Below are 72,089 nucleotides of genomic sequence, written 5' to 3' on the forward strand. Positions count from 1 at the left end.
ATATATATATATAAATAACTGTCTTTTACTAGTACCTTACTACTATGTACTATGTTACTATCCGTATACTACTACCTACTAATATGCTACTGGGTGATATCTAGTACCATATTATGAATGGTGAAAGGATGAAAATCAGAATCTAAAGGCACAATCTGCAGTATGTAAACAAATAAGTTAGTAGGCCTACTATACTGTATACTTCATACAAACAAGAACATTGAGAAACCTAAACTGATTAGAAAAAAAAATAAAACAAAAAAAAACAAAAAACAAATATATATAATAATAATAAAAATAAATCCACCTCATTAAAGAAGCTTACATTTTTCTATTCCAATTATCCTGGGCAGTTAAGTAAATGTCTATGAACATAGACAGCTATTTCCCTAAGCTCAAAATCAGAGCATCAAGCTTTGAATTTGTGATGTCACCAAGTGGACATCTTTGGACTATGATTTACTGTAATAACCAACTTTTTGGTCTCATAGAATTCTTGTTTGAGCTACTGTATTACATCTAAATGTGTTTTATTTAAATGTAGGGTACAGCTACAGCTATTCAAATGCTCTGAATCAGAAAATGTAACCATATCCCAGTAAAATCACCATGGTCATAGTGTCCTGGGAGTTGTTCCACTATTCACCGTCTATGGAGCTGCTCCAGGTCTTGCGTCTCTGGTGTTCATCTTAACACATTAACTGCCACGCAGTTTGCCCGTCTCATACCACTCTCTGCCACCACTCTAATCCTATGGAGATGTTCACCTTCTTTGCAGGGCTATAACTTTTTTAATTGTATTGCTAAATTGACATTACTATGGCCCATTCAACATCGATTATCTATTGTTCAGGATGTAGGAACGTTATACTTTTTCATTCATAGATTCATACGAAAATACCGTCTAGAATATAAATATGTTTTTATTGTTTTCTGCAGTAATTCCTAGAACGTGAGTTATAGGCATAAACGCATATATAGATTATCAACTGCTGTTTGTTGCCGATACACGTTATATTAAAAATTTCAACTGTATATGATCCTAAACGTTATGACTGATCATGCGCGGATGAACGGGGGGGGGGGGGTCGTTTATAATTCCGTGATCGTCAGTAAATACTTTATGTAGTATGGGTGATATATTGATCAGAGCAGTTTGCATGAATAATAATAAACACTCACGCTGAAAATGACGTCAGCGTCCTCTTACCGTTCGCCGATGAGACTGGAGGAAAAAGATCCCACTTATTTGACGGTGATCTACTCGATCCATTTCCGGTTTGTATAATAATAATAAACGCCCAAATCATATCGATTATTGAGTTATGGCAGCGATCCATATACACGACGTGTGTCTAGAGTCCCGCAACAATATGTGAGTGCCGGACGCATTTGCCCGGTGCACAGAGATCACCAGAGATCCATTTCCGGTTGTAACTCGCTGATCATCCACCAGGCGGCAGTATTGAAGCGTTGCAGAGTTGTGCAGGCTCCCACTGCATCAGACCAGGCTCCGTGAAGGCATTCTGAATACCATGGCGAAAAAATGAAATATGATCTCAATAACGTCGTACGCCGTGGAATGGCAGAATTAGCATGACCTTGAAACACGTTGTACAACGTTTTTGGCGCAGGATGTGTTAAAGAGCGACTTGCTCACAAATTGAAACTGAGCTGTACAGTATTATAGAAATAAGTGTGAATTCTATTTCAGGGTGGATTTTTCCTTTAGCTAAAACTAGCAAAGGGCATTAGAAAGCTGACTGTAACTAACTGAAATGGAAATCAAATTTGAAAATGAAACAAACGGTAAAACCAACGAGGAACGTTGTAAAAGTGTAATACTGTAACACTGCTGGAAAGGAGCGGGTGGTGGTCTCACGTGGCGTTGGAGGCGTGGAGGTACAGGGCAGCCTGGGTAGGAACCAGGAAGTTGTAATCTGTTTCAATGTCCACAGCCGTTATCTTGATGGTCTTCTGGCTGGGAGCTGCTCCCCATGTGTCTGAGTATTCAGAGAACGCAGCATCAAGAGCAACCTGTACCTTGTCCTTGGTGTAGGCCCCCAGGAGCCTCTGCAAAGCCTTTCTGCATTCAGGGAAGACATGTCAAGCCTTTTACTGTTTATTTTCTCTGTAGCGTCCTGCCAGAAAGCATTGACTGTAATTTGTATGTCAAGGGCACAGTTCAAGATTTATTTTTATATCAAATAATGTATCAAAAAGTTTTTTTTAATGTTTATTAATTAATTAATTCATTCATTAATTCATTCATTTATTTTTACTACCGTCTTAGCCAACCATTATTCTAAATACACAGGACTTATTATTATTATTATTATTATTATTATTATTATTATTATTATTATTATTATTATTATTATTATTATTATTATTATTATTATTATTATTATTATTATTATTATTATTATTAAATAATACATTTTAAGTATTATTATTATAGTATATATATATTTTAAATATTTAATTAATTAATTTTTACAACTTTCTTAGACAACCATTATTCTAAATACACAGGTCTTTGGAATATGTTTGAACCAATGGAGCTTTACAGTAGTTTGCTTTCAGGACAGGACACTCACACAGGGGTCTCCAGGCTATCATTGTTGATGGAGGGAATGTCTAAGCCTGTGAAGAGATGTCCATCCATGTTGTTGATACCGGCGGCAATGTAGTCAATCTCAGCAGCGTTGTGGAACAGCCTCTCAGGCGCATCGGGAACGAAGTCGCCGTCCACCACAGGAGAGATGAGGAGGTTGCTTACAACGGGGTCTGGAGGAGGCAGACATACAGTCATACTGGACAACCAAACCTCGTCGCTCAAGCACATTGGAGTGGACTGCTCATTAAAACATGCAAATTCAAGGAAGCTAGTATAGTGTAGTAGGCCTCATTTTAAGGTATTCCAACGTAAACTTTAATTATGCAGAATCAAGTGTAGACACCTGAATATGTCTAACAATAATTCAATGTGTCTAACCTAATTCCTTTTACTCTACTGTGCCCACTGACCCGTCTGATTCCCCACCTCATAACATTGACATTTAATAGTGGAGCATGCACTGGAGTGCCGCCAGGGGGAGCTGGTGCGACGTTTGGCAAGGGGAGACAACAGGTGAAGGCAGAACTCAGACAGCGGGACTGCCTCTTCATAGTTTTTCCACAGAAGCGAGCAGACGCGTAGAGCCGGAGCTCTAGACACTAAAGACACGCGGAATATGACCCCCGTCACGGGGCGGGTTAGTAATGTCGTATGCGATAGCTTAGCTTCTAGTTAATGCTAAAGAGACATTGTGAACAGAGAAGCAGACGTGCTACTGCCGAAGAGTGCTGTAAATATTGCACAGCGCACGTTGCGTTTTAGTTAAAGTATAAGCGACAGGACAGGGGGTCGTCCCGACCCACAGTTTAGCTTCAGTTAGGCCTAGCACCACAGTTTAGCCCGCGTGTCGCTCCACCTCCCCAGTCCAGCAGCGGACCCCTCAACGGTCGTCGCCGGACTGCACGCACCTCCAGCCGTCACCTGCCTAACGTCAACCCAGCCCGCCTCTTACTGTCACAGGTGACAAGCACGGGACCGTTCGACGGCCATCTCACCACGCGGACGTTCGGTGTGAGAGCAGGCCGGCACTTGGTTGGTACACTCAAGCCAGGTACTGTGAGCGCTCAGAGCGCTGGAACTTTATCGGCGAACATTCTCCTTTTCGAGAGCGGGCCCTCTAAGGGCGAAGAGAATAGATACTTTGAACTGGCACGTGTACCAGTGATTAGGGGCGCCCCGACGTTTGTTATTTTGGGGAATGCCGGCTTAGACAGGCTTTTAGTTTCAACTGTGGGCCCACTGTATTTTCTGGTTACATGTGTTGTGCGGTTAATTTGTGCAGACAGCACGTGTGGATAATAATAATCTTTCCCATCAAATAGCTCACGGAGCTAGCCAGTACCCTCTCTCTCTCTACCTACGGGTGGATGAAAAGTATCTTAACCCTTACGGGGACCTGTTTCATTACAGTAGAGTGTGAGATCTAAGTGCCATGCATTGTGCCTTGTATTGACTGCATGATAACTTATATAAAAGAGAGGCGTACAAATGGGAGCACTGTGTGCGTGTCTGTTAATGTGCATTCTGTTTAACCCCTTCCTTTCCGGGTAATGCTCATTATTGTTTAACCCCTTCTTACCCACGGCCTATACATCATTGGGACAGGTCTCTGCTCATCAGCAAGGAAAGGTACTGCTTTGGGGAGAAAGTATATCATCTATCACTACTGCCACCGGGTGTGGGAGGGTGCGGGAAGTATTAGGAGAAGTGTGGGTGTGTGGGGAATTACTGCGAGTCGCCCTGGAGGGCAAGAAGGACCAGCGCACCACCCCTAGGTTAGTAAATCCTAGGCCCCATCCACTCCCTCTGCTAAAGCTCCACTCTAATACTCCTGCACTACAGTCGGGGACTCAGCCGGACTCAGATCTGCTGCGTTCCCACTACCTGGTGACAGTGTACTGTACATCTACTCTCATAAAGTAGGGATAATCCACCCTGCTACACAAGCATGTTAGCCTGTTACAGAAGGCCAGGGAATACCAGTGAATTTAGTATACTAATAAGTTCAAGATTTGTTTTATTTGTCACAAATAAGGTACATGTGCATGTACAGTGAAATGCTTGGTTATGTATGCGCCCCCTAGGATTGTGCTTCAATAGAAAAAAGTAAAAAGAATAAAGACCAAACACTATATATACAAAATATACAATATACAAAACTAAAGTACAAAATGCTAAAATGAGGTAGAGATATAGTATAGTATACTAATAAAGAAATGACAGCTAATTGATTTTATGATATGGTACATTCTCTGGTTCAGATCTATGAGCACTACTATTTGGCAACAGATGTCTAAGTCATAGAATACCCACTGTCAGGATTAACTGATGAGGCGGTGTTAGAGCCTGTCTGGACGATTGGACCCATCCTCCCTCCTTCTCTTGTTGAGGTACTGGCCCAGAAAGTGGAGTCAGAAGAGCAAGAAGCTCTTAATAAGGAGGCAGATTATGCAAAACATAAAGTGGATGAGGAGGATGGAGAGTACGAGTGTGATGAGGATGGAGATTGGAGAGATAGACTTTGACGATATCTTTGATGATGATGATGATGATGATGATGATGATGATGATGATGATGATGATTAGTAGTTTAGGTTTTAATGTTGTGCCAACAGAGAAGATGTAGTGTAATAGTACTTTGTTTGAACCTTAACAAAACATATCTCACTGGATTTCAGATTGTATAGGAAATGTGTTAATTTGTCTATGTAGGACGAATTAGTCTTTTCACATTAGTCTTCCACTTTTGGCCTTGTTTACACAAAATCTACAATATTTAGGGCATAACAGCATGATACAATCTTTATTAACATTGTATTTCCAATATTAACCTCAAATTTATCTCATCTGATGGACTACATTTGAGTAACGTGGGAAAATAGAGATGTGATCTAAACATTTTCAGCTTTTTTTGCATTTTCTTGTCCCGAAATAGAATCAAGATGTGTTTGAATCTTAAAAATAACAATGTTACTGAATTCCTTGGGTCAATATTGTTTGGGGGAAATGTTTTAATAAATAAACCCCATGGGACATTATTTCAACCTGTTACCTGTTAAAATCTTAAAATAGACACTTCAAGGATTAAGAAAAAACAGGTGGCGAAAAAAAAATCCAGACCATGTACAGTAGGTGGACCTATGTTTCCATCTAGACTGTGGTTACACAACCCTCCCTGAAATGTGTCACCTTGAAACCAACTCAGGGTTGCAGCACATTATTACAAATGAATACATAAATAATTCAGTCATTATACATAACTTTATTTAATAACATTATTATTATAATTATTATGATTTCTGACTTCTGCATATTGACGTGGCTCTTGGCTCAGACAGGGCGCTGGGTGGCGGTGGGGAGGTCAGATGGGGCGCTGGGTGGCGGTGGGGAGGTCAGACGGGGCGCTGGGTGGCGGTGGGGAGGTCAGATGGGGCGCTGGGTGGCGGTGGGGAGGTCAGACGGGGCGCTGGGTGGCAGTGGGGAGGTCAGACTGAGCGCTGGGTGGCGGTGGGGAGGTCAGACGGGGCGCTGGGTGGCGGTGGGGAGGTCAGACGGGGCGCTGGGTGGCGGTGGGGAGGTCAGACGGGGCGTTGGGTGGCGGTGGGGAGGTCAGACGGGGCGCTGGGTGGCGGTGGGGAGGTCAGACGGGGCGCTGGGTGGCGGTGGGGAGGTCAGACGGGGCGCTGGGTGGAGGTGGGGAGGTCAGACTGGGCGCTGGGTGGCGGCGGGGAGGTCAGACGGGGCGCTGGGTGGCGGCAGGGAGGTCAGACAGGGCGCTGGGTGACGGTGGGGAGGCCGGGCAGGACGCTGGTCCAGAGATGCACAAAGCGCGGCCTCAGCTTCTGCCTCGCGTAGGTCTCGTCCATCTTGGCGCTGATCTCCAGGAACTGGTGTCCAGTGCTGGTGAATGGAGGCCAGGTTGCAGGCACCTTCACCTCTCCTTTGTTGGGGTCTCTGTGGAGATACAGACACACACAGACAAGAACACCCGGAAGTTACAAGAATGACACTTAATCGTGGTGTCGTATTGGAAATGCTTGAAAGGCCATTGAATGGTCAACTCAATAGCTTGATAGATCTACTTTGAAGGGGGAAAATAACGCAGATTTATTTTGCACAATATCCCAAGGCTCTAAACTGTTTTGCACACATTTATTTAGTTTGACAGTTATTGAGAGTTAATGAGTTGGAATAATGTCATCAGAGGACACTGAATCCTTGTGTTGTGTTAATCACAGCTCAATGAAATTATGTAGATGAAAAGATTGAGATAAGGATTGCAATATGGATTGTTATTTTTGTTATAATGGTTATCGTTTCATTGAGCTGTAATTACAAGGATACACAAGGATAAATGAACGTGTACAAAACAGTTTAGAGCCTTGGGATATGTGCGAAATTATGCATAAAATAACTCAGCATTGTTTTTCGGTGATGTGGCCCTTTAAGGGCACAATTAAATGGAATAGATGGTTTATGGTTTATGTACCACCAATAGTTTAACTGCAGTAAATATGCAGGTTTTACTTCATTGTGGTCTGGGGATGGTATCATGTCCCAAAGACATGGGCGTAATGTTCTCAATATATATTAAAATACAAATGGGGCAATGCTCTCAATATATATTATAATGTATTGAGAGCATTGCCCCATTTGTGACACGATTCCATCCCAAACTCTGTTGGACCACAATGGAGTAAATATATTTACTTCGAGTTGTGCGCCGCTATTGTAACAAATCACACACACACATCTTCTATCTCTGAACATGTTCATTATTGTTAAGTTTTACCCAGTCCTGGCAAAGTTGGTCCAGTAGGTGATCATGTAGGCAGACAGGCGACGGCGGCTGTCCCCATACGCCATAGGTGTGGTGAAGGGCTTGCCAAATACAAACTGCATTTCGTCAGCGTGGTCAGCTCCCATCCAGCTGGGGTAGGGTCCCACAGGACCAGCCATGAAGCTGGGCTCAGAGAACAGGTAGGAGTAGGTACCACCGGACCTGGTGAAGCAGACTGGTCAGATTTGCAGCGTGCATGTGATGCAAGTTTGTATTTGTGTAACGGTTTGGTTGAAAACTTCAGAACTGGTACCGTCCACGTGTCTTCACTGTACATTTGTGTCTACGAATAACCTGTACATGTATGTCTGCTAAGGATATCCATGTCCCCAACCACCGCACTTTCACAGTCTTATTGTTGTCTCACTGTTCTGTCCTGTCTTGCACTTTACTTAAAATTATTTATTTACTGTTGTATTTTGTTCTTAATTGTGAAAAAGTATGCACTGTAATGTCAAATCACGTTCCATTTTGTACCTGTATGAAATGGCGAATAAAGATAACTGAATCTGAATCTGAATAATTGAGTGTCTACATCTATGTCTTTAATTAGTCTGTGCATGTATGTTTGTTTGAATAATTTAATGTATCTAATTTGTAAGTAATTGCTGTCTGTATATGTATGTTTGTTCAAATAATTGAAAAATACTACAAATAAAGTTGTAAAAAAAAAAAGCATAAAAAAAAAATCAGAACTAGTGAGAACGTTCTTTGTTGTCTCACTTGGCATTGGCAGCATGGAGCTGGAGGGCAGCCTGGATAGGAGCCAGGAAGATGTAGTCAGTTCCAACATCCACAGCAGTCCTCTTGATGGCCTGCTGGCTGGGCGGGGTTCCCCAGGTGGCGGAGTACTCAGCGAAAGCTACGTCCCGACCAGCCTGCCCCTTGTCCTTGGTGTAAGCTCCCAGGAGGCTCTTCAGATGCTCCCTGCCGTGACCATTAAGAAGGTTGAGAGTAAAACCCAGATTCGGCTCAAACAAGGGACTAAACAAGTTTCGCAATTATGCCACATCAATGTGGAACGCCCTGCCTAAAGCTGTAAAGGAATGTGAATCACTACCCACCTTCAAAAACACTCTCAAAAAACACCTACGTGAGACTGCAATTCGAAACTGGCCCCTACAAATGTCCTAACCTAGTTGTACAGTAAATGACCAAGTAAGGCTTTGTCAATATTCCAATGTACAGTGTAAAATGTGTGTGTGTCCCCTACCCAACCCCCCCCCCCCCCCCCCCCCCACCTCCAATGTACAGCCCTCACCCACCCACCCACCCAACCCCACCCCACCCAACCAACCTCCTCCAATGTACAGTTTCTACGCCAAATGTATATACACTCCTTTTCTGGACACTTTTGTATCACAAACAGTACTGTATTTGCAAATCTGATATGTCATAAATGTATAGATGTAGCAGTACTGTCTATCTGTATGTCATGTATGTCATATATGTTATGATGAATTGAAAATGGGGGACCCTGATGTAAACAAGACGAAAGTCTTTCTCTGGTCTGCATCCCCTTAACAATTGTATGTATTGAGCTGTACTGTACTGTACCCATTCTGCAATCTGTTAATAAACTTTTCAATCAATTCAATCAAAGAGGTCTACTTTAACCCTTTCAGGTGTGCGATCTGACACGAAAGATTCAAATCTTTAAGAATCGAACATTCTAATGATCATTCTAATGAAAGGGTTAAATGTTTCTTTCATCCCTGTGCTTGAAATGACTCTCTGTGTACATGAAATGACAGTGTGTGTACATGCTTGAATACATCGCTCCTAATATATATATACACAATACAACCTTGTCAACACTATTTTGTGTGCCATACTCTCAACTCAACCTACCGTAGACGTAGCGTTTATGCTCTGCTTTACTAACAAACCTAAATGTATTCTCTCGTCACCATGCAGCCTTACACAGGGGTGTCTTCCGTGCCATCGAGGGAAGGAACGTCCTGCGCAGTGAACATGTGTCCGTCCATGTTATTGAGCCCTAAGAGGTAGTCAATGTCGGCAGCATTGTGGAACAGGTTACCAGGCTGATCAGGAATGAAGTCTCCATCGACAACAGGAGACAGAGTGAGCTGGTTGATAGTAGGGTCTGGAGGAGGTAGACAAGAGGAGACAGAGTGAGCTGGTTGATAGTAGGGTCTGGAGGAGGTAGACAAGAGGAGACAGAGTGAGGTGGTTGATAGTAGGGTCTGGAGGAGGTAGACAATAGGAGACAGAGTGAGGTGGTTGATAGCAGGGTCTGGAGGAGGTAGACAAGAGGAGACAGAGTGAGGTGGTTGATAGTAGGGTCTGGAGGAGGTAGACAAGAGGAGACAGAGTGAGGTGGTTGATAGCAGGGTCTGGAAGAGGTAGACAAGAGGAGACAGAGTGAGGTGGTTGATAGCAGGGTCTGGAGGAGGTAGACAAGAGGAGACAGAGTGAGGTGGTTGATAGCAGGGTCTGGAGGAGGTAGACAAGAGGAGACAGAGTGAGGTGGTTGATAGTAGGGTCTGGAGGAGGTAGACAACAGGAGAGAGAGTGAGGTGGTTGATAGCAGGGTCTGGAGGAGGTAGACAACAGGAGACAGAGTGAGGTGGTTGATAGCAGGGTCTGGAAGATGTAGACAACAGGAGACAGAGTGAGGTGGTTGATAGCAGGGTCTGGAAGAGGTAGACAACAGGAGAGAGAGTGAGGTGGTTGATAGCAGGGTCTGGAAGAGGTAGACAACAGGAGACGGAGTGAGGTGGTTGATAGCAGGGTCTGGAAGAGGTAGACAACAGGAGAGAGAGTGAGGTGGTTGATAGCAGGGTTTGGAAGAGGTAGACAACAGGAGAGAGAGTGAGGTGGTTGATAGCAGGGTCTGGAAGAGGTAGACAAGAGGAGACAGAGTGAGGTAGTTGATAGCAGGGTCTGGAGGAGGTAGACAACAGGATAGAGAGTGAGGTGGTTGATAGCAGGGTCTGGAAGAGGTAGACAACAGGAGAGAGAGTGAGGTGGTTGATACTAGCAGGGTCTGGAAGAGGTAGACAACAGGAGACGGAGTGAGGTGGTTGATAGCAGGGTCTGGAAGAGGTAGACAACAGGAGAGAGAGTGAGGTGGTTGATAGCAGGGTTTGGAAGAGGTAGACAACAGGAGACGGAGTGAGGTGGTTGATAGCAGGGTCTGGAAGAGGTAGACAACAGGAGAGAGAGTAAGGTGGTTGATAGCAGGGTCTGGAAGAGGTAGACAGAGATCTCACAGCACTGTAGGCCTATGCTGCCCAGTTTGAGAAAAATGATATTTACAACACGGTCCATGGATATTGTCCGAAACGTTTCCCTGTGTGTTATCATTTGATGAAAGTTGGGATTCTACCCAATTATTGGTTTTAGAGGCATCTTTGGACTGAAAAGCGACGACACACCAGGTCATATTACTGTACTTCAGTACTTCGATGTGAAACATAAAATAAAACATACTATCAGGGGTGCCCTGTGCGATGGGTGGACCGGCCATGGTGAGGGCCACAGGATGAGTCGTCTTCAGACAGGCCACCATCTTGTCATCGATGGGGCAGCCAACCCGCAGGGCAACCTGAAGAGAAGGAGAATGATGATGCAGCACTTTTTAAAATACACTCCCTTACAGTATTTATGTAAAGACATTAAGACAATAATCTCCCTTTACAGCTGTGCACAGTCTGTCTTGGTGATGTCTCTGGGAATGATAGGAGAGATCACATACCAGCTCTGCCTCCTTACGGGGGTTCTTCATAAGTGCCCAGGCACATAGGGCGACCCCACTCTGGGCGATGCCTCTCTTGACCAACCCTTTGTTGTAGGGACTGAGAGTCTGTGTGGGAATACAACCACGTTTAACACGACAATACCTAGGCAGCCCTGTATAGTAAATCAATGTGTGTCAAATCAGTGTTTAACTATGGCTAGTCCAGGCAACTATGGTTAGACATTCACCATGAACAATTAAGAAAACTCATTCGTTCTCTGCACATCTCATATCTAGTCAATTAGATGAAAGATCGCTCCTCTTTCACTTAGTCCCATGCATGATTGATTATCCATTTCTGGATAAATAACTATCACATCAGAGCCACAGTGACACATAATCTGGAGGCAGGCTATGGTCAGTCAGGCCTGGTTGGGTCATCGTGGCAGAATTGATAGTGAAATTGTAGTGCGTCACTTTAGCATTCATAAGGCTGATTACTATGACCACACAAATTCACTTGTTTATAAAGTCTCATGTTATGAAATGTAATGATTTGGTTTATTATAGAATAATGCAAATAATGTACAGAGCTAAAGCAAAGTTACTCCCGGACGGTGTGCAAAGGTTTTTTCAATACAGGAAAGAAAATAGGATTTGAGACGTTTGTGAGTTTACTGTACTGTTCAAAAAGCTAAGAAAGGGATTAAAAGGAGATGTATTTATTGTTGGGGTTAACTTGTGGAACAATGCTGATATACATTTAAGAATGTCATTCACTTTATTTAACTTTTTTTAAATGGTTTATTATTATTTGAAGGTTACAAATGTGAATAATCTTTATTTTGTTATTTTTTATTTTTTGTATTGGAGGCTTGATTTAATACATTTCCCCAAGGGGATCAATAAAGGAATAGCTTATTTTATGGGACAGGCATATCATATATGCATTATGCTTCAGCCTGTACCTTTTCAGTCACTGCCAAAATCAAAGGCCGTCAACAGTCTCGAATGATGCAGCCATATTGTATTGTGTGTGGTGACTGAACAAAAACGACTATTACTACTTTGAGACATCGTACCTGGAAGCTGACACTAGCTCCACCTGCAGACTCTCCAAAGAGAGTGATGTTATCAGGGTCTCCTCCGAAGGCACGGATGTTCCTGTGCACCCAGGCGATGGCGGCGTGCTGGTCCCACAGGCCGTAGTTTCCTGTCAAGGAAGAAAAAGCACTCTTTCGTCATTGAGTTATACTTGGGTAACCAGACATGTGAATCTGCAAGTGCATGCAAAGAAAGTGACATTTTCTTCTACTATCCACTTTTGATAGACATCGCTTAAACTTACCAGGCAATTCGGAATCTCCAGAGCTAAGGAAGCCCAGAGTGCCCACACGGTAGCCCACTGACACAACAATAACCTTCCCCCTGTCTGCAAGCTCCTGTCCGCTGTACATATAGTTGTCCAGGAAGTTAGCGCCCATAGAGCCGCCAACAATGAAGCCTCCTCCATAGAACCAAATCATGACTGGGAGATTAGAGGACACTTGGAAAGGAAAGAGAGAAGAGAGATACTGTCTTTCAATCAAATTTATGTATCCAAGGGCCGGGGAAATAAACACTAGAATGGAAGAGAGAAGATCCTGCATGTTGTTTTACGCTTTGTAACTGGATCTTTTTTTTATTGGAAGATCCTTGTTGATCAAAACATCGTCTATTCAATAAAAAAGTTCTGTAAGAAAAGCTGGAAAGTTACCATATTGGCCGTGAGGGACCCAGATGTTCAGATAGAGACAGTCAATGCTTCCAAAGGACGATGTCTGGAGCATGCTGATTTGCAGACACCTCTTAGCAAACGCTGTAGCCTTCAGGAGGCCTATGGAGGAACACAGAGAGAGATATGATGCAAACCACACTCCTCCGTTGATTAGATATTAATCCTTTCACTGCCACACTACCAAAGGGTTAACCCTTTCACTGCGACAATACAGAAGGTTAACCATTTCACTGCCACCCGACAGAGGGTGGCAGTGAACTACAGTACTACAGTGTGGTAGTGAAAGGGTTAACCTTCTGTAGCGTGGTAGTGAAAGGGTTAACATATAGTCATAGCCATATATGGAAGTTCCCTGCCATGCGTTAGGGCTAGAGTAGACCAACCACAAACATACAGTAAGTACGGCAGTAGCTCACTACACTATGTATTGCATGCAGTAAATAGGACTTGGGCTAAATCTTTAGCTCATATTGTCTATGAACTCTGGAATATGCTGCCGGAAGAGGAGGGATGTGCTCCTACACTTACCTCTTTTTAAACTAGGCTTAAAACCTCTAGTTTGATCCTTAAAAAAATTTATATATACAGTATATATTTTTTTATCCCTGTATCTTATTGTGTGTGTGTGTGTGTGTGTGTGTGTGTGTGTGTGTGTGTGTGTGTGTGTGTGTGTGTGTGTGTGTGTGTGTGTGTGTGTGTGTGTGTGTGTGTGTGTGTGTGTGTGTGTGTGTGTGTGTGTGTGTGTGTGTGTGTGTGTGTGTGTGTGTGTGTGTGTGTGTGTGTGTGTGTGTGTGTGTGTGTGTGTGTGTGTGTGTATGTGCGTGCGTGCGTGTGTGCGTGCATGCATGCATGGTCAATCTTCATGATAAATATAATGCATGATGTACGGGAGGGGTGTTCTTTCTCTGTGATATGGTATGTGTTTTATGCTAATTCATGGAGATTAGCATCATTTCTGTGTTGTTGTTGTTGTTGTTGTTGTTGTTGTTGTTGTTGTTTTCCCGTGAAGCACTTATTTTGACTTCCCTTGTGTATGAAATGTGCCATACAAATACAATTTGAATTTTTTACCCATGTACTGTATTATTTCATGATCTCTTTGATCAAATATCAAAGTACACAGATGATAGATCTGAATGGGTAAATGTTCTGAGTTGAACCGACCCTTCCAGCCCGGGTGAGGCTTGGGCTTCTCCAGCAGGCCAGGCTTGGCGGCAAAGGGAATTCCCTTGAAGACGTCCATGGATCTGAGGAGTCCCAGTTGGATGTTCTTACCCTGAACAAGGCCGCCCTCCGTTTCCACTACTCCCAGGTGCTACAAGCACAGGAGAGAAACAGGTACACTGCTATCCTTTATCCTTTTTAATTAATTAATTTCTTAAATCACGGTATATCTCTGTAGTTTATCTCTACAGTACATTTAACACCAGCTTTATTTGGGTTTGGGACCAGAAGTTTCAAATGTACTCTTATAAAGTCATTTATATAGTCATTATATCATTCATATATATATATACTGTATACAGTATATAGATATACTGTAAGGTGACTTTTGTATAGTAGAGTAACGGTAATTTACTTTTCTAAATCCTACTGTATGTGCCAGACCGATGTGTTTTTATCAACTTGCTTGTGAAGCACTTTGGTGCCAGCTGCCGCTGCCTGGAAATGTGCTATATAAATAAAACTGACTTGACTTGACTTGTTTGAGAGTTTTGTTTTCCATCTTTGTAATTGTGTGAAAACCTTCTGTGGACTCTTATGTTTGGCCAGCCTTTCATCTTCTGTTGATTATTTGCAGACTCAAGGCTGTTAAAGTCAGTCCGTACTATTATTACACAACAAACACACCCGCTGGCATCTGCGGCACTCTAGCTGGAGAACTTGGGACAATCAGCGACGCCGAATTCTTAATAAATCGAACCCTAACCTTAATCTCAGTGGAGCCGTCACGCCCCCCACACCTCGCTCTGTCACAGTATAGTAACACCTGGAATCAATCGATATAATTATAATGGAAAACAAGCAGAGAGAAAGAGGACATTTTGTTTTCTAGATCTTTTATGTACACAATAGGCCCTTTTCACAGCAGCCATTTTGACTTGCAATAGATGGTTAAACAAAGGTTGTGTGTAACCATACTTACAGTATAGAATATTCACTATTCTAGACCCACGATTACACCTCTGTTGACCCATCTATGGCGAGTCCAAATGACCTAATCCTGTAGACTTACAGTAGCTGCTGAAGTGGTCCCCAAGAACAGAGCAACGGCGATCAGAATCCCCAGTGTGTTCATCATGGCTGCTCAGAAAGCTGGCCTCTTTCCCAGAGGTCTTATATAGAGACACCCCTCCCCAATCGCCCTTGTTACACAATATATAGGCTACTGCCTGGTTTACATTGTGGTGCCCTCCACTCTGACAGCGCTGTGTGATTTAAAGCTTTTCTTGAAGCTTTAATGTTCAGTTTGCGTCCCGTGAGTCACAGGAAGTAAAATTCCTGTGTACAAGTAAAGACATACTCTTCAAAGTCCTATATTTACATCCATACATATGTGCCAAAAAGCCCAGTATGGAGCTTTATCCTGCCAAGTACCATTTGCTTTTAAAGTTGAACATGGAAACTAGTTATATAACAATACTAGCCATGTACAGTATTTATTGGTATGCCAGTTTCACGCCCATAGAAATTGGAGTGCATAATAGCAGTAAGGCAGCAACATACAGGTACTGTACAATAGGTATGATGGAAACTTCGGCAAGATCACTTTTTGCACTAATGGGCAGCATAAAGATGTCACATTTGCTCCCTTATCAGCTCCTAACTCACATCTGACGTAAGACCTGCGTCAGTGTTGGAGATCAAATAAATAATAATACAAAATTCAAAGAAAGCTGGCCTTGATCCTTCATGAGAACAGGTGGGCTGACTCTCACACGGATAAACACATATACCTGCTTTGAGATAAGATAAAAACCCAAAACAACTAGCTATAACTATAAATAGCAATCAAATAAATAATACAAAATTCAAATAAAGCTGGCCTTGATCCTTCATGAGAACAGGTGGGCTGACTCTCACACAGATAAACACATACCTGCTTTGAGATAGGATAAAAACCCAAAACAACTAGCTATAACTATAAATAGCAATTTATCTAGTACCTTAAATGAACTCCGTTTTAGGTTTTCATAGGGACAAAGTTAGTGTTGTGGTCATTCATAAAGACAGTAGAGGTTGAGAGTACTTTATTAAAGATGGTAAGTTAGTGTTGTGGTCATTCATAGTTAAAGCCAGTAGAGGACGTTGAGTACTTTATTATCTAAAGATGGTAAGTTAAGATTGTTGTGTTCATTCATAGTTAAAGACGAGTAGAGGATGAGTACTGATATATAACATTCACACTCCAAGTGATATGGATTGACTTTACAATAACAAGTACATGGACTGTCCAAAACATTTAAAAACAGAGTTATTATGGTTCTTCAGTGCAAGGGTTCAAATGTATAAGACTGTGATTTTCACATCAATGTGGAATGTACTGTATATTATTTGCTTAATGATGTTTTTATTGAAGCAAAATTGCAATTTTTTCCACCAACAAAAATAGACAGAAAATACCGCCCCACCCCCACCCTCAACCCTGGTATGGTAGGACTTTCTCCCAATAGTTCACAATTGAGAGAGAGAGAGAGAGAGAGAGAGAGAGAGAGAGAGAGAGAGAGAGAGAGAGAGAGAGAGAGAGAGAGAGAGAGAGAGAGAGAGAGAGAGAGAGAGAGAGAGAGAGAGAGAAAAGAAAATGTACACATAAATAAACACTGTGGCAAAATTCAAGATCTATCAGTAGGGTATAATGTCCAAATGTATGTAGATAGAACGAACAAATATAAAGACATTAAGCAGAGAGTAGGGGGGACAGGAGGACACTTTTACTGTACATTCCAATTCACTAGCTGAGGGGGCATAATTTGTTTATTTGTTTATTATATGGATCCCCATTAGTCCACACCCATGGGTGAAAGACTACTCTTCCTGGTCCAAACACATAACTTAAAACATTGGAGTAATAACAAAACAATAGAAACACTTCAGAAAGCACATTCTCAATATCTGCAAAATCACAACACAAATAGGCTCCAACCACAAATACAATACTATAACTAAATAAATCAATAACCCAGCTGTATTTCATTATTCATAACAGCATTTTTATATAATAATTTTTTTTACTTTTTCTTGAAAGTAAATTTGGTGCTGATAATAGTTATATTCACTGGTATATATTCCAGTATGCAGCAGCTCTATACGTTACGGTTCTCTAAAGTGCATTTGTTCTTGGTAGAGGTATGAAGACCCAATGCGTATCTGGTGACATAGCCATGTCCTTGTATTGGTGGGTTGTAGTTCTGAGTAGTTTCTGACCACAAAGACTCAGGTTTATCAACTTTACAAATATTAAACAAAATTGTTTCAAGGCCGCATGTCAGACTCTGATCCACTCTCAGCCAAGACAGAGCGGTATGCGTTCCCTCAACACTGCTCCTCACAGAGCAGCGGAGGGCGAGGCGCGCTGCTCTGTTCTGAGTGAGTTGAAGTTTCTCAAGATTCTGCTTTGAAGCGTTCGACAAAATTGTTGATGGTAGTAAGGCCTGAAAAGAGACCTACGTTTTTTCAGATGCTGCTGGTTTCCTCCTCACACTATACAAGATATTTTCAGATGTACTATACTATAGGATGCACTATAGGATGTACTATAGGATGTCAATTAATTAACCAATGCCTCTGTGAAGGAGAACGTTTGGATTTCCCCAGCTGTTCCCCCACCTTACTCCTAAAACCCACCTCACCCCTGCCCACTTTGACTACCTAGGATGGCTTAGAGTAGACGACAGAGTACAGCAACTTGCAATGGGCCTGGTCTACAAGATACACTACACCACTAAGGTACCCATGTACATGAAATACTTCCCAAAGGTCAGTGAATACCACGCCCACACCACCAGAGGGAGTTCCACAAATCATGTGCAACCCAGATTCGGCACAAACAAGGGACTAAACACGTTTAGCAATTATGCCACATCAATGTGGAACGCCCTACCCACAGCCGTAAAAAAATGTGAATCCCTACCCACATCCAAAACCGCTCTCAAAGAGCACCTACGGGAGGCTGCAATTCGAAACTGGCCACCGTAAATGTCCAAACCCCCCCCCCCCCCCCTCCTATTGGACAGTCTCCTCCCCACCGTATGTATAGATTTTCTCCCACCCAACAACAAGACAAACGTCTTTCTCTGGTCTGCATCCCCTTAACAATTGTGTGTATTGAGCCGTACTCTATTGTACCCATTCTGCAATCTGTTAATAAAGTTTTCAATCAATCAATCAAACACTGTCAGGGCATGTTTCACCAGCATCTGAGAACAGTGCTTATTGGGCTCCAATTCTGGCTCCCATTGGACCTAGAAGAACACACACACACACACACATGTCAGTCGTAGTATTTAACGTCCGTCCTTATATTATTCCCTTACCCGTTTTGCCTTGTCTAACCCTGTCCTTTTTTTTTTTTTTTTTTTTTTTTTTTTTTTTTAATATGGGGGCCATAATTGCGGGTCCTCAGAATCAATAATCAGTTGTGAAACGTATCTTTAAGGACAGAGTCTGACTCCTGTAACCTCTGAACTCCTCCTACCTTCCAATCATGTCGTATGAACCATAGATATCTATATATATATATCTATGGTATGAACCATAGGGTATGAACTCCCAGGTCTTGCTGTTGGTGTAGCGCAGTCGCAGATCAGCCCCATTCCCAGGTGGGCAATGTCTGCCGCATTCTCCGGAATCTCCTGTAGAGGGCAGTCACGCAGAGGAAAGTGAGACAATGAGATGGTTATATTTATTTATTCTAATGGTGACACTAACAATGGCATAAAGAAGATATCAATAGAGGCATGAAGCGCCTCACAAAGTTCTCTTTTCCTACATACAATACAAACGAGCGGCAGGTTGGGACACAGTTGTGCCCACACACAGACCTGCTAAATTACTGTGCATCATTTGCATAAATGCAGCAGTCCAACAGACAGAAATAGTGAGGGATGCACCAATATGACAGATAATGATACAAGATTTGTTTATAAAATATCTCAGATACTAATACTCTTAGTTGATTACTTATGCCTGTGTTTGTCAATGTCTCCTTCACCTGCCTAAACATAGCTTACCAAGGAACGCCTAACCCTGAACATATAGACATACTTTGATGTCAAAATGCTTACACGCACACACACACACACGCACACGCACACACACACACACACCCCCACACACACACACACACACACACACACACACACACACACACACACACACACACACACACACACACACACACACACACACACACACACACACACACAGGTTTCTTTATTAGTTGTCATACAAAAATACAGAGTACTTTTATATAAAATGCTTCTTTCTCTTTTGCTCCAGAGATCATTGTGCTAGATAAAAATAGATAAGTATAAAATAAGTATAATAAGTATGCAGAGTAGAAAAGTAACTGAGTTACAATACAATATATTGTATTGTATATATCATTTTCAATTGAGAGAGAACATGAAGAGAAACCACACAGAGCACCAAGAGGAATGCTTTAGAACCGTAAACTACCAATGTCCTTGCAGGAACCATAATCCCAATGTTGCTGGAAATATCAGAGATCTCGCAATGTGGGTATTATGCCCCCTCGCCTCCCTGCGTTTCAATGCCCGCGCAAGGGCCTCGCCCTCATGTTATGGGAAATAGGTATTGCTAAGTGGGTTATATGCACACACCCCCCTTCCCCATTTCACAGGAAATATCAGAGTTGTTGTGGGTAGTCTCCCCTCCCCATGTGAACTACGAGTGGTTCTCACGTTGCAGGTATGGTGTGTTAGATTAGGGCCCTAAAGCAGAGGGATGTTTTTTTAAGATTGTAAATGTGCATGTAATGGTCACCTCAATATCATCCTAAACAATCACCACAATTGCATTTTTTTATATATTCTTATATTAAAAATGAAGTGTTTGAATGTCATCTCAGGGCCACCAATGATATCCTCTAAAGGGCAATAGACTCCCTCATTTCAGACAAACACGAGGCAACTACTGAATTTGCATAAATTTATTTAGCCAATGACAGAAGACCGTTTTTAGTCTTTTGCTGACGACGCTGGTCTGTCTGTGATCTCTCCAGTCTGCGACGGTCGTAGATGGAACCAGGTTCTCAGGCGGTCCAGGGAGTAGGCGGTAGAAGGGTAGTCAGACAAGTGAAGTGGGGGGTCGTAGATGAAACCAGGTTCTTACGGTCCAGGGAGTAGGCAGGTAGAAGGGTAGTCAGACAAGCGGGGGGGCGTAGATGAAACCAGGTTCTTAGACGGTCCGGGAAGAAGGCAGGTAGAAGGGTAGTCAGACAAGTGAAGTGGGGGGTCGTAGATGAAACCAGGTTCTTAGACGGTCCAGGGAGTAGGCAGGTAGAAGGGTAGTCAGACAAGCGGGGGGTCGTAGATGAAACCAGGTTCTTAGACGGTCCAGGAAGAAGGCAGGTAGAAGGGTAGTCAGACAAGCGGGGGGGGTCATAGATGAAACCAGGTTCTTAGACGGTCCAGGAAGAAGGCAGGTAGAAGGGTAGTCAGACAAGCGGGGGGTCATAGATGAAACCAGGTTCTTAGACGGTCCAGGAAGAAGGCAGGTAGAAGGGTAGTCAGACAAGCGGGGGGGTCGTAGATGAAACCAGGTTCTTAGACGGTCCAGGAAGAAGGCAGGTAGAAGGGTAGTCAGACAAGCGGGGGGGTCGTAGATGAAACCAGGTTCTTAGACGGTCCGGGAGGTAAGCGAGGAGAAGAGTAGTCAGGCAGACGGCGGTGGCTTAAAGGCCGGGGTAGACGATGGTCCAGAAATGCACATAGCGTTGCCTCAACCGCTGGCCGACAGAGCCCTGGTTCATCTTTCGGTGAATTTCCAGGTACTGGTGATCAGTGGTGGTGAATTTAGGCCAGGTCACAGGCACCTCAGTCTCTCCCATGTTGGGGTCTCTGTATAGGGCACAGTAACAATAATAATAATAATAATAAAAACATGTTGCGATGAAATAGACTAATGGCTGATATGAGAGTTTAGTGTATCTATCCAGTTATATATGCCTAGATTATATAGTGAAAATATAATATGTGTGTATGATTCATAGCTGGGGGGGGGGGGGGATGTAAAAACGTATTGCTTGAGGATAATGGTGTTATAGTAGAATAGATGATGAAACTATAATCCCATTTTTTGTTTCATACTGTATGTTATCATGACAACAATATTGTGGAAGTACAATAATAATATGTTATAATAATAATAATAATAATAATAATAATAATAATAATAATAATAATAATAATAATAATAATAATAATAATAATAATAATAATAATAATAATAATAATAATAATAATAATAATAATAATAATAATAATAATAATAATAATAATAATAATAATAATAATAATAATAATAATAATAATAATAATAATAATAATAATAATAATAATAATAATAATAATATTAATGTATTGAGATATTAATTTGGAGGAGGCAAATTTCTGTTTGTGTGTGTATCTGTGTGTTGGTGTGTAATGGTGTAAATGGGTTCTGCATTATACCCGGTCCTGGCAAAATTGGTCCAGTAGGCGATCATGTGTCCAGAGAGTCTACGGTAGCTTTCCCAGTAGGCCAGAGGGGTGGTGAAAGGCTTCCCAAACACATACTGCAGGTCGTCAGCATGGTCCGCCCCGACCCACCTGGGGTAGAGAGAGCCTGCCATACGGCTGGGCTCAGAGAACAAGTAGGAGTAGGTACGGCCAGTCCTGTGGATGGACAGGAATTTCTATTCAGTACTGGGTGATATCTAGTACCATATTATGAATGATTGATAACAAAATCATTTAGTTTTCATGTGAATCTTCTAGAGGCACAATCGGCAGTATGTACACAACGTTTGAAGGCCTACTAATATACTTCATACAAACAAGAACATTGAAAAACCTAAACTGAAATGAAAAATAAACACAACATTTTTTTGATCAAAATAAATTATAATAAAGAAAAGAAAATCCACCTTGTTACAGAATCTTACGTTTGTATTATTCCAATGATCCTGGGCTGAATATAGACAGCTGTCTGCCTATAAGCTAGAAATCAGAGCATCACGTCTTGAATGTGTGATGTCATCAAGTGACACTTTTTGAAGTTGGTCTATTGACCATGATTTAATAACCAACTTTATGGTTTCATCTAATTATTATTTGAGCTATTACTATACAAATGTGTTGTATTTAAATGAAGGGATTACAGCTCTGAATCAGGACATTTACCCATATCTACAGTAAAATCATTATGGGTACAGTCATAGTGTCATTGAAACTGGGCTGTACAGTATTATAGCAATTCGATTTTAGGGTGGATTTTCCCTTTAGCTAAAACTGATTCGAACGCTGACTGTAACTAACTGAAATGGAAATAAAATTTGAAAATGAAACAAAAAGTAAAAGTGTAATACTGTAACACTGCTGGAAAGGAGGGGGTGGTGGTCTCACGTGGCGTTGGAGGCGTGGAGGTACAGGGCAGCCTGGGTAGGAACCAGGAAGTTGTAATCTGTTTCAATGTCCACAGCCGTTATCTTGATGGTCTTCTGGCTGGGAGCTGCTCCCCATGTGGCTGAGTATTCAGAGAACGCATTATCAAGACCAACCTGTCCCTTGTCCTTGGTGAGGGCCCCCAGGAGCCTCTGCAAAGCCTTTCTGCATTAAGGGAAGACATGTCAAAAGAGCCTTTTACTGTTTATTTCCTCTGTAGTGCAGTGGCGAATCCTTATGGAAGCCAACGGAAGCCATGCCTCCCTAATATTAAAATATGAATTAATATCAAATATGAAATATGAAGAAAAAAATATATATATATATATAATTTTTTTTTAATATAGTTTACATTCTTTTTCATCTGTGCATCTGTGTTATAATTTTTTTTTTCTTTTTTTTTTTAATGTCTCCCTCTTCTCCTTCTCACTCCCTCTAACACACTGTCAGACTCACTGTGCTCACTGCAGCTAGTATAGGAGAGAGGCAGGGGGTAGGTCTCTTTCTCCAGGCTTCCAGCATTATAGAGTCCAAATCCGATCCTAGCCAATCAGATTCGAGCTGACTGCCACACCCTAAAAGTTTAAAACGGGGCTGTGAGGAAGACACTCAGCATATTTTCCCCTCTGCACTCTGAACATTGTATTAACCCGTAACTGTTCCCACGGGCCGAATATTGCCCCGATCCTCGCGAGATTAAATCCACGGGGACCTCTCGGCGTGCCGAAGCTTTTCCTAAATCACTTCCATCATCGAAAACGAGGGGAAAAGGTCGGCTCGCGACCCTGAAAATGTCGCGTGATTTTAAAAACGCTGTATTAAGTGAGCCTATTATGGGATCCATGCGAGCTTTCTATCGTGGAAACATCTGGGCACCCCGCAACTTTTACTCATTCACATGTAGCCCCGAAAATGCTTAGAAAAGGAAAACAGAAAGCGTGGAATAAACTCGCCGAAACGGAAAAGTGTCCCACGGGCGCGCCGTGATTCCGATCCGCGTAGAGCCATAGAGGAGACCGTGGGACACATTTTTGCAACCGAATATGTGTCTCGAATTTGCGCCCACGCGGCGCGCAAAATCGTGCAAGGAAAAATCTGACCAAAAATGAACCAATGCTCCAGCAGTATTAATGACCCTGATGTAAACAAGACAAACGTCTTTCTCTGGTCTGCATCCCCTTATACAATTGTGTGTATTGAGCCGTACTGTATTGTACCCAGGCATGCGTTGTTCATGGGACGGGGTAGCACGGTGTGCAAGCTCACTGAGTATTAAAGATTTGAGCAGAAGCGCGTGCACGCACATGCATGGTTGTGCGCGCATGCGCGTGCACTCAAGAACGCGCTGCGCTCGACTCGGCTCGTCTGTTTACCTGCCTCCCGGCGCTACCTCGCATTATCATAACAATAGCCGCTAGGCCGGTGTCTTCAACCACGTCTGGACTCTTTGTGATGTAAATATGGAATGTCCCAAGTTGCTGCTGTTTACAGAGTGTATTGTTGTCCAAAGGTGAATGATGTATGAGGACGTGTCTCACCGTTTGGAATTGACAACTGTTTTGATTTAACCCTTCATTCACCATCATTCACCTTTGGACAACAATACACTCTGTAAACAGCAGCAACTTGGGACATTCCATATTTACATCACAAACTTTGGGACTGAGTAGATAATTAATTAATCTTCTCTTTATTTTTATTATTTATATTAAAACTGAATCAAACCATAAACAAGGTTGCCTGTTGGGATGTTAGATCCTAATGTGAAAAACTGATTTTATATGTCTGCACTTTATGTGCTCATTTTATGCCTGTCTTTCTTCTGTTGTGAAGCACTTTGAGCTGCAGTTTCTGTATGAAAGGCTATACAAACAAAGTGTATTATTATTATTATGTGCGCGAGGGAACATATGCGCATGCGCGCGGGGCCGCGCGTGCGCGCGCCCGTGCGCGCGGCGTCATTATCCTGCGTGCCGGCTCAGTCCATATTAACAACGCACCACTGATTGTACCCATTCTGCAATCTGTTAAATAAATAAAAAGAAAGTTTGACTGGCCGCCGAGCCATACTGTAGTGTACATGGTGACTGCTTGACAAAAAAAAAAAAAAAAAAAATATATATATATTTAATAATTTTTTTTTTAATAATTTTTTTTTGGCTTCCCCTGTTATTTTACCCACGCGACGCCACTGCTGTAGTGTCCTGCCAGAAAGCCATTATTGCTTGACTGTAACTTGTATGTCAAAGGCACAGTCCAAGATGTAAGTAATGTATATATTTAAAATTATTATTATTATATTATTATTATTATTATTATTATTATTATTATTATTATTATTATTATTATTATTATTATTATTATTATTATTATTATTATTATTATTATTATTATTATTATTATTATTATTATTATTATTATTATTATAAAAAAAACTTTCTTAGACAACCATAACTCAAGATACACAGGTATTCTATTTTTACCACAGTGTTCACAAAAATTACAAATGTAAACTCAAGTGTAAAATGTGTTTAAGCATTACATCACGTTCAGGAGTGTGTTATGAGAATTAGAGCATGCCTAGGGGTGGTTGTTAGGCCCGAGGCGCAGCCGAGGGTCGTTAGACCCCCTAGGCATGCTCTAATTCTCATAACACACGACTACAAGTGGTGAAATGGCTTTTATACAATTGGCGCATTCATCCAACCTTATTGCTATACAATAAATACACATTAATTGAAGCATAATGGAGATTTATTCACAAAACCATCCGCAGAAAAAGTAGGTTTAAAAAAAAAAGTACCACCAGGCGGTGGTATCGGGCCGTTGTGATCTTAGACAGAGTGCCAAACATTCCCACAGCACAGCAGGTTGAATTATGAATGGAAATAGCGAATAAAAGAAACGATCATAATAACGAGTATACTCGTTGTTGGCATAATTCGATTGGCGGGCTATAACGAGTTAACTCGTTTTTGACGCAGAAACGTTTTAAGACACGCAAGGACAGGCCCTGTGCTTACACTCACACGGGGGTCTTCAGTATGGGAATGTTGATGGAGGGAATGTCGAGGCCTGTGAAGAGATGTCCGTCCATGTTGTTGATACCGACAATGTAGTCAATCTCAGCAGCGTTGTGGAACAGCCTCTCAGGCTCATCGGGAACGAAGTCGCCGTCCACCACAGGAGAGATGAGGAGGTTGCTTACAACGGGGTCTGGAGGAGGCAGACATACAGTCATACTGGACAACCGAACCACGTCGCTCAAGCACATTGGACTGCTCATTAAAACATGCAAGTTCAAGGAAGCTAGTAGTCGGCCTGATCAAGTATGTTAGCATGTTATACGAGGGCCCGGGAATACAAGTGAATTTAAAGGAACACGCCAACATTTTGGGAAATTAGCTTACCGTCTTCTCCAGAGAGATACCAGTTTCCTCTCTGTGCGTTCAGTAGAAAGCTATCTGGCTGCATGTTAGCCTAGCTTAGCACAATGAATGGAAGCGGACATGGCCGGTTAGCCTTCGGGAGAGGTGTTAGTTGGACAATGCCTAGGCTAACCGGCCATGGACAAGAAAGAAATGACAGCTAATGGTATCGAGGATGATTTTATGATACGATACATTCTCTGGTTCAGATCTATTAGCACTAATACATTAGCAACAGATGTCTAAGTAAATCATAGAATACCCACTGTCAGGAGTGAAAGGTACTTTGAAGTTAGTGGCCAAGGTGAGGACTGAGGGATCCGTCATCTTCAGACAGGCCGCCATCTTGTCATCTGTGGGACAGCCGACCTTCAGGGCAACCTGCAGGCGGGAAGACAAATATATACAAGTCCTCACTGTCTCTACATTCACACTGCAAACTTTAGTGCTCAATTCACATGTATTGCTCAGATATGATTTATTTTATTTGGCTGTTCATGTTATTATTATAATTTTTCTTTTTTTAATGTGGCCAATATCAGATTCCACCCTCCTGCACAAACGGACAATAACGAAGATGGAAGTAAACATGGAGGACACTGAAGTCACAGTTTAATAATATTTATATTTATATCTAATATTTATTGATGAAGGATTGCACTACAACTCGTACACCTTACTGTAAATTGTACCTAAATTGTACCTCATCCCATTTCTGCTTTGCACTATATAGTACTGTACATTAGTACACTGCATAGTATTGTATATTATATGGTAACTCAGTTACGTCTATTCTGCATCGAACATTGTACATATGTCTATACTGAACACTGTGACCTCATTTTCTACTTCTAAATTACATGCTATACTATGTTATTTGATACTATCTTGTCTAGCACAGTCTCTGGAGCGTAACAGTAAGAAGCATTTTGTATGAAAGTATTTTGTACTTCTGTATGACAACTATTAAAGAAACTTGAAACTTGAACTTGAAACTTATGTTTTCATTTATAAGTGGATGTGCAGTGGAGGCCAGCTAATTCGTCTCACTGTGCCTCCATTGACCAGCTCTATCACAGCTGTCTTCCATGTCTGTATGCACAGAGTGACTCCCGCCAGCGCAGAATTGGGACAAGTCTAGAGTGATGTAAAAGTTGCATGGATTCTGATATGACTGATATATGACTGAGGTCGCATTGCAAAAAAAAAAAGAAGCCTGACCATTATCTGATTCAGGACCACATATCGTTAGCCTGATACGATAATTACCTAAGAATTTGTTTTTCCAAATTGAGATTTATGTCCACCTCTACTCTCCTCACACTGCTGCATCGCCCTGGCTTAGTGCCTATGTCATCAGCCAATCAGAACGCTTGTTACGTAAAAAAAATCCCCATCTGCCTAACTCACTCGTGTGACTTGTGCATTTTAACGTTACATACACAGACAGCGATTGCATGACTTAGGCAAGTAAAACAACTGTCTAGCCGTAGTGTATGACATGTATGTAAGAGGAAAAAATGGCTAAGTCACGACATATTTTGTTTAAAAGTCACCTTATTTTGTTACACAATGGTTGTATTTTTTTTTTTTGCAAACTTGTTGATACACCTTGTAGAACTTATTTTCAAAACATAAATTAAAAACGTATACATTTGCTGGAAAATGTGTTTTTTCTTCTTTTCCAAAAATCTTGAAAAATTTCAAATAATTTAGGCAATTATTGATATATGAAAGTGGCCCAAATCAGAATTGAAAAGATGAGATTCCATGTGGTTTGTGCTGTTCACACTTTTATTAAAATACATTATAATAATAATTAAAACAGACCTGATCACATATGAGCAAAATAAAATCAGATTTGGGCCAGTTTTGCCTGCAGTCTGAGCGTAGAGTTTGCTCAGGTCCACTGGACACGTACCTCCTCTGCCAGCTTACGGGGGTTCTTGTTTAGAGCCCAGGGGCAGAGTGCAACACCGCTCTGGGAGATGGCTCTCTTGAACAGTCCTTTGTTGTGGGGGGAGATGGACTGTAGGTGTGGAGGAAACACATGTTACACACAAGCAGAGTTGGGGAAGGTTACTTTAAAACATGCAATTGGTTACAGACAGAATGCAATTGTACTCGACTGGAATACTCAAACTCAGTAATGTAGTCAAGATTATTCTCAGTAAAAAAAATAAAAGTTTATTTTGTCTACAAAATCCAAATAAATATGAAATTAATATTTATATATATACATACTGTACACACACACACACACAGAGACACACACACCAGTATATAAATAGTAAATGGCTGCATTTATATAGCGCTTTTATCCAAAACTCTTTACAATTTGTTCCTCACATTTTACCCATTCACTCACACATTCACACACCGATGGCAGAGGCAACCACGTAAGGTGCCAACCTGCACATCGGGAGCAATTAGGGGTCAAGTGTCTTGCTCAAGGACACTTCGACACGCTGCCCGGGAGGAGCGGGAATCAAAATGGGAACCTCCGGATTATCAGACGACTGCTCTACCTCCTGCGCCACTGTCGCTTGATGACTTACTAATCCATAGACTATACATTAGGATATAAGATATAAATATAATTAAATATATCCACAAGAGGAAGACTTTTAACACAGCTACTCACCTGGAAGTTGACACTAGCTCCACCTGCAGACTCTCCAAAGATGGTGATGTTATCAGGGTCTCCTCCGAAGGCACGGATGTTCCTGTGCACCCAGGCGATGGCAGCATGCTGGTCCCACAGGCCGTAGTTTCCTGTTCAGGAACATACAGCTCTGCTAGTCAGGTATTTCAATAGTAACAACCTATTAGACAAACAAAAGCAATTGATAGAGCATAATGTATTGAATTGAATGAACACCCATGACAAAAGATAATGGTAACGGCAGATACCGGGTAAGGTTGAATCCCCGGTGCTGAGGAAGCCCAGGGTACCGACGCGGTAGCCCAGAGTCACCACAATGACGTCGCCCCTGTCTGCAACCTCCTGGCCATTGTACAGATTTTTGCTCTTGAGTCCCATAGATCCGCCAACCATGAAGGCTCCTCCATAGATCCACACCATGACTGGGAGATTAGATGACACTATAAAGGCGGAGGAATTTAGTCTGATGCAGAAATAATATATACTGTATAATATATTATGATATAATGCAGTAGGTCATGCTTTCTTAAATGATAGTGAGGCGAGATAGTGGGGCTCCAAGGAGGAGGTCGCTAGGCGAGGAGGCGAGTTAGACGGAGCTCTAAGGGCAGAGGCAAATTCCTTAAAGGTAACAGATGACAGGAAAGCTGTGGGCAGAGAGAGAGAGTTGCCAGTTGTTTCTCGAACCAGCAGACAGACAGAGAGCGAGAGAGAACTAGACTTTTCTGGACCTTTTAAGACGTTCAATTAAGTTTTTCATTCTGTTAGAAACCTCTGTTATTGTAAATAAACGTCCTTTTAATATAAAATGACAAATTCAGTGTACGCTGTTCATCAATGCACCGGGGAGAGATAGCGTGTTTCAGACTTAAGGTGGGATGAAGATGATTGCCTCATGAAAATACAACAAAACACAATGCAGAGATGACAGAGAAGATTTAGGCTGATAACACAAGAATCTTAGAATGGGTATACCACAACGAGAACCCCAGAAGACCCCAAATACTGTCAGTGAAATCTTGAATGAGGACAATTACCAGTAGGTTCTGCTTGAGGAACCCAGATGTTGAGGTAAAGACAGTCCTCACTACCACGAGTTGTAGTTTGTAGGATCGTTCTCGTAATCTGGAGACACATTCCCTTGTACTCAGTTGCCTCCAGAGTTCCTGAAGAGAGACGCATGATGATTAGTTATCTATGAGATGATGATGGGTAGCTTTGACAGTTCAAGATTCCTTCCACCAACTAATACTCCTGGTATTATTCTAAAGGAATCATATAGGGTACATCATTAAACACTTTTCAATTGGAGATTTTAATCTCTTTTGACTCAAATGTTTTAGTATTAGTGACATTTTAGTCATTCCTTCCAGTAAAATTTTAGGCAATAAAAATGCTTGATGTTTTGATCTAGTTATAGTCACATTCACTTAAATAAATGTTTCTGAATGTTCATTAGTCTGTCAATAATTCGTTTGTTGTCAATATTTAGCTGATGAAAATGGTAAATTGTTTGGTGGTCTAGTTTTTGTCCAGTCTTAACAAAGCAAAAACAGGAGAGAGAGAGAGAGAGAGAGAGAGAGAGAGAGAGAGAGAGAGAGAGAGAGAGAGAGAGAGAGAGAGAGAGAGAGAGGGAGAGAGAGAGAGAGAGAGAGAGAGAGAGAGAGAGAGAGAGAGAGAGAGAGAGAGAGAGAGAGAGAGAGAGAGAGAGAGAGAGAGAGAGAGAGGCTGTGCTGAGTGGCACGATGGTTCATTTGAATCAACTCACCTTTCCACCCAGGATGAGGTTTTGGTTTCTCAAACCTCCCGGGCATGGCAGCAAAGGGAATCCCCTTGAACACATCCATGGAACGGAAAGGATTCTGTCCAAGGAAAATATTTTCCCCCTGAACTATTCCTCCCTCTGTCTTTACCTTCCCCAGCTAGTTCAAGTCAAAGGCAATGGTGTTAAATATAATATATTATAATATAATGTAGTATAATATAATATAATAATAATAATTTGTGGGGCGGCGTGGCTCAGGGGTAGAGCGGGGCGTCCAATGATCGAAGGGTTGGTGGTTTGAATCCCGCTCAAGCCCATGTCCATCCTATTGCCGTTGTGTCCTTGGGCAAGACACTTAACCTACTTGCCTCGTATGAATGTGTATGCATGTGAATGAATGTTGGTGGTGGTCGGAGGGGCCGTAGGCGTTGATTATTCGCCACGCTTCCGTGAGTCTGCCTCAGGGCAGCTCTGGCTGCAATTGTAGCTTACCACCACTGGTATGACTGTGTATGAACGAATAATGGACTCTGTGAAGCGCTCTGAGTCAGAGCAACAGTCGGTCAGAGAAGAGCGCTATATAAATCCAATCCATTATTATTATTATTATTATTATTATTATTATTATTATTATTATTATTATTATTATTATTATTATTATTATTATTATTATTATTATTATTATTATTATTATTATTATTATTATTATTATTATTATTATTATTATATAATATAGTATAATATAATTAGTGCTGTCAATAGATACATTTTTACTAATTAATCTCACAATTTTCTGTAATTAATCTAGATGAATCTAGATTAAAAATAGCATTTTTCTACACAAGACCGAAGCTTGTAACAGATATTTACTTGAGTAAAACCATGGAATGTAAAATCAACACAAAGAAAGTACATTTAGATTCAAAGACTATTTTAATAGCTTTCTTTGAATACAGTTTCTCTCCTGTGAAATACTAAATGTTCAACAAAACCATCAACATTGACTCAGCTAGACCTCTTTCTTATATCCGCGGCGCTAAGATTGAAGATTTTTCACTCCATAGATTAATCTAGATTAATTTATTTTAATGCTTTAATACATTTCAATTAATCTCCAGAGTTAAAGCATTAATTTTGACAGCCCTAAATATAATATAATAATATAGACAAATTGATTGTGAGAGATTAATGATACCACAAGGACTCACTGTACTGTCAGCTAATAGGAATCTAAAATAAACAAAAACCCACTTCATTTGTTGAAATTTGTGAGATTTGTCGTGCCTAATTTCATTTTCTTATTATTAGCGTGGTAGTGAAGCCACTGCCAGTCCATTGCAGATAAAGATAACAAACACAAGCTGGCACTGACCATTCTAAATACATTTTAACCGTACAGTTTCAGTTTAATTAAATTATATTATACCCACAATAATATTAATTCGGCATCAACACTAAAATGCTAATGAAACTGGAAACTTACAGACACCGCAGAGGTAATGCCCAGGAGCAGGGCAGCTGCAACCAAAACCCCCAATGTGTTCATTGTAGCCGACCCAGAAACACCTGAGGACCAGCTACTGATGAAGAGGCATTTTATACAGAAGACCCTCCCTGTTGTCTCACTTAAATCACCCACAGATGTTGTGGTTACACAACCCTCCCTGAAATGTGTCACCTTGTGTCATCATGTGCCTTCGAAATCAACTCAGGGTAACATATAACGCAACATATAGCAGCATAACTTAATTTTCTTTGAGGTCATGCATGTATGTGTAACGGAGGTACCGCATGTCTATCCACAGTCACGATGGACTGTGTATAGTGAAGTGGCTGTGGATGTTAAGCGGTACTGCAAGTAAACTCACTCCCCAGAGGCATCCAGACCCAGTACTTAGGAGTGAATTCACCTCTTGGTATAGTGGTCTGTGATGCCGCCCGCGGCGCCCGGGGTTCAACTCCCACTCGGGGCATGTCAAATAAGACTGGTTACATATGCTTGGGGCAAACAAAATAAGTTATTTATAATGACTGATCAATTCATGTATTCATTTATAATAATGTGCTGCTATATGTTGCGCTATATTGTATGTTACCCTGAGTTGGTTTCGAGGGCACATGATGACACAAGTTGACACATTTCAGGGAGGGTTGTGCCCTGTGCGATGGGTGGAGCGCCCATGGTGAGGGCCACAGGATCAGTCGTCTTCAGACAGGCCACCATCTTGTCATCGACGGGGCAGCCAACCCTCAGGGCAACCTGAAGAGAAGGAGAATGATGATGCAGCACTTTTTAAAATACACTCCCTTACAGTATTTATGTAAAGACATTAAGACAATAATCTCCCTTTACAGCTGTGCACAGTCTGTCTTGGTGATGTCTCTGGGAATGATAGGAGAGGACACATACCAGCTCTGCCACCTTACAGGGGTTCTTCATAACTTTTTTTTTAATTTTTTTAACACATATAACATGATTTCCTATTGCATGCAAGCAATCAAGTAATCAATGTGTGTCAGACTTTCAGCATGAACAATTAAAAAACGTGTTCATTCTCTGCATATCTCATATCTAGTCCCATGCATGATTGATTATCCATTTCTGGATAAATAACTATCACATCAGAGCCACAGTGACACATAACCTGGAGGCAGGCTATGGTCAGTCAGGCCTAGTTGGTTGGGTCATCGTGGCCCAAAATTCAAATCATTCCAAAAACAATCATGATTGTTTACAATCATAACTATAGTAAATCGATTCAGAGTGAGCCTAAGTAGATTAGCTAATTTGCTTAATGATGGACCAGGAAATTGGATCCCTAGGGCTACATCTGCTCCTCCCTCCCCATCAACCTGGACCCCCTGCAATTTGCATACCGCCCCAACAGGTCCACGGAGGACGCCATAGCCCATGTGCTGCACACAGCAGCATCACACCTGGACAAGAGGCAGGGGAACTATGTGAGAATGCTATTCATCGACTACAGCTCAGCATTCAATACCATAGTCCCCTCCAAACTCATAGCCAAGCTCAGGGACCTGGGCTTGAACTATGACCTCTGCCAGTGGGTCTTGGACTTCCTGACGTGCAGACCCCAGGTGGTGAGAGCAGGCAACTGCACCTCCTCATCCATCACCCTCAACATAGGGGCCCCCCAGGGCTGTGTTCTGAGTCCCCTCCTCTACTCCCTGTACAAATATGACTGTGTGGCTCAGCGGAACAACAACACAATCATCAAATTTGCTGACGACACAGTAGTGGTGGGCCTGATCTCTGCAAACGACGAGAGGGCCTACCTGGAAGAGGTCAAGGTCCTGGCGGGATGGTGCCAGGAGAACAGCCTCTCCCTGAACGTCAGCAAAACAAAGGAGATGATTGTGGACTTTAGGAGGTCGGGGGTCAGGGACTACAGCCCCCTCAGCATTGACGGGGCACCGGTTGAGAGAGTGAACCATTTTAAGTACCACATATCCGAGGACTTGACATGGACCACACACATTGACAGTGTTGTGAAGAAGGCACGACAACGCCTCTACTTCCTCAGGCACCTAAGGAAGTTCCAAGTCAGTCAGAAGATCCTTAAGAACTTCTACTCATGTACGATAGAGAGCATCCTGACTGGCAATATCACCTCCTGGTTTGGGAATAGCACCGCACAAGACCGTAGCAGACTACAAAGAGTGGCACGTTCAGCCGAACGCACAATTGGAGGGGGGCTTCCCACTCTCCAGAACATTTACAACAAGCGGTGCAGGGGTAAGGCTAAGATAATTATCAAGGACTCCAGCCACCCAAACAACTGCCTCTTTGAACTGCTGCGGTCAGGCAAGCGATACCGGAGTCTCATGACAAGCACAGAAAGACTCAGAAGAAGCTTCTATCCCCAGGCCATCAGGTTGCTCAACGAACAATAACACTATGCAACAACCATCAAATGCACTCACAACACACACATCCACACGCACACACTCACTTTAAACAAACAACACACTGCAGCACCCACTCTCCACACTTTATAACACCTAAACACACTTTATATTTATTGGTAAAGGATTTGCACTACAACCCATACCTAAGTACACCTTACTGTAAATTGTAAATTTACTAATTGTACCTCATCCCATTTCTGCTTTGCACTATATAGTATATTGTATTAGTATATTGCATAGTATATTGTATGGTAACTCAGTTACTTCTATTCTGCATTGAACATTGTACATATGTATATACTGAACACTGTGTCTACGTACGTGACTTCTATTTTTTACTTCTATTTTTACATGCTATACTATTTTATTTCATACTTATCTTTTGTCTAGCACAGTCTCTGGAGCGTAACAGAAAGAAGCATTTTGTATAAAAGTATTCTGTACTTCTGTATGACAACTATTAAAGAAACTTGAACTTGAAACTTGTATCACGAACGAAAAAGATCAAAATCGTTTTCGTCTGGACAAGGCATCAGAGGGCAGGAGATAAGACCTTTTTGCAATACCAAGATGTAATGTTTGCCGTCCGTCGACGAGAGGGGCATGCAGGTGTAAAAACAATCTTTGTCATATCCTTTCAGGGTTCCTCAAACAATGTCCATAGTTAGATTTCAGGGTAATTAGCCTTTCGTTGATGGTTGCATAAACAAAGGTTTCGTAAAGAATGAAACAAACTGAAAGTCTTTAAAAGGTTAAGAAACATAGATTAATGAATTCTATCTCTTCTTGGTTGTGCAGCCTATCACCTAGCTCGCTAGGTCTCTCCTCGTGGTCCACTCGATTCCCCTCCCCCAGCCCCGTCAGGAGGCTGGGGCTCTCTCTCTCTGTGTGTCTGTCTGCTCCAAAAACACAACTGGCCTAACTAAGCGATCAACACTGCCTCAATGTAATTTGTTATCTACTCGTCTCGTCACCTACTGTAGCAACGACTGTCTCTCTGTACGCTCTGCCTTGCTCAGGCCCCGTAGGACATAGTTTTATCTACTAAGGAATGTGGTCATGGCCCTCTCCACTCTCCTCACAGGCCCGGCTGTCAACATGTGAAATATCTCTAACAATGATTTGTTATAAAGGCCGAAACACCACCTTGCCCTAATTAAAAGGTGTTTACCTACGTACTTTCTGTTATAACCATATGAAAACAAGTCATATCTTTCATATCCTTTCAAATATCCTTTCATATCCTTTCATATCCGTTCCTCAAACAATGTCCATAGGATAGGGGGAAACGTTGTCCTAATATGTCTGTTTATATGTCATTGTTATAAATCCAACAATATGGTTATTTCCAAGGTGTTCATGAATCCAACCGTCTGGTTGGACCTGTCGCACAGCATACACTTTACCCAAAGACTCTGCTCTCAGGAAAAGCCTTTTATTCCATGGCCTAGACTTGGCTCGGTCCCAAAGACCTAATGTCAATCATCACTTGTAATAATCTCCCATAATGTCTGCTTCAAGTATAAAAAAATTAAGAAGATTCTGGGCACTTTCCTAGTTCTGCTTTCTCCGTAGCCTTAAGAAACTGACGTTTCCTGTCCCCTCCCTCGTCTCCAGTGGCTATCCGACCACAGTTTCCTGTTACAAAACTTGTTCTCTGACTGACACCAATAGGAGAACAAACTTGTTATAACCACCTGAGGTACAAACCTCAGTTAAATATCTAGGCTGTATCCTAGATGAGACTCTAGGAGGTGCCCACATGGCCCTAAATGTCCTGGGCAAGATAAGCGCCAGAACAAGGTTCCTAGCTAGGAAGTCCATTTTTATCAACTTAAACTGCCTAAAAAAAACATTGCCTCATGTCTGGTCCAGTGCCATTTTGACTACGCCATCAGTTCATGGTACTGGAGCCTTAACAAACCCCTGCAACATAAACTTCAAACAGCACAGAACATACTAATCAGAGTAGTGTTAGGCCTAAACTCCAAAACCCATATAGGGAAGACTCAATTTTCCCAACTCCACTGGCTACCAGTTGAGGCTAGAGCCAAACAATTACAGCTAAGGGATGGTCCACAAGATTTTAAACAGGAGAGCCCCAACATATTTTAACAACCACTTTGAATGGATTGCACACACACACAACACAAGAGGAAGCCTGAGAAATGTAGTCCCCTGTAAGCACAACAGGAAGACAGGTGAATTTTCATTTAGATATAGAGGTGCAGTGGAGTGGAACAAACTACCACTCAATATCAAGGAAACCGAGAGTGCTGCAGTGTTCAAATCCAGGATAAGGGAGCAGCTGTTTAGCAACCTGCCACTGTAATGTTGGTGCGACTGTATTATGTGCCGAACCTCTGTTTAACGATGAGTATTTGTCTCTATGCACTTTATTGATGAAAATAATTATTGCTTTTTATAAAAAAAAATAAAAAATGCACTGAAACATGAATACTACTACTAATGCACTTTAGAATATATAACTAAGAATGCTCGATGCACTTCAGATGCCAACGTGCCACTTGCAACTAGAAACAACAGGGACAACGATGGAAATAAGTCCTGGGACTTTTCATTCTATCCCTGACAAGGCAAATACAAATGTTGATCTGTCAATGTTGTTATATGTTTGTTGTCAATAAATAAATTCCTTTCCATCAATAGGAGTAATAAGTTAATAACATAATGTAAATAATCCAGGCATCTTTATAAGGCCATCCGTACATGAGCTTTCAATCATCAAAATGTGCTTAATATGAAATAAATCTTCAAACATCTTCAAACAATATTGGAAAAAACTAAACAATAAAAACCTTCTTACTAGAGCGGCTGGGTGGCGCAGCGGGCTATTTCGAATTTCGGGGACCTTGGACAACATCCAAGAACACACAGTCCTGTTCTTGAGCTACAGCTGGGACCTCTGCGGTGTGTGTCATTTTGTCAGTGTTAGGAATCATATTTACATTTAGTCATTTAGCTGACACTTTTATCCAAAGCGACTTACAAGTTCTGCACAACAAGTCTGCAGGAAGGGTACAACATTGTTCATCAAACAGTCTTGAGTGCATAGTAGTATAGACAGATTAGCATAGTAGGTAGTAATATAGGGGAAGAAGATTACTTAGTATTTACTTAGATTACTTAAGATTACTTACAGTTTGGCGGTCGGGGAGAAAGCCACGGCTATATTCTCCACTGTGATGGAAAGGTCGGTCAGCGGGGAGGATTTGGCCCGGCAGGTGAAGTAACTTTGTTTTGCTTAGGTCCAGTTTGAGGTGGTTGGTCATCATCATCCAGCCAGAAATGTTGGACAGGCAGGCCGATATCCACTCAGAGACTTGGATATCTGAGGGAGGAAAGGTGAGGACGAGTTTAGTGTCATTGGAATAGCAGTGATATGAGAAGACATGATGAGACGTGATGATACCCAGAGATTTGGCCGCTCTCAGTGTCTGTCTTTATTCTCGCACTGCATCCGACAGCCATGGTCTGGGTGCGGAACGGTGGGCAGGCTTCTTGGCGAGGGGACAGAGCTTGTCGGAGGAGGTTGAGAGGGCTGAGAGGAGGGTGGAGGTTTCCGTATCTGGGGGGAGAGCAGAGAAAGTCTCACTCAGGATGTCAGAGGAGAAGGTGGAGGGGGACAGGGTCAAAGAAGTGCTCTGATACATGGAGGCAGGGGTGTAAAGTACTTGAGTAATTGTACTTCATTACAATACTTAAGTACTGTTTTGGGGGATTTGTACTTTACTCAAGTAGTATTAGGTTTGTATACTTGTACTTTTACTCCATTACATTTCAGAGAAAAAAAAACATACTTTTTACTCCTTACATTTAAAATGCAGACCTACAAAGTACAAAGTACAAATCTTGCAGGTCCAACTATTTGAATTAGTATATTTGTTTCTCTGGCCGAACTAACATTAACGTTATTAATCCTGCGGCCGCACTTTACTTAAAAACAGCCAATCAAATCCCCATCAATGGAAAGTGAACCCGCCCATACGCATGCTGATTGGTCCTTGTGCAAGACTAGAAAGCTGGGATCTTTAAACACCTGCTATCAGAAAAATAGACAGTCAGAAAAAAACGTTTTACTTTTACTTTTTAGTACTTAAGTACATTTAAAAGTAGAAACTTTTTTACTTTTACTCAAGTGTGTTTTCAGCCAGAGACTCTGACTTTTACTTGAGTACGATTTTGAGACGGTACCCATACTTTCACTTAAGTATAATTTCTGGGTACTTTTTACACACCTGCATGGAGGGGAGTTACTGTGGTGTTAATTATGCTGGAGTCATGGATAGAGATCCAAAGAGCTGCCAGCTTTGTGGTTCGGAGGCATGACAGTGGGAGTCAGGTCAAAGCATTGTAGGAGAGAGACCACTGTGGCTGACTGAGACGAGTCAGGCAGGTTAAAGTCACCCATAGCTTATCTGGGAAGTGTTCGAGGGGACCTGGAGGCAAGGCCAGATTAAGACTTCAGAGGCCCCTGGGCCAGATTCTTGTGGAGGCCCCCCACACACACATACACGTGCACGCACGCACAGTGGCGTTTTTATATGTCACTTTAAAAAATATATAGAATATTTAGAAGTGGTGGGCTCTGAGGGCCAAGCTAAAAGGACTTTGATCACCCCTGCCCACTTTGACAACCTAGGATGGCTTAGAGTAGACGACAGAGTACAGCAACTTGCAATGGGCCTGGTCTACAAGATACACTACACGACCAAGGTACCCATGTACATGTCAAAATACTTCCCAAAGGTCAGTGAATACCACGATCACAACACCAGAGGGAGCTCCACAAATCATGTTAAACCCAGATTCGGCTCAAACAAGGGACTAAACACGTTTCGCAATTATGCCACATCAATGTGGAACGCCCTACCCAAAGCTGTAAAGGAATGTGAATCACTACCCACTTTCAAAAACACTCTCAAAGAACACCTACGGGAGACTGCAATTCGAAACTGGCCTCTGTAAATGTCCTAACACAACCCCCTCCAATGTACAGTAAATTACCAAGTATGGTTTTGTCAATATTCCAATGTACAGTTTTGCTTGTACAGTTGTACAGTGTCCCCCACCCACCCACCCCTCCCACCCACCGAACCACCTCCAATGTACAGTCCCCCCCACCCCCCCAACCCCACCCCACCTACCCAACCTCCTCCAATGTACAGTTTCTACGTCAAATGTATATACTCTCTTTTCTGGACTCTTTTCGTATCACAAACAGTACTGTATTTGCAAATCTGGTATGTCATAAATGTATAGATGTAGCAGTACTGTCTATCTGTATGTCATGTATGTCATATGTTATGATGAATTGAAAATGGGGGACCCTGATGTAAACAAGACGAAAGTCTTTTTCTGGTCTGCATCCCCTTAACAATTATTGAGCTGTACTGTACTGTACTGTAATGTACTGTACTGTACCCATTCTACAATCTGTTAATAAAGTTTTCAATCAATCAATCTAGAAGAGAAAAGAAACACATCATGTTTAGATGGGGGGATGGCGCCATCCTCAGGAAGAAAAAAAACATGCACACACTTTGGAGACAAGAATATAATATTAGAATAGTAAGCTTACTTTTACGTGAATGTCAATTAAAATTATAATTAGGGAAGGGAGGGGGTTGAAATGTGTTTTTGTCCTGTGTTACTGTCTGTGAATTAATGAATTAATGAAAATTGTATTTAACAGATTGCAGAATGGGTACAAATAATACAGTACGGCTCAATACACACAATTGTTAAGGGGATGCAAACCAGAGAAAGACGTTTGTCTTGTTTACATCAGGGTCCCCCATTTTGAATTCATAGTGACATGTATGACATGCACAACATATATGACATCATGACATTTATGGCATAGGGACATACATGACATACAGGTACTGTATATAGTACTGTTACATTTGTGACATATATGATATGCAAATATACAGTACTGTTACCCATAGATCCTGACAGAGAGTATATACATATGATGGGGAGGGGACTGTACATTAGGAGGGGGTGGGTGGGTGGGAGAGAAATATACATATGGTGGGGAGAGAATATATACATTACATACGGTGGGGAGGGGACTGTCTATTAGGTGGGGGTGGAGCTGTATGTATGTATGTATGTATGTATGTATGTATGTATGTATGTATGTATGTATGTATGTATGTATGTATGTATGTATGTATGTATGCATGTATGTATGTATGTATGTATGTATGTATGTATGTATGTATGTATGTATGTATGTATGTATGTATGTATATGTATGTATGTATGTATGTATGTATGTATGTATGTATGTATGTATGTATGTATGTATGTATGTATGCAGGGGCGTCCATTTGGTATGGCAAGGTATGGCACTCGCCATACCTTGGCAAATAAAAATGTAAAAAAAAAAAAAAAAAAAAATACAATTTTTTATGTTGATTTAGAATTCGAATGTCAACATTATGAACGAAGCTTCGAACTATTCGGTACAGCCCTAGCATGTTTTTATATTGTCAATTATCTCACTTTTACTAGGTGACTTTTGCTGTGACTAACTGAAATATGCCCAAAAAAAAGGAAAATGGACATAGGGACGTTTTTTTTTATCAAAGGGCAGCAGAGACAAGTGATACAGGGACACAGGTAAGGTCTGGCTTAGTGATTATAATAGTGCAGTTCAGCATTCAGTAACCCATACTTTTTGTGAATGTGTTTTTGATACTACATTCTGTTGAACACACACCTCAAAACCGTACCTAAGGAAAATTGGCTCAATTGCAAGAAAAGTAATAGACAGTTATGATATTACATTCTGAATAATTTGTATGCAAAATATTGTGGTTCCCTGCTTTAGTCTGTTGACACATTTCTATACTAAAAATGCTTGTGTAGTCCTGTGTCATACCTAAATGTCATATAACTGAATTGTATAGAAACAACTCACCAAAAGTGACTATTGCACAACTGATTTGACAAAAAAAATCCACCAAGGGGGTTTCACCCCCTCCTCGCCATACCTTGCCTTTTAGTGAAAGGACGCCACTGTATGTATGTATGTATGTATGTATGTATGTATGTATGTATGTATGTATGTATGTATGTATGTATGTATGTATGTATGTATGTATGTATGTATGTATGTATGTATGTATGTATGTATGTATGTATGTATGTATGTATGTATGTATAAAAGAAAAAAAATACAATCGAAATATTGACTGACGTTTCTTAGGCGACTCTTTCGAAGTTGGTTAAGGTTAGAGTATGGAATCAGGGCTGGTGTTCTATCGGCCTGCTCTAAGACAAACTCTAACCTTAACCAACTTCGAAAGAGTGCCTAAGCTTAACCGGTGAAAGAAAGAGGCGCCACACGATTGGCGCTACCAGAAACGTCAGTGGCCAATCAGAGCGCGGAACGCGAACGCGGAACTGGAAATCCGTTGGTAAAAGTATTCAGGCATCGGGGCTGGGATGTGGAGATGCAAGTTTTGACTTTTTATTGCTGTTTTTACCTCAAACGGAAAACCTCAAACTCTTATGAAGAGGAGAAAAAATACTCAAGATTAGCCACTTGCAGACGGCAGGGTGTGACGTACTGTATATTTTAGTTGATGAAATATTTTTGTTGACTAAATATTTTAGTTGATGAAATATGTTTTCATTTCAGTGTCACAGTATGACATCGATCTCCAAAATAAGAAAAAAAATGTGGGGCCTCTAGTGACGAGGGTCCTCCAATTTTTTTTTAAATAAAAGTAAAAAAAAAAAAAAATTGGGGCCTCTAGTGATGAGGGGCCTCCAAAAGGCCTTGAGTGACGAGGGTCCCCCAAAAAAATTAAAAATAAAAGTTAAAAAAATAATAATACTAATTTGGGGCCTCTTGTGACGAGGGGCCTCCAAAAGGCCTCTAGTGACGAGGGGCCTTCAAAAAAAAAAAAAATGTAAGTAAAAAAAAAAATTGGGGCCTCTAGTGACGAGGGGCCTCCACATTTTTTTTTACATTTTTACATTTTTTTTTATGCCCCTCATCACTAGAGGCCCACAGGCCGCGGCCCGGACGGCCCGGTCGTTAATCCGGCCCTGCCTGGAGGCCGATAGAGTGTAACAATGGTGAGATTGAATGGACTAGAGACAGATACCGCATGATATTGGAGAGAGGAGAGGGTGAGAGCAGGTACTCATATTGAGCTTGTAGTCCATGAGGGAGAGGTCAGAAGACCAGTGCCTCCACCACGTCTGGCAGGCCATGGTGTGTGAGTGAAGGTGTCTGCTGTAGATAAAGCTGCAGGTGTTGTCGAGTTTTAAAAAATATATAATACATTGACACAAAGCGGCCACACAGCCATGACAAAGAGGGACATACAGACAACCAAAGTTATTTATTTAAATAAATAGAACATGAAGAGATCACCAACAAACAGTGGCGTGTGAGGTCAGTGACATCAGTAGTGTAAATGAGTGCATGCATGGTAAAGTGTTTAGGTGTAATGTTGTAGAATGCAAACAGAAGTCAAAGGCAGCAAACAAAACTAACGGCGTCCCATATGGTGAGCGCCCAGCAACCATTTTAAAGGGAGCACGGAAACACCGGGCCCAGGTGTTTCCCGTTCTGCTGATTAGCGCTCCAGCCACGCCCACCTCCAGTACCTGTCAAGACAATCAGTCAAGCAAAAGTAATAGGCGGACAATAGGCAGACAGAGTGGAAGGGGTTATAAACAACATCCACAGAGTGTGGAATAAAATTATTGCTTTTCCTGCCCCAAAATATTGATTAATTAATTTATGAAGATGAATGTTGCAGGCATATGTATCCCCTCCCTACTTCCCATTCCCCAACGTGGAATGCACCTGATTGGATAAATTACATGCTGGTTTGCATTGGATGCATCCAAACACGGATGGCTCTTTTCTCCTGTGCATACTGTCCATGACATGCTGTGAGTCCGATCTGTTTAATATACCAGTGAATTGTGAACTAGAAGTAGTTACTAAACATCAATGTAGCTTAATAATGGTTCAGGCTATAGCTATAAATAGTTTTGTAGAATCCGTGGCCCAAAGTCCCTCGCCCATCCAAGCACGTATTGCCATTAGAAAGCCCACTCATTATTCAAATCGCTCTATAACTGTATCTAACCTGACCACGATTCCCCTACAACCTCCTACCTCTGTTTACATTCATAACCCAAATCCCCCTCTCAATCCACTCACTTTTAAAAATAGGAAAGGACTAGGAATAATTCACTTAAATATTAGAAGTCAATCTCAGAAATTAGATCATGTTATCAATGTCTTAGTTATGCAGACTGATCCCGATATCCTGGTCTTTAGTGAATCCTGGTTAAATGTAAACAATTCAGATATAGCTTTAATGGGCTACAACCTTTATAGAGTTCTGAATGCTGTCACAAGACACCATGTTTGGAGTTTCTTGCTCTAAGAGTGCAGACGGGGCCTACATCTGTGGATCTGGGTTCCATTGATGTCTTGGCGGATTTTCTTTCTTGTTTTTCTGATGATGCTGATCATTCAAACCCAGCTAAATTCTGGAATTATCAGACAAACTAAGACAAAACCACTAATTCCCAACTTCCACATGTTAAGGTAGATAACTGTGTGATATCTGATCAGAACAAAATTGGTCTTGTCTTTAACAGGCACATCACAGTATTGATTTAGCCATTTTGTGCGTGCGTGCGTGTGCGTGTGCGTGCATGTGCGTGTGTGCGTGTGTGTGCGCGCCTGTGTGAGGTCCATGAAGAGAGTCCTATACCACGGGAGGTGTAAACCGGACAAGGAGTGGCAGGAGTGCAGGCCTCTTATCCAGGTTCAGTGATTGGGTGATAGTCGGCAGGTGTGTCGTCTGGCACAGGTGAGTAGTGAGACGGGAAAAGCCCTGGCTGTGGCTGTAACAGATAATGTGGACAACTATCCTATTTCCAGGCTATCTTGCTTGGCAAATGTTTTTGAGACCTTGGTAAATAATCAACTAAATTTTTTTCCCCTCAAATTACTCAATACTAAGTCCACATGCTTTTTCCTTTGATGCTTCCAACACCTGGAATGACCTCCAACTGATTCCGAGGCTGAAGGTTATTTCAGGTCCTTCTTTTGCTGCATTTAGAAGTATGATCTCCGGCCACTATGTGTGTCAACTCGTAACTTGTCTTAGTTGATTTCTTATTGTTTATTCTTATTTATTGTGCCTACTGTATGAAATAGCTGATGAGTGTTTTGTAAGCTCTGTGTCGCTAAATGAAAATGTAAATGAAAATGGCCCTCTAGTGCTGGATGTTGTATAGCAGCTTTAATCACATTCCAACAGACCGTGTCTGCGCTGTCCTATCAGCACCACGAGGGCACTGGTACACTCTGCTCTCTCTCCCATTTGGAAAACAGTACTGTTAGTGTAAAGCAGGTTGACAGGACCCCTGCTTTAAAAACTGTAATTTCCAATTAACTATGTGAATTGACTGTCTTTAAACGATGTATTTTTGATATTGATACTGATGTGGATATATTTTTCTGCCCCAGGATACAGTATGTGCTAGCCCATAGAGTGGCAGTACGATTCCCCACCCTAGACAGCCCACTGAGCGAGTAGTACTTTGCCTTGAATGTTGTACCATAGAATGTAGGCTAGCATAGCATTGGCATAGCCCTTGTGAGCTTTCTGTTTGCTCTTTGCTGTGTACTAGAGTGACCCATTTGGGCAAAGCGTATATGTATGTTTCCACAACTGGGTTTAATAACCCCCACAATTTCAGCGTTAATATAAGTGTAATAGGGCTAGCTTCACATTTATATCCCACAGCCCTGCCGCTGGTCACGAGAGGGGCGCCTGGCACCACTTTTCAGTGGCAGGACTTTGGCTGTGCCACTGGCTGGACATTTCCCCCAGTCTTTTGTGCCTGTTTATTCAATTGTGCAAATAAAGGTTTTCCTGTTTAATTTTCCATCTGTTGTGTCCGTCTCTCTGTTTGGGAACCTGTCATCCCGTGTTTATTCCCGTCCAGGTACATTTAGGTCGACCAGTGACATTAGCATGTCTGCGCTGTCCTTTCAGTACCACAAGAATAAGAAGAGAAGACTTTATTTATTTGTCATGCAGATTAACACACACATGCGAGATGGGCGACACACAGGAACACACACACACACACACATTGGGTAGCCGATGAAATGTCTCTCTGCACTTAAGGGGAGACACTGCAGGTGAATAGGGTAAAAAAATTAACTAATAGATATCACAATGAAACTTCCCCAGTTGATTACTTATATTAAGACAAGACTTTTTTGTATTACAAGTTTTCTGAAATTGTATGTTTAAATATGCAAATGAGGCATGATCTACTTAAATATGCACTAATTTGCATATAATTCCAGGACAGAAATCTGAACATTGGATAAAGCCATTTTCAAAATTATAGTTTCATTTTGTTGACATATTAGAGCCAAAGGTTATTACAGAGGGGATTTTGGATATCTCTTTTTATCACTCCATAAATCAGAAAATACTCCATTCAGTCCATTTTTATGGTAAAATTCCATATTTCGCCATGTTTTTAGGAATAAAATGTGATATAAATCATGGTATGAATGCGATATCAACCAACCCTTCTGTAAATACCTTCAGAACATAGATATGAATAGAACTGGAAGGTTTGGTGTATGTGAGTGCTACTGAAGTGGAGATTTCTGGCTCAGAGTATGAGGAAAAACTCTTAAAACTCATTTTTGGGAAAATGCCTTCAAAGTTCTGTATTGTAAAATGCCATACTTTTTTTTTTAAACAGATATTTACAAACACAATACCTAATCAAACCATTAGTAATAGACAACCTAAACACATGCCTGATAACTGAATAATAATAATAATAATAATAATGATGTTATTGAACTGAACAGAACTACACACACGCTACAAACAGTGTAGTACAGTGTAGTACCCCCTAATAGGCAAAAAATATTTGAATAGATATCACTATGAAACTTTCCCAATTTGTTATGTACATATAAACTAAGAAAAAATATATTGCAAGTTTTCTGAAATTTATGTTTATATATGCAAATGAGGCACTTCCCCATTAAATATGTGCACATTTATGGATGCAATAAGGCAAAATGATGTAAAATAAACAACTAAATGTGTGTTATTGACGTTTTATTGTCACTAGTTTCATAGAAGACATGTTTAGGAAGCAAAATATAACAAAATCTCAGAATCAACAAAAAAAGTATATTTGACTATTCATCTCAGTGTCTCGCCTTAACCCATCCCTTCGTCCTTCCCCCCAAGGGCAGCCGGGAGCAGACATGGGCTGCGGCGTGGGCCGCGACCGGGGATCAATCCAAGTGCTCCGTCTTCGTCAGGGACCCAACAGCGTTAGCGATCTGTTCTGCATGTTTTTCCATTGGGTTTATCTTATTGGAAGGGGAAACCGTTGCGAACACGGGGAGAACATGCAAACTCCACACAGAAAGGCCCAGGAGATACCCCACCTGGGTATCTGGCAACCTGGTCCCCAAGTTCTAGCTGTGAGGCGACAGTGTTAATCACTACACCACCAATGCCGCCGGACTGGCACATGTATACATGTTCATTCCTTTTTTTCTTTTTTGCCAGCACATACTGCATTTAGCTCCCTTGTGTTCTCATGTACTGTATCCTAGGGATGCACCGATCCGATATTGGTATCTGTATCGGCCGCTGATATCAGTAAAATAGCTGGATCGGGTATCGGTAAAAAAATTATATTAAAATCGGTTTATTTTTTTTATATATATATATATTTTTTTATAATAAATAAAATAAGAAATAACCATTCAGTACATTTATATCTATGTGTTAATTTGTTACATTTAGTTGCACTAAGTTAGGAAAGTAATGTTTTAAGTCAAGCCTGATTGCCTTGCACAAAAGAATGATCCCAGTCTCTTCCACACAGTGACAGTGAGGCATACAGTTTATTAATTGAATGAATGAAGTTTATTTTCTGTCTTTGTTTACAACAAATCAAAAACACACTTGTGGTCTTTTACAATTCTTAAAAACAAAATATATTTCAATATTAAAAAAAAGAAAACTTGGATACATTTCCCTTTTTTTTTGTAACTTTTTTGGAGGAAAAAAATTGGACAATGGGTATCGGATCGGTATCGGTATTGGCCGATACCCAAACCCAGGTATCGGTATCGGGACTGAAAAAGTCGGATCGGTGCATCCCTAATCCTCAATGCTAAGGGTATACAAGATGTCAAAAGAGCAACCTAAAGGCCGGCAGCAGCTATGAACAGAGGTAGGCTCAGCCCAACCAAATCTTTGCCACTCAATCAAAAGTTAAGAAAAATATTTGTTCAGCCAATGGAAGAATAGGACAATTGCATTCAGTCCTCTTCAGCACCACAATTGCACTCGGAACCAGATGTTAGAATCTACTGGTATTTACTGTGCTATTCTTCCATTGGCTGAACAAATGTATTTTTCTTAACTTTTGATTGAGAGAAACACAAGGTAGCTAAATGCAGTCAAAAAATTAAGAAAGAAATTAACACGTACATTGCCACAGGGTGCTTGCCTCTAGTTTGGAAATCTGCCAGGGTGATTCCCCTGCACAAAGGAGGTGATAGGGATAATTTGGACAACATTCATCCTATTTCCAGGCTACCTTGCTTGGCAAATGCTTTTGAGACCTTGGTAAATAATCAACTCAAGTTTTTCTCTCAAATTAATCAATACTAAGTCCACATGCTTTTTCCTTTGACGCTTCCAACACCTGGAATGACCTGCAACTGACTCCGAGGCTGAAGGTTCTTCCTTCTTTTGCTGCATTTAGAAGTATGATGTCCGGCCACTGTGTGTCAACTCGTAACTTGTCTTAGTTGATTTCTTATTGTTTATTCTTATTTATTGTGCCTACTGTATATGTATGAAATTGCTGATAAGTGTTTTGTAAGCTCTGTGTCGCTAAATGAACATTTAAATGAAAATGGCGCTCTAGTGCTGGATGTTGTATAGCAGCTTTATTTTTTACGGGTGAGTGTTGACAAGGTACAGTTGTGGAGGAAGAAAGGAGGCAGAGAGTAGTTGCTCTTCAATAGTGGTTCCTTTAATGGTGGAACGGTACACCAGAGCAAAATAGGAAGCAATGACGCAGAGCGTCTACTGATAATGCACACAAAATAATAAATCTAACTCAAACAGGACGATCAGGTGCCAGGGAACGTCCGAGTCCAGCGTACCACCGTGTACCGACGCTGGATGTAGAATGAAGAACCGCCGATAAAACACAGGGAAGACAGGGGTTACATAGGGTCACATTCCACACATTCCACATGCACCACAGTGACAGCAAATCAGAGAACACAGACAATCAGTGACAGGGGGAAGCAAGTGACGGGTGTCAGAATGGTGGTATGGTTCTCAGGCAACAGCCAGAGAACCCAGAACGTTACAGTACCTCCCCCCGACGAACGGCACCAGACATTCACCTAGGGGCCTTGGGATGCAGCCGCCGGAAATCATCAATCAGGCTGGGATCTAAGATATCCCTTTGAGGCACCCAGGAACGCTCATCTACCCCGTACCCCTCCCAATCCACCAAGAACTGAAACCCCCTACCCCTCCGCCTACAACTTAGGATCCTCCGCACTGTGTAGACAGGCTGACCATCAATAATGCGAGGCGGAGGAACCGCAGGAAGTGGCGGGGCCAAGGGCGATGAGAGGAATGGCTTCAACAGGGACACATGAAACGTCGGATGAACCCTCATAGAGGCCGGAAGCCGCAGCCTGTAAGCCACAGGATTCACCCCACAAACCACTTTAAAGGGGCCTATGAAGCGAGGAGCCAGCTTCCTGGATTCCACCCGGAGAGGGAGATCATGGGTGGAAAGGCAAACCCGCTGCCCAGGACGGAAAACCGGAGCCGGACGGTGCTTGCGGTTAGCCTGCCGCTGAGCCTTAACCGAAGCCTTCTGCAGCGCCGCTCGAACCCGGTTCTGCGACAGCAAGCCACACTCAGCCTCCTGCTCCTGTTCGGGAAACAGAGGAGGTTGAAAACCATATTGACACTGAAAGGGAGACATACCGGTAGAGGAGGAGAGGAGGGTATTATGCACGTACTCAGCCCAGGCCAACCTCCTACTCCACGTCGCCGGACACCCGGCAACGTAACACCTCAGGACACCCTCCAGGGGAATGAAGTGGGCCGCCTTGGAGAAACGGTCCACTATCACCAAAATGGTAGTGAACCCATCTGACAGGGAGGGCCAGAAATAAAATCCAGGGATATGTGCGACCAGGGGCGTTTGGGAATAGGAAGCGGTCGGAGGAGACCCGCCGGTGCACGGCGAGAGGGGTCTTACTGCACGCGCACACAGGGCAGGCCACCACAAAGGAACGCGTATCCCCCTCCTCTGTCGACCACCAGAACCTCCTACGGATAAAAGTTCTGGCGGCCCCAGGGTGGCCGGTGAGTGAAGAGGTATGTGCCCACTGCAGCAGGCGCGAGCGTGCAGCCTTGGGCACATACATCCACATACATCCCGTGTCAGAGCCGATCTTACCATGCATGTTCTTGGTATCTGATTCTAGGGACATCTATGGATCTCAGGGAATGTATTCCCAGTGTCAGAAATACTGTGGGCTAGATCCACAAAGAATGGATTGCACAGAGCAAGTTGCACCCTTACTTACAATTCATTATGAATTGAAAATAGGGGACCCTGATGTAAACAAGACGAAAGTCTTTCTCTGGTCTGCATCCCCTTAACAATTGTGTGTATTGAGCCGTACTGTATTGTACCCATTCTGCAATCTGTTAATAAGATTTTCATTCAATCAATCAATCTGCACGGTGATTGATTGAATGAAAATTGTATTAACAGATTGCAGAATGGGTACAATACAGTACGGCTCAAACAATTTGGTTGGCTGCAGTGGCAAAGTTAAAAGAACGCATATAAGTTTGGGAATTTGTTTTGTTTTGATTTGTTTTGATTTTAGTTTTTTTCTTTTTCTTCTACTGAATAATGTAATGTGAGTGTGACTCATGTTGAGGTCCTTGGGTGAGCGGGGGGGGGGGGGACGAGCGAGTGTCCATGTAGGATGATCACTGTACAGTCTGTATCAGTTATTGTCTTGTCATGTGGTGTTAAGTTATTGTCTTGGGAAGTCTTTTTATGTATTATTATTGTATTGTTTGTGATATATGTTCTGTTTCATGTTGGAAAAGAAATATATAAAATTTGATCAAAAAAAAGAAGGGCTCAAACTAAAAGAGTAAAAAAGAGTCAAAGAATATCAAATGTGTGAAGCTAAAACTAGATAAAAATCAACAAAAGGCTCTATTAAAAAGATGTGTATTGAGGCCCTTTTTAAAAGCCTCCCCGGTCTGTGGTGCTCTCAGGTGGTAAGGAAGAGGGGGGCTCTGTTAGTGTAAAGCAGGTTGACATGACCCCTGCTTTAAAAACTGTCATTTTACTTTTCCAATGATTTATGTGGATTTACTGTCTTTGAACAATGTGGATTTACTCTGTGGATCTATATAGCTCTCTGCCCCAGGATACAGTATGTGCTAGCCCATAGAGTGGCAGTACGATTCCCCACCCTAGACAGCCCACTGAGCAAGTAGTACTTTGCCTTGAATGTTGTACCATAGAATGTAGGCTACCATGTGTGTGCCAGCCTGTCTTGCTAACATAGCATTAGCATAGCCCTTGTGAGCTTTCTGTTTGCTGTGTACTAGAGTGACCCATTTGGGCAAAGCTTATATGTATGTTTCCGCTTTAACTGCGTGATGCCACAATTGTGTATACTAACCCCCACCATTTCATAGTGGCCAGTGTAATAGGGCTAGCTTCCCATTTCTATCCCACAGCCCTGCCCCTGGTCACGAGAGGGGCCCCTGGCACCACTTTTCTGTGGCAGGACTTTGGCTGTGCCACTGGCTGGACATTTCCCCCAGTCTTTTGTGCCTGTTTATTCAAGTGTGCAAATAAAGGTTTTCCTGTTTAACTTTCCATCTGTTGTGTCCGTCTCTCGGTTAGGCAACCTGTCATCCCGTGTTTATTCCCATCCAGGTAAATTTAGGTCGACCAGTGACATTAGCATGTCTGCGCTGTCCTTTCAGTGCCACAAGAATAAGAAGAGAAGTCTTTATTTATTTGTCATGCAGATTAACACACACATGCAAGATGGGCGACACACAGGAACACACACACACACACACATGCATTGGGTGGCCGATAAAATGTGTCTCTGCACTTAACCCAACCCGTCGTCCTTCCCCCCAAGGGGGCGTGGGCCGCGACCGGGGACCAATCCAAATGCTCCGTCTTCGTCAGGGACCCAACAGCGTTAGCGATCTGTTCTGCATGTTTTTCCATTGGGTTTATCTTATTGGAAGGGGAAACCGTTGCAAACACGGGGAGAACATGCAAACTCCACACAGAAAGGCCCAGAAGATACCCCACCTGGGTACCTGCCAACCTGGTCCCCAAGTTCTAGCTGTGAGGCGACAGTGTTAATCACTACACCACCAATGCCGCCAGACTGGCACATGTACATGTTCATTTCTTTCTTTCTTTTTTTGCCAGCAGCACATACTGCATTTAGCTCCCTTGTGTACTCATGTACTGTATCCTCAATGCTAAGGGAATACAAGATGTCAAAAGAGCAACCTAGAGGCCGGCAGTAGCTATGAACAGAGGTAGGCTCAGCCCAACCAAGCGTGTGTCTTTCAATCAAAAAGTTAAAATACATTTGTTCAGCCAATGGAAGAATAGGACAATTGCATTCAGTCCTCTTCAGCGCCACAATTGCACTCGGGACCAGATGTTAGAATCTACAGGTATTTTCTGTGCTATTCTTCCATTGGCTGAACAAATGTATTTTTCTTAACTTTTGATTGAGAAAAACACAAGGTAGCTAAATGCAGTATGTGCTGGCAAAGAAAGAAAGAAAGAAATGAACACGTACATGTGCCGGTCCTTGTCAGATATAGTACATGGGAGGGGTGTCCTATACTGTATATAAAAGACTTGATCAGCCTGGCTCATAGCCTGTCCTGCTGGATGATCACGATGAAGACACTGGGAATTTTGGCTGCTGTTGTCCTGTTTCTGGGGAGCGCGTCTGCGGCTTCTGTAAGTAGCTATGGAGTTCCATCTCGAGTTGTAGTTCTATTGGAGTATTATACAGCATGGATAGAAATGATTTTCTAAACATTTCTTAATTGTGACCTGCATGGGCTTTGAAATGCTGTATGACCGGTGTGGTTATTCCATTGCAGTCAAAATAAAGAATCATACCATATACTTTCTATACACAATACAGTTTGATACCTTTATCAGCAATGGATTGGCAGAGACTCAGACTCTGACCTTGACAGCTGTTAGCTTCACTGAAGATGAACTAAAAATAATTTGGTGCGACATAAAAACAGACAAAAAAAAACATTCAACAAAATCACCATTGCAGAAAATATGCAGTTCTACTTGAGTAATCCAGTGTGAAACAATGCAATGCAATGCATTATATGTAGGCCTCACATTACTTTCCTGATCACAGCTGGGGGTGGTGTATACGGAGGGAGGCCAGGTGGAGGGAGACACCATTCGCCTGGGACTGTTCCGAACCATGGATGTCTTCAAGGGGATTCCCTTCGCTGACATTCCTGGGAGGTTTGAGAAGCCAAAACGTCACCCTGGCTGGGACGGTATGTATGTGCACAGACCCCCTCATCCTCTGACTCAAATGAGCTGCACATTTAGTTGGGCATTATGTCATGCAACATGAAAGTTGTAATATCAATATCACTGATGATTTTGAGCCTCGTTCTTGTGCATTGACCATCCCAGTCATTGATTATTATCATACATCTAAGATCTGTGTGTGTATAATAGAACTCTTTGGTCTCGTTAGGTGTTCGTCCGACCACTAAATACATGAAGAGGTGTATGCAGGTGAACATGATCATGACTGACACCCGTGGTGCCGAAGACTGTCTTTACCTCAACATCTGGGTCCCTCAAGGCCGTAGAGGTAACACATTTTTAACAACCCCCCAATGTCCACTGATCTCCCCCATGGTGGTGTCTCTATCCTTCTAGTTTTCACTGATCTCCCCGTCATGGTGTCTCTATCCTTCTAGTTTCCACTGATCTCCCCGTCATGGTGTGGATCTTTGGAGGAGGCTACCTGGCTGGAGGTTCCATGGGAGCTAACTTCCTGGAAAACTATCTGTATGACGGACAGGAAATTGCAGACAGGGGAGATGTCATTGTGGTGACCCTGAACTACCGTGTCGGTACCCTGGGCTTCCTCAGCTCTGGAGATTCCAGCTTACCTGGTAGGTGCCATAATCAGGCCCCTGACAGGATCATCCTGTGGTCAATATATGATTAAATTCTGGGAATTCAGAAGCGTATTCTGCAAGATGTGTGATGCGCTCCTTCCTTCCCCCTCGTCAGGAAACTATGGCCTGTGGGACCAGCAGGCTGCCATCGCCTGGGTGCACAGGAACATCCGTTCCTTCGGAGGAAACCCTGACAGCATCACTCTCTTTGGGGAGTCTGCAGGTGGAGCTAGTGTCAACTACCAGGTGAGGGGCTGTTTACAGGACCTATGGTTCACTCCGTGCATTGCCCTATCAAAGCGTCAGAGTGTCCTTTGTTGCACATTTGAAAATGTAATAGAAATGTGTTAAATGTCTTTTTGTGTCTGTCTGTCTGTGTGTGTCTGTGTGCATGTGTGTGTGTGTGCATGTGTGTGTATGTGTGTCTGTATCCCTACACAAGACTCTCACTCCCCACAACAAAGGACTGTTCAAGAGAGCCATCTCCCAGAGCGGTGTTGCACTCTGCCCCTGGGCTCTAAACAGGAACCCTCGTAAGCTGGCAGAGGAGGTACAGTATGTAACTAATTGGGGCGGAACAAGTAATAAAAACGTTATCGAAATCGCAATATGGCCAAGTGCAATATTCAAATAGCAGGATACTGCAGTATTTGATGAAGGCTATAATAATGTCTGTAGAAGCCAAAACCGACATATTGGAAGTTGTATTGGTCATGGTAATGGTATTGTATTTATGTTTTGAATATTAGGGGCACACCACTAGGGGCACACCACTTCTTAGTAGGCAGTGCTAGCACTGTAATTAGAGTTATGCACCTCCTGAGAGGAAATCTTTTTCCTACCGGAGCAATAGGGAAGACGCAAAACTATTCTTTTCTCAACCATCATTTTCTTTGGATAATAAACCTTACAAACGACATCAGCTGCAGCCTGGACATTCAACTCTGTCAATATCCACAACTTCTTTTGTTACCAGAGTAGAAGAACATCTGAGTAGGTGCATCCAAGTCCTGCAGAACACGTTTGTTTTATACAGACCCCATAATCATCACATAGTCATCACTTAAAAATAATGATATTGTGAATCGCATTGTAATATCTGTCAAAAGACCTATAACTGATCCACGAGAGCTGTGTAACTTCAGGGAGACAAGACTGTAGTGATGATGTAGACCAGTAGACAAATCCTGATGTAATTGTGGAACAACTCCTAGGACACTATGACAGTACCCATGGTGATCTTACTGGGATGTGGGTAAATCTTCTGATTCAGAGTTGTATAGATCTGAATAGAACTAATTTGGATGTAATAGTTCGAACAAGAATTCTATGAGCCCGCAAAGTACATTGCTAATTCATTGTCAGGAGACCAACTCCAAAAAGTGTCACTTGATGACATCAAAGATTCAGTTGTCTATGTTTGTTGATATTGACTTAACTGTCCAAGATCACTTGAATAGCACAATGTGTATTCTGTTAAGGGAGGATTTTCCCTTTAACCCTAAGTTTAACCTCAGTGGAGACCTCATGACCCACCATTACCTAAGGAGATGAACAACGTTCACTTTTTTCTGATCATTGATTTTCAAGTTGCAACCAACTAGGGGTTGAAAAACATTAGGCAGTAGAGGTTCTCAGCCTTTCAGCAGGTGATCCTGTATTGAGGTTGGAACATTACTGTGACCTCAACATTTAAAACACATCAAAACTGTGTTTCATTTTATTGATGTTTACTGGATGGAGTGCGAAACTGCCTCATTAATCATCAGTGTGACAGACATCAGAATCTGGGGGTGCTAGTTGGTGGATGGCATTCGTTTTTAATTTCCAAATAATAATTAGATATTATTACAGTCACTTTAGCTGCATTTAGGGGTTTGATTCGCCTCATCTTCTCTCTTCAGATCGCTCTGAAGGTCAACTGCCCCACCGATGACAAAATGGCAGCCTGCCTGAAAATGTCAGATCCTGCGGCCCTCACTCTGGCTGGGGACCTCAGCCTGGTCAGCTCAGCTGATGGTAAGCACTATAGCCACCGTGGGCTTAGTCTCAGGTCATCTCACAGGATTCATCAATAGTGGTATCTACTAACCATGTTATACAGACTTGTGAGCTACTACTACTATAGGTCTTCTGATCAGGGCCTCCTGGTGGTGCCCCGAACCAGGCTAGAGACTAAGGGGGACCGAGCGTTTGAAGCAGTGGACCCTAGGCTCTGGAATGAGCTCCCCCAGGTCTTGAGAGCTTCCCCCTCTGTGGCCTCGTTCAAGGGGCAGCTAAAAACCCACCTGTTCAGGTTGGCGTTTGGCCATGTACATACGTGATTTAGTTTCTTCTGTTTTTGTCCGTGCCTGTTTTTTTTAATTGTATGTTTTTATGAATTGACCTGTTATTTAGTTTTTAGACTTCTGAAGCACTGTTTTTACACAGTTTTTACATTGGGTGTCTTTTTATGAATTGCCTTGTTAATTTTCTTTTTTGTTTTTAAACTTGTGAAGCACTCTGTGCATTCGTGCCGGGAAGGGTGCTATACAAATAAAGCCTTACTTACTTACTTACTTACTTACTTACTTACTTACTTACTTACTTACTTACTTACTTACTTACTTACTTACTTACTTACTTACTTACTTACTTACTTACTTACTTACTTACTTACTTACTTACTTACTTACTTACTTACTTACTTACTTACTTACTTACTTACTTACTAACTACAGTGCAGTAACAAGGAAGGCATATAAATGTACAGAATTACATTGCAGAATCACTGCAATGTTGCACCAACCCAACTACCATTATGTGATCATCTACCTTATGGAGTATAACAGATGGTACCGCGAGGCACAGTCACGATGGTGAATATGAATATGATGAATTGAAAATGGGGGACCCTGATGTAAACAAGACGAAAGTATTTCTCTGGTCTGCATCCCCTTAACAATTGTATGTATTGAGCTGTACTGTACTGTACCCATTCTGCAATCTGTTAATAAACTTTTCAATCAATCAATCAAGTGACTGTGGCAAGTAGCGGTACTGCGAGTTAAACTCACTCTCCCTTAAAAGACAGACATGTGACTTCACCTCTTGGTATAGCGGTCTGTGCTGTCGCCCGTGGTGCGGCAGACCCGGGTTCGAAACTCCCCCGGGGCATCGAAGTTAAACACAACGCAGGGGTGACGGTGTCATAACCGTTACATTATGTACTATATGTATGTCATTTCCTGTCTCCATCAGATCCTATTGTCGGCAACCTGCTTCTGTCTGCTGTGATTGACGGGGACTTTCTTCCTGATGAGCCCGGGAAGCTGTTCCACAACGCTGCCGACATCGACTACATCGCCGGAGTCAACGACATGGATGGACACCTCTTCACTGGCGTAGATGTTCCCTCCATCAACAGGCCTCTGGTGGAGACCCCTGTGTGAGTCCACTGGTGCTAAGCTCTCAGGGTGAACAATAACTGAGATGTTGTACATGCAAGGGCGCTACGTGGTGCAGTGGGCAAGGCGCTCACCACGAATACTGGAGGCTGGGCTCAAACAGATCATCTCCCTGTTCGAGCCCAGCGCTCCACATTGCTTTCAGTTTAGCTGGTCGTCCGCACTAATACACATTGGCAGTATTAGGGGGAGGGAAAACTGATGGGTGGGGATCGGGCGCTGTGGACAGCGACTCCTACAGGTCGGTTGGTGCGCCTGCGCAGTAAAATCAGGAATCGACGGGGGCGGGGCCCCTCCAAAACCCAGACCCCCGACGCTGAAAGATCGAGTTGCGCAGGTGGAAAGATGCGACGGCTGTTACCTCGAGTATTGGAGGGGACTCGTGCTATGTATGACTTAGTCCACATTGCAGCCGGCTTGTGGGAGGCAAGAAACAGCGTTCAAAGACAGGGGAGGGTTGAATTGGACGATACGAAATTGGAATGGGAGAAAAATTGAAAATGGGAGAAAAAAGTGGATAAAAAAAAATATATGTTGTACAGACAAACTAGGTGTGGAAATAAAAAGTTAGTTAACCGAAATAAAAATGAAGACTAATCTCTAGAAAAAATTAAAAATACTTGCAAAACTAACTAAAATGAAATAGAAACATACAGAAAACGTCTTTAATTTAAAATGTTGTCAAATTTGTCAACACGGCAAGCGTGAGGAGATATTGGTGGATATGATGAAAAATACCTATTCTGGACTTAAATTAAATCCTGCTCCTGGCAAATATCCCCCATATTACAAAAAAAAATTTATCCTGAAATTAATAAAACAAATCTGAAACTAAACAGTTTTAATCGATTATAACTAAACTAAAACTAGCAAATCATTAGCAGAATAAAAAAGATCTGCTAATCTGCTGTTATACAGTTTTTATTTAATTTTTTTACCTTTATTTACCCAGGGTAGGTTCTCTGAGCACGGATGCTCTTTTTCAGCTACGCCCTGCTTCACATTCACACAGTTCCATTCACACCTGGGAGCTGCCCAGTACAACCACAGCTTGACACCATTGGCCACTGAGCAACTCTACTGTAGCAGTTGGGGGTTAAGTGCCTTGCTCAAGGGCACTTTAGCGGTTGGTGTTAAGGGTATGGGAGAGAGTTATTCATTCACTTCCCCAGCCCAGATTTGTCCTGCCGGTCGGGGGGATCGAACCGGCGACCTTCCTGTCACAAACCCGCTTCTCTAACCTTTTTAGGCCACTGCTGCCCCTTGTGAGCTACTACAATCACAATTCAATCGAGTAAGAGCTGAGGACAAGTTAACAATATATACATGTACTATAACAGAAGGAAAAAGCACTCGCCCTGCAGTGAACAAATCAATAATATCTGTCAGAAGACAATTAAGGGTTCAAATGTCAAGATCACAACAACAATAACAATACAGCATCACGCAGTGGGAAACAGTATATACAAATCCATGTTAAATAAGTACACTGTCCCATGACAACAATTATAAAAAGGGGGAGAAGTCAATTTCCTCGTTACAGCCTGGAGAGCAGGTGACCCTGAGGGTGTCTATCCAATCAGTCTCCCGTTGAAGCAGACATGTAAGTCTGTCGCCACCTGTTGCCGTTTGTAGAATGATCTCGATGACCGTGACTTACACAGTGTCAGAGTTAGTTGTGCCGACATGGAACCAGCTGCACTTACATTAAAGCCAAGCTTCATCACAATGGTCAACGTTTGTGTACAAAGACTCCACATCCATGGTGACCATGTAAATAAGCATTGCCAATTACCGTGGTATCAATGCCACTTATAGGTGGGTCTACCTGGGAGTGAGTTTGGAGTTTGGAGTTTGGAGTTTGGATTTCAGATAGCAAGTCAAACGTTGATTTTGAGGCAGTAGGAAGCCACGTTCTTGTGCAAGTGATCCATTCCTTTTCCAAAGCAGTGTGATAACCCTGGTTGAACATTATTAACCATGACCTTTTCTTGCAGAAAGGATGTGATGAGGCTCCTGGGTTCTTATACCAAGGAAAAGGGGAAGGCTGGTCTGGACAGTGCTTTCTCTGTCTACTCCTCAACCTGGGGTTCAATTCCTAGCCAAGAAACCATCAAGAAGACCATTGTGGAGATCGGAACAGACTACATCTTCCTGGTGCCTATACAGGCTGCCCTGTACCTCCACGCTGCTAACGCCACGTGAGAACGACATCTATTTACTAATATAAAAAGACAGCCTCTCACTGTAAATGCATTTGTTACGAATTAGTATAAAGTCGACTTATGACTCATGATGACTTGCTTTAAATTGGACATTGGATTTATAGATTTGGATTTTTTTTGTTTTTGTCAAGAACTCTGGCACCATAAAGACATGCATGGTAGGCACAGATGAAAACTAGCTCATTAGCTAATTCTGGCACATTTAAAACTGAAGATGTTGATTAATGTGCACTGTCCCTGGGTACAAAATAATAATAATCGAATCTAATCTAACCTAACCTCTAGGATTATGTTAATTAATATCTGCTGACCCAAGCTCTGTAATGTGCCTCTCTTCTTGCCCTGTCAAAGGACTGGCCGTACCTACTCCTACCTGTTCTCTGAGCCCAGCCGCCTGGCTGGCCTGGCTAGGCCTTATCCAAGCTGGATGGGAGCTGACCATGCCGATGACTTGCAGTATACATTTGGCAAGCCCTTCACCTCACCTCTGGCATACTGGCCCAGCCACCGCGACGTCTCAGGCTACATGATCGCCTACTGGACCAACTTCGCTAAGACTGGGTAAAACGCTGCAGACACATGAGGTTGTTGACATTACTATCATCGTTGTTGCAGTTTTAGTTTCCCAGAGTGCCTCAGGGCAGGTCTGACCTACGGTGACAGGTTGGACAGGGCTAACCTTTCTGTTGTCCAGACCTGAAAAATTGTTTTTCTATCCCCACAGGGACCCCAACAAAGGAGGCCTGAAGGTGCCTGCAACCTGGCCCCAATTCACCTTCACTGGACACAAGTACCTGGAAATCAATGCCAATACAAACAGGAACTCTGTGGGACAGAAGCTGAGGAGTCGCCATGTCCATTTCTGGAGCAGTACCCTCCCCAGCCTGCCCACAATCTATTAAGAGACCTAATGACATCCCGTCATGTTATACACATGCTGTACTTCAAAAGGATCATCATAAAGCTAGTAATAATCATATTCATTTGTGTATTCATTCATTCAGTGACTAAATAAACTGATGACTAATAAGAAATACAATGTCCTTCTTTGTACTTCAAATTACTTCATATTATTGTTTCAAATGTGTCTCACTCTTCAGTGAAATGCATTATGTCAACACGGCAGTGTGCAAATGCAGGACATTATTTACTGTATGGCACAAGAAATAACGTTCTGTTTGACAGTGCTAAATGTCCATATGGTGTTTTTAAGCATATTTTAACCTCCTAACATTCCTGCAAATTTTGCACAAAATGCCTATTGAATGCATATCCAAAGTCAATTGAAAGCTTTTCTTGAACCATTTGAAGCACATGCATAAGAATCTGCAGCTGTGATTGGTCCGGTCATTGATAGGCGAAACCAGAGATGATCACTTTTTCGTTGGCTGTTTGGTTTTTTAACCCGAGATTGGAAGCATGTAATAGGTCAAGCAGGGTGTCAATCAAATGGCTGCCATTTTAGCTTTCAAACGACGGAAATGTACTGTGACGTGCATCACTGCTGGTCAAAACCTGTATGTACCCAAGGACTGGGTGAACTACTATTTGCTATTAAATTAATCAGATACCTGGTTGAAAGTGAAATGCTGTGTACATCCCTGCATTAAATGAATGGAACTGTCAGTGTTTCTGTAGAGGAGATGGAACGCCTGCTCTTGTCGGCACTGCGCAGCCATAGATTTAGAATAGATAGAAAGGGCACATTGTGGTGTATCATAATTAATTTGTTGAATACAATAGGATTTTTATAACGTTGACACAAATTAAGGAATATTTACACTAAGTTCTCTTTTACCTCTTATTTAATTCATTCATTAAAGAACCAGTACATTGATATAAATTCAGTCAGAAAAGGCGTAATGTGGAATGTTAAAGGGGAACACCACCCAAATTAAGAATTCCAATATGTTATTTCCAATGCCTTGTAAAGTTCAATCAATATTTGTGAACATGACCTATACTCTCCCAAAGCCAGAAACCAGAGAATCGATACTCAAACTTGTGATTGAATAGAATAGAATCTTTATTGTCATTGTTGGTACAACGAAATTTTGTTTGGAGCATCACTGGCATACAAGCATACTGAATATAGCATGTGCAAAAATAATGTCAATAATAATAATATAATAATATAGTATCAATGTCCCAATGTCCTCAATAATAATAATATACCATCAATGTCCCAAGTGCAATAGTGCTAGTGCAAATAAATAAATATTACAGTGACAGTCCAGTCGAGTTAATGGATGGAGGGGGGGGGGGGGGGGGGCGTTGACTTGCAATGGATGGAATAGTGTATAGTGCAGCTATGCAAGTCCGGTTCACAGTTATTGTTGTAATGGAGAAGTGGGAGTTATGTCACCGGGGGTTGGGGACAGGGGGGTGCGAGGGGGGGGGGGGGGGGGGCTGCGGGGCGGCAAGTTGATGTTGATCGTTGAGCAGCCTGACAGCCCGTGGATAAAGGCTGTTGGTCAGTCTGCTAGTTCCGGACTGGATGGATCTGTACCTTCGACCAGAGGGCAGCAGTTGAAAAAGATGGTGTGCTGGGTGGTACTGGTCCTGTAAGATGTTATTCACACGACGTAGGCAGCCGGAGGTGAAGACTGTGGAGATATCTGGGAGGCTATTGAACATCATGTATAAAGGTTCCACAATGAATGGGAGACTGATTTTATGGACAGACTGAAAGTTTGTTCTTATTTTCTTTTATAGCAGATGAGCTTTATTCTATTGTAGTGTTCTCAGTTATGAAACAGAAAATGCACATGTTCACTCTGTGTTGCAGATTTTACTTGCTGCCATTGCCAAGTTTGAGTTTAAGCACTCTAGCTTTTGGCCTTGGGAGGGAGTTGATCATGTTCACTATTTTTTGGACTGTCTTAGACCATAGGAATAGAATGTACAATTGAGGTCACCCTCATTTTCAATACCATTGAGACGTTAGACATTTCAATGCATACATTTATACAATATAATAATAATAAATATGAATAACTATCTATATAGCACTTTTCACACATGGACCGCAGTCCAGAGTGCCCTACAGCAATTAGTATAAAATGAACATAGGCATAAAATCAGCACACAATTGACAGAATTAAAAACAATGCATAAATTGCAGACATAAGAATAGGTATAAAAGACTTGTCTTGTGAGGTGGTGCCACCTGTAAAGTCAAGCGTGCAACACTGAAGATCTGAATCTCACACTGTGTTGTAAAAGTCATTTTGAGTGCATTTCCCATCGCTAACGAGGGACAACGTTTTGAATTCACTCTGTGAATTGGGTAGAATCCGATGAAGGTTGCTCATGAGAATAAAGAATTCACGTTAGCTATGTTAACCTGCTTCAAATCAATTGGTTTGGTGAAATGATTGTTGCAATCCCTCTGTGACGTGAAGCATTACATATAGAACACAATGAACCTTAACCAGTATAATAAAAAAATTCCAAAAACACACCTTGTAGTGATACTTCTTTAGTCATTCAGCTGAACGCTTTTATCCAAAGCGACTTACAAGTTCTGTACAACAAGTCAGCAGGAAGGGTACAACTCTGGCAGCTAAGGGTCAGTAACATTGTTCATCAAACAGTGTCGAGTGCATAGTAGTATAGACATATTATCATGATACAGTAGGTAGTAGTATAAGTATAGTAGCATAGTAATAAAGGGTTCATAATAGTAAAAGACAGTAAGAAGGTTAGTATTTTTTCTTTATCTACGCTAAACGAATTCCTGAAAGTAAATAAAGTAAATAATATACAATATTTAACAACCTTTAGACCGAAATCTATCATTGAACAAATGGAGCAAGACCTTACCTGTCTCATACCACGGAGACACTGACGTATTAAACAGGAACCAGACAATATACGTGTTGCGGAAGGGAGGTGCCGATTTCAAAATAAAAGACTAAAAGAGCATATGCATACATGGTGACAGTAGAATCATAAGAAAATTGTGAAATTGAGTAATAAATAGAACTACTGCAAGCGTAAGACAATAGCTCAGGGCCGTATGCCCCGGGGGGGCAGGAGAAGCCACTCAGAAGGTTCAGCACTGCAGGCCAGACAGAAGGCGGTATGAAGCTGTTCCATGGGACCGGTTGAGACAGAGACAGAGGTTAAAAAGGTTCTCTCATGTCTGTAGAAAAGTATTTGTACACTCTGCACCATTGAAAATGAGGGTCTCCCTCAATGAGTCCAGAGTTTAAATAAAGTATAAAACAAACACACACACAGACGCTACCGAATGCATACTGTCCTCGGAGGCTCCGCCTTCCGCGGGCATAATTAACACGTCGGTCTACGTACATGCCACATGGGAGGAGGGTTCTTGTCTTGTCTTGTCTTGCTTGTTCTACATAAAAGACGTGTTGACAATCAGCCTGGCTCATAAACTACTGGGTCACCATGATGAAGACACTGGGAATGTTGGCTGCTGCTGTTCTGTTTCTGGGGAGCGCGTCTGCAGCTTCTGTAAGTAGCCATGGAGTTTAATCTAGAATCATAGCTCTATTAGAGTATATACAGCATGGACTATTTAAAATAAACATTTCTTAATGTTTGGGCCAAGTGACCTGCACTTTGAAATGCTGTATGGCTGGTGTGGTTATTCCATTGAATCTTTAAAATAATGTCAATATGTATTTGACAAAACATATAGAAAGTATATAATCATGTGGAGAAAGCCTTTAATTTTAATTTAATTTAATCTCATATTTTAATATTCCATTTTAGGAATTCCATTAGGAATAGTTTTTTTCTAGCGGAAGCTGGATTTGCTTGTATGGGTTTCATGGTTGTATCACTGGTATGATATTTTTTTTTCAATACGTGAAAGGACCATATGATGTGAGAGACGTTTGTAAATGTACTGTTCAAAAAGCTACGAAAGGGATTAAAAGGAGATGTATTTCTATTGTTGGGGTTACCTTGTGTAACAATGCTGATATACATTTAAGAATTAGTCATTTGCTTTTGTTTTAGAAAAATGGTTTGTATAGCTATTTTTGAAAGTTACAAATGTGAATAATAATTATTTTGTTATTATTATTTGTGTTTTGGAGTCTTAATTGGTTAATAATATAGGCTTCAGCCTGTACCTTTTCAGTCACAAAATCAAATACCATTGAATGATTGTGCATATTGTATTGTGTGTGATGACTGATAGGATAAGATATTCCTTTATTGATCCCCTTGGGGAAATTCCAGTGACACACACATACAGCTCATCAACTCATTAACAACATCATATCACAATCATTACATTTTACTGCCATTGGATATCGGGGGCCGATATCAGGCTAAAACATGGTATCGATATCGGAGAAATTCCCAAGTGATACATTTAAAGGATAAGGATAAGGATAAGGATAACTTTTATTGATCCCTCACGGGGAAATTCAAGTGACTACACAATACACATACAGCTCATCATCTCATTAAACAATCATCATATCACAATCGTTACATTTTTACAGTAACAACAGCACAAGATAAATGTCGACTTCAGAAAGCCTGAGACACCATATGCGATAGTCGGCTGCAACAACAACAAGAGTGTCGTCGCGACTGAATACAACTACTACTACTACTACTACGTCATCTGAAAGCTGAGTTATAAACATTGTGTTTTGGTTAGGTGCTTGTTAAACTTTTGAAAGTTTAGAGTGCATAAGGGCCTAGAACATTATGATGGAAGTGTATGATGGTCATTCCCATGCTCAATTATGTCTCATAAATAGTTTCAGAAATGTTTGGGTATAGATACCATTTGTTACACAGGTCTGGTGCTAAATGTAACTATTTTTGACCACTCAAGAATTGATGGTCAAAATATCTCCAAAATACCACATTAGGACACCAAGACCATGAGAAAGATCATAGAAAATGAATTCCACAATTCTAATTTTATACAGTGAGGTCAAGATTAAAAAAAAAGGTCTCGCTATGGGGACTAACATCATCACACATGAATACAACTGGGCTCATTGGATTCACAATTTGTATTTGGATTAGATTTCCAGTCATACCCAATTCATGCATTTCCAACTGTTTAATCACCCCAGTTTGCAGAAATGATCAAAAACATCATTTTTAGAATAGGTGAATAACACATTACTGCATGCAAAGAACTGCATACTTCTTGCCCAAAACTAGCATGACAAGGTTGGTACCTATGGATATCTTAAGTTGTCTAGTTTCATTTGATATCACTACCATCATGCTAGCTTAACAGTCTGCGAGTCTCGTAAATTGTAGGCCTCACAATGACTTTTACTTTTCAAATCATAGCTGGGTGCTGTGCTTACGGAGGGAGGCCAGGTGGAGGGAGACACCATTCGCCTGGGACTGTTCCGAACCATGGATGTCTTCAAGGGGATTCCCTTCGCTGATATTCCTGGGAGGTTTGAGAAGCCAAAACGTCACCCTGGCTGGAACGGTACGTGCACAGACCCAATCATCCTCTGACTCAAATGAGCTGCACATTTAGTTGGGCATTATGCCATGCAAAATACGTACAATAAATACACAGGCAACTGAAGTACACATAAATACACAGAATGAACGTTATCACTGATGATTTTGAGTCTCTTTCTTGTGCATTGACCATCCCACCCATTGATTATCATACATCTAAGATCTATGTGTGTATAATAGAACTCTTTGGTCTCCTTAGGTGTTCTTCAGACCACTAAATACATGCAGAGGTGTATGCAGGCGAACCTGTTAATTCCTGGCACCCGTGGTGGCGAAGACTGTCTTTACCTCAACATCTGGGTTCCTCAAGGCCGTACAGGTAACACATTTTTAAACTGAAAGAACGTGTTGAGTGCCTGGTGTTCTGAGCGTGGCAGTAACACCACCCATACTGAAGAATGTATGCAGTGTTTCCATTGTACTTTGTGTGTGCTAGTAGCCTACTAGGAAAGCGCCATAGAAATGCTGTCATTCATTCATATTGAATTAATATTTATTTATATAAAAGTCTCTGTAATAATATGTACATTAAAATATAATGTGTCTTGTGTTTCTCCCTAGTTTCCACTGATCTCCCCGTCATGGTGTGGATCTATGGAGGAGCCTTCATGGCTGGAGGTTCCATGGGACCTAACTTCCTGGACAACTATCTGTATGACGGACAGGAAATTGCAGACAGGGGAGATGTTATTGTGGTAACCCTGGGTTACCGTGTCGGCATCCTGGGCTTCCTCAGCTCTGGAGATTCCAGCTTACCTGGTAGGTGCTCATGGTCCTACAGCAATACAGCATCATCCTGGGGTCAATATGATTAAATTATGGGAATTCAGAAGCAAAACTCTGCCCTCTTTTCTTGATCCTCCAATCAAAGCAGTTGCTTTCCTCAGACATTGTTTGAACAATCGGCTTCCACAGCACTGGACATTCCAGCGTATACCTGATTGGAGTTTGTCTGAGAAAAGCAACAGTTATTGGAGGATCAAGAAAAGACGGCAGACATTGAGACGGGTCCTTTCTTCCCTCGACAGGAAACTACGGCCTGTGGGATCAGCAGGCCGCCATCGCCTGGGTGCACAGGAACATCCACTCCTTCGGAGGAAACCCTGACAGCATCACTCTCTTTGGAGAGTCTGCAGGTGGAGCTAGTGTCAACTTCCAGGTGAGGGGCTGTTTACAGGACCTGTGGTTCACTCTGTACATTGTCCTATCAAAGCGTCAAAGTGTCATTTGTTGCACATTTAAAAAAATCTTTAACATAATTTCAAGTTTAATGCCCAGGTGATTTATGTGTGTGTGTGTCTGTATCCCTACACAAGACTCTCACTCCCCACAACAAAGGACTGATCAAGAGAGCCATCCACCAGAGTGGTGTTGCATTCTGCCCCTGGGCTATAAACAGGAACCCTCGTAAAACAGCAGAAGAGGTATGTAACTAATTAGGGCGGAACAATTAATGAAAATCGCAATATGGCCAAGTGCAATATCCAAATTGTAGGAGACTGCAGTATTTGATGAAGGCTATTAGTGTCTACATTAAGTATTGTGGTGCTGCAAAGATGCCCTGGCATACAAGTCCTGCAGAACACGTTTGTTTTATACAGACGCCATAATTATCACATATTCATCACTTAAATGCATTTTTCAATGAAAATAAAAATAATGATATTGTGAATCATATCGCATTGTAATATCTGTCAAAAGACCTATAACTGATCCACGAGAGCTGTGTAACTTCAGGGAGACAAGACTGTAGTGATGATGTCATCAGTAGACAAATCCTGATGAACAAGTCCTAGGACACTATGACAGTAGTACCCATGGTGATTCTACTACTGGGATGTGGGTACCTTTTCTATGAGGCCACACAGTACGTCACTAATGTGGGAGGATTTTCCCTTTAACCTCAGTGGAGACCTCATGACCCACCTTTACCTAAGGAGATGAAAAAAGTGTTTGTGTTTTTTGTGATCATTGATTTTCGAAGTTGCAACCAACTAGTGGTTGAAAAACATTAGGCAGTATAGGTTCTTCTCAGCCTTTCAGCAGGTGATCCTGTATTGAGGTTTCCTTCTTACACAGTACTGTATATTTCTTGTATGTCATAAATGTCTTGATGAATTGAAAATGGAGGACCCTGATGTAAACAAGACGAAAGTCTTTTTCTGGTCTGCATCCTCTTAGCGGTTGTTTGTATTGAGCCGTACTGTATTGTACCCATTCTGCATTCTGTTAATAAAGTTTTCAATCAATCAATCAATCAATCAGGTTGGAAGATTACTGTGACCTCAACATTTAAAACACATAAAAAACGTGTTTCATTTTATTGACGTCTACTGGATGGAGTGCAAAACTGACTCGTTACTCATCAGTGTGACAGACATCAAACTCATCTAGGAGTGCTTATTGGTGGCCAATGGTGGGCATTACTTTTTAATTTCCAAATAATAATTTGATTATGAATTAGATATTACAGTCACTTTAGCTTCATTAGGGGTTTGATTCACCTCATCTTCTCTCTCCAGATCGCTCGGAAGGTCAACTGCCCCACCGATGACAGAATGGTAGCCTGCCTGAAAATGACAGATCCTGTTACCCTCACTGTGGCTGGTGACGTCAGCATGGCCAGCTCACCTGATAGTAAGTACTATAGCTGCAGTGGGCCTATTCTCAGGTTATGTCACAGGATTCATCAATACAAAACTGGTCTCTGCTAACCACATTATACAGACTTGTGAGCTACTAAAGTACAGTGACAAGGAAGGAATAGAAATGTACAGGGCAACAGCAACTTTCTGTGGAATCAAGGTTCGGTAGGTTTGTTTGAACAAAATTACCTAATTACGGAGAAAAGGAAGCGGCTTTGGCTTTGGCCACTGCTGTGTTTACCAAACCAACTACCAATAATATTATCACATATAATGTGATCATCTACCGTATGGAGTATATACTATAATGGCAACATGTTCGATTGTGGTTCTATTTCAGGCAAGTTCGCTTTAATTTTCAGTATCCTTTAGTGAGACGCCTCTATTTCTTCCAAGTCTTGGACTTAATGTTTATGTTAAGTGCACTCATCATGTGTGGCATGGAGTGTAACACATTTTCTGTCTCCATCAGGTCCTCTTATCAGGAACCTCAAAATATCTGTTGTGATTGACGGGGACTTTCTTCCTGATGAGCCTGAGAATCTGTTTCACAACGCTGCTGACATCGACTACATCGCTGGAGTCAACGACATGGATGGACACTTCTTCACAAGCTTAGATGTTCCCTCCATCAACAGGCCTCTGGTGGAGACCCCTGTGTGAGTCTACTGGTGCTAAGCTCTCCACGTTCATTAAATACACTGTCCCATGTGACAACAAATTATAAAAAGGGGGAGAAGTCTATTTCCTCGTTACGGCCTGGAGAGCAGGTGACCCTGAGGGTGTCTATCCAATCACTATCCCGTTGAAGCAGACATTTAAGTCTGTCACCACCTGTTGCAGTTTGTAGAATGATCTCAATGGCCATGACTTTCAAAGTGTCTGAGTTAGTTGTTCCCCACAGCCTTGTAGTGATGTGCCATGGCCCATGGGGTAGTTGGGGTTGTGGGTCCTGATGGCGCATTTGTGTTCAGCCACTCTCTCTCTCGCAGCTTGCGTTTTGTGCTGGCCAAGATAGCTGCACTCACATTCAGGTAAAGCTTCTAGGCCATCACAATGGTCAATGTTTGTGTACAAAGACTCCACATCCATGGTTACCATGTAAATAAGCATTGCCAATTGCCGTGGTATCAATGCCACTTATGATGGGTTGAGTTCAGGTTCTTGTGGATTTTAGGAAGCAAGTCAAACGTTGATAGTCGAGGGTTTTGAGGAAGAAGTCTTTAATTGTCATGCAGATTAATAACACACACACACACAAACACACACACACACACACACACACACACACACACACACACACACACACACACACACACACACACACACACACACACACACACACACACACACACACACACACACACACACACACACACACACACACACACACACACACACACACACACACACACACACACACACACACACACACACACACATTTCCCATCCCGTCGTCCTTCCCCCCAAGAGAAGCCAGGAGCAGACATGGGCTGTGGTGTGGGGCCACGCCCGGGGACCAATCCAAGTGCTCCTGTCCGTCTTCGTCAGGGACGCGACAGCGTTAGCGATCTGGTCTGCATGTTTTCCCATTGGGTTTATATTTTTTGGGGGAAACCCTTGCGAGCACGGGGAGAACATGCAAACATGTATACCTGGCAGCGCGGCAACCTGGTCCCCAAGTGGTAATTGAACCCAGGACCTTCTAGCTGTGAGGCGACAGTGTTAACCCCTACCCCACCATGTCTCCCGAAGTAGGAAGTCACCTTCTTTATCAGTGACCCATTCCTTTTCCAAAGCAGTGTGATAACCCTGGTTGACCATTAAACACATGACATTTCCTTGCAGAAAGGATGTGATGAGGCTCCTGGGTTCTTATACCAAGGAAAAGGGGAAGGCCGGCCAGGACAGTGCTTTCTCTGTCTACTCCTCAACCTGGGGTTCAAAACCTGGAAAGGAAACCATCAAGAAGACCATTGTGGAGATCGGAACAGACTACATCTTCCTGGTGCCTATACAGGCTGCCCTGTACCTCCACGCTGCTAACGCCACGTGAGAACGATATCTATTTACTAATATTAAAAGACAGCCTCTCACTGTAAATTAGTTTGTTACGAATTAGTATAAAGGTGACTTATGACTCATGATGACATGTTGTGTTGAATTGGACATTGAATTTATAGATTTTTTGTTGTTGTTGTTGTTGTTGTAAAGAACTCTGGCACTGATCTGTTAAACCAAGCCCTGATATGCACCTCTCTTCTTGCCCTGTCAAAGGACTGGCCGTACCTACTCCTACCTGTTCTCTCAGCGCAGCCGCCTGGCTGGCCTGGCTAAGCCGTATCCAAGCTGGATGGGAGCTGACCATATGGACGAGCTGCAGTTTGTGTTTGGCAAGCCCTTCACCTCACCACTGGCATACTGGCCCAGGCACCGCTACGTCTCACGCTACATGATCGCCTACTGGACCAACTTTGCTAAGACTGGGTAAAACGCCGCAGACACATGAGGTTGTTGACAGTATTATCATCGTTATTGCAGTTTTAGTTTCCCAGAGTGCCTCAGGGCAGGTCTGACCTACGGTGGCAGGTTGGACAGGGCTAACCTTTCTGTTGTCCAGACCTGAAGAATAGTTTTTCTATCCCCACAGGGACCCCAACAAAGGAGGCCTGAAGGTGCCTGCAACCTGGCCCCAATTCACCTCCACTGATCAACACTACCTGGATATCAACAGCGATACGAACGAGAACTCTGTGGGACAGAAGCTGAGGAGTCGCCATGTCCATTTCTGGACCAGTACCTTCCCCAGCCTGCCCACAATCTATTAAGAGACCTAATGACATCCCGTCATGTTATACACATGCTGTACAAAATAAACTGATGACTAATAAGAAATACAATGTCCTTCTTTGTACTACAAATTACTTCATATATTGTTTCAAATGTGTCTCTCTTTTAATACCTTCATCAGTGAATGCATTATGTCAACAAGGCAGTGTGCAAATGCAGGAAATTATTTACTGTATGGCATCTTTTATTATCATTATTAATTATTATTAATAATGCTCATATTTATAAGGTGTTATTAAGCATATTTTAAGCAGCACTGAATTCCAATGGCAATGATGAGGAGTTAGCAAAGGATGGATAATGTGTATTCAATAACAGAAAAATCTAAACATAAAAAAGAGCTCCCACAATTGAACTGCAGTGGGTCTTAATCTATGATCCAAACCTAAACAAATGTGTACCTTTGTTTTAAGTGGAAAACACATAATTAATTAATTATAGATAAATTGTATCTTTTCTTGGTTTGTGTCTTTTAGCTGATGCTTTTGTCCAAAGCGACTCACAAATTGTGTATAACAAGTCAGCAGGAGGGGTACACCTCTGGGCCAGTGGTATTGTTCAGCTAGCAGTACAGAGCTTGAGTGCCTCACTTTGAGTGCATAGTGATATAGACATAGGAACATAGTGGGTAGTAGTATCGTATGTCAAAGTAATCTGTTCTCATGAAGGGTCAA

At 42.0% G+C, this 72,089-nt stretch overlaps 3 protein-coding genes across 3 annotated transcripts; 2 read left to right on the plus strand and 1 right to left on the minus strand.

Annotated features, from left to right (window-relative positions):
• Nucleotides 1-6,384: 6,384 nt before the first annotated feature.
• On the minus strand, nucleotides 6,385-32,042 carry LOC311237073 (uncharacterized protein; the record flags this gene model as incomplete). The annotated part of the gene is made up of 23 exons (XM_084324881.1): nucleotides 31,947-32,042; nucleotides 30,467-30,620; nucleotides 29,736-29,864; nucleotides 28,947-29,138; nucleotides 28,678-28,808; nucleotides 27,955-28,062; nucleotides 26,300-26,414; nucleotides 25,635-25,821; nucleotides 22,567-22,770; nucleotides 21,634-21,837; nucleotides 20,864-21,021; nucleotides 18,694-18,792; nucleotides 15,177-15,244; nucleotides 14,105-14,252; nucleotides 12,920-13,039; nucleotides 12,512-12,709; nucleotides 12,246-12,376; nucleotides 11,182-11,289; nucleotides 10,917-11,031; nucleotides 9,384-9,567; nucleotides 8,184-8,387; nucleotides 7,413-7,622; nucleotides 6,385-6,574 (listed from the first exon to the last, which is right to left on the minus strand). The coding sequence occupies exons 1-23, from the start codon at nucleotides 32,007-32,009 to the stop codon at nucleotides 6,385-6,387; spliced, it is 3,420 nt and encodes a 1,139-aa protein (XP_084181007.1). The 5' UTR covers nucleotides 32,010-32,042.
• Nucleotides 32,043-52,480: 20,438 nt separating this feature from the next.
• LOC311237074 (bile salt-activated lipase-like) lies at nucleotides 52,481-60,336 on the plus strand (the record flags this gene model as incomplete). Its single annotated transcript, XM_084324882.1, has 11 exons — nucleotides 52,481-52,552; nucleotides 52,977-53,124; nucleotides 53,331-53,450; nucleotides 53,560-53,757; nucleotides 53,879-54,009; nucleotides 54,206-54,313; nucleotides 55,668-55,782; nucleotides 57,004-57,190; nucleotides 59,207-59,410; nucleotides 59,786-59,995; nucleotides 60,159-60,336. The coding sequence occupies 11 exons, from the start codon at nucleotides 52,481-52,483 to the stop codon at nucleotides 60,334-60,336; spliced, it is 1,671 nt and encodes a 556-aa protein (XP_084181008.1).
• Nucleotides 60,337-63,853: 3,517 nt separating this feature from the next.
• Nucleotides 63,854-71,393, plus strand: LOC311237517 (bile salt-activated lipase-like; the record flags this gene model as incomplete). The annotated part of the gene is made up of 11 exons (XM_084325444.1): nucleotides 63,854-63,916; nucleotides 65,735-65,882; nucleotides 66,120-66,239; nucleotides 66,482-66,679; nucleotides 66,949-67,079; nucleotides 67,237-67,344; nucleotides 68,443-68,557; nucleotides 69,038-69,224; nucleotides 70,414-70,617; nucleotides 70,843-71,052; nucleotides 71,216-71,393. The coding sequence occupies 11 exons, from the start codon at nucleotides 63,854-63,856 to the stop codon at nucleotides 71,391-71,393; spliced, it is 1,662 nt and encodes a 553-aa protein (XP_084181570.1).
• Nucleotides 71,394-72,089: the final 696 nt, after the last annotated feature.

Source organism: Notolepis coatsorum (assembly GCF_963971535.1).
Source record: "Notolepis coatsorum genome assembly, chromosome: 11".
Lineage (NCBI taxonomy): Eukaryota > Metazoa > Chordata > Actinopteri > Aulopiformes > Paralepididae > Notolepis > Notolepis coatsorum.